This window comes from Triticum aestivum, chromosome 4D (genome assembly GCF_018294505.1).
Source record: "Triticum aestivum cultivar Chinese Spring chromosome 4D, IWGSC CS RefSeq v2.1, whole genome shotgun sequence".
In the NCBI taxonomy this organism is placed as follows: domain Eukaryota; kingdom Viridiplantae; phylum Streptophyta; class Magnoliopsida; order Poales; family Poaceae; genus Triticum; species Triticum aestivum.
Genome location: NC_057805.1, coordinates 35191758 through 35263846, shown reverse-complemented (window position 1 = coordinate 35263846; position 72089 = coordinate 35191758). Strand labels below are relative to the sequence as shown.

The window sequence follows — 72089 nt, the reverse complement described above, 5'->3', positions numbered from 1 at the left end:
GCCGTCTCCCTTGGCGCGGGAACGCCACCGTCCGAGCCGGTCTTCGTCACGCTGTCAGGGTTCTTCGCCTACTTCGATCACCGCCGCCGCACTCCTAACCTAGCCGCCGCCGCCGCTCTTCTTTGGCCGCCGCCGCGGCTACCTCCGTAGTTGCCGCCGCCGCCCGTCCACCCCACTTCGTCTTCGTCCAGCACCAGCTCGTCGCCAGCGTCGCCGTCATCTACCCCGACCGCTTCATTTACTCCGACAACCGCGGGCGACATTGGCCCCGCGCCGATTGGCGCCGCAACCGTCGTCGAGTCCTTCTCTGCTGGCCTCTCCGACCTCTTCGACATGGCGTACAGCTCGTGCAGGTCCCAGTCTACGCATGCCCGGTGCTGGCAACACCGCCGCGTGCCTTCGTCCACGACGTGTCCTCGGGCCTGGCAAGCCTGGTGCGGCTCTTCGTCAACTTCGTCTTCGACCGTCTACGCATGCCCGGTGCTGGCAACACCGACGCGTGCCTTCGTCTATGATGTGTCCCCGGGGTTGGCAAACCCGGCGCGACGCGTCGTCAACACCATTCTCCTTCCTGGCGCATCACTTCTTCGACACCACTGCGCCCATGACTAACTCGGCGCCTCCTTGCGTCTGCGGCTCCACGGCGACTCCCTCGACACCGGCTACCCCGACTCGACATCGACCACGGCGTTCTTCGCAGGGCTACCTCGACCACGGCTACACCACCCTACGCTCTCGGCTACATCGACATCGGCACAAAGGGCTATCATCCGCTTGAGCAACTCGTCGGCTTCCTCTACAGTCAACGTGTCCGCGAAGCGACACCGTCCACGACGCTCCCGCTAGGACTGCGGGGGGATGTCAGTCCGTCGGCTGCTATTCTCTCCAGTCTGACCGTCCGCGACGCTCCTGTTGTTCGCAACGCTAACGCTACGACTGCGGGGGGATGTTAGAGATATGTTTGGGATACTTGTATTTGGTAGTCTAGGATTTGTAATCCGTCTCCTACCTTATCTCCAGGAGAGGCGTCTTGCCCTCCAAGTCTTGTACTCAATATATACTCACCCTCAAGGCTCAATAATACATCCATCATATTCCGCAACAATCCCTCTCTCTCCCTTCTAACAAGCTTCACCGAGGTCTTTCATTGAAAAACTCTTATTCAAGTATCCTTTTATGCTATCCAGAAATTCTATATCATTTCCAATCAACAATATGTCATCCACATATAATATTAGAAGTGCTACAGAGCTCCCACTCACTTTCTTGTAAATACAGGCTTCTTCAAAAGTCTGTATAAAACCATATGCTTTGATCACACTATCAAAACGTTTATTCCAACTCCGAGATGCTTGCACCAGTCCATAAATGGATCGCTGGAGCTTGCACACTTTGTTAGCATCCTTTGGATCGATAAAACCTCCAGGTTGCATCATATACAACTCTTCTTCCAGAAATCCATTCAGGAATGCAGTCTTTACATCCATTTGCCAAATTTCATAATCATAAAATGCAGCAATTGCTAACATGATTCGGACGGACTTAAGCATCGCTACGGGTGAGAAGGTCTCATCATAGTCAACTCCTTGAACTTGTCGAAAACCTTTCGCAACAAGTCGAGCTTTGTAGACATTTATATTACCGTCAGCGTCTGTCTTCTTCTTGAAGATCCATTTATTCTCGATGGCCTGCCGATCATCGGGCAAGTCAACCAAAGTCCACACTTTGTTCTCATACATGGATCCCATCTCAGATTTCATGGCCTCAAGCCATTTTGCGGAATCTGGGCTCATCATCGCTTCCTCATAGTTCATAGGTTTGTCATGGTCAAGTAACATGACTTCCAGAACAGGATTACCGTACCACTCTGGTGCGGATCTTACTCTGGTTGACCTACGAGGTTCGGTAGTAACTTGATCTGAAGTTACATGATCATCATAATTAGCTTCCTCGCTAATTGGTGTAGGAGTCACAGGAACTGATTTCTGTGATGAACTACTTTCCAATAAGGGAGCAGGTACAATTACCTCATCAAGTTCTACTTTCCTCCACTCACTTCTTTCGAGAGAAACTCCTTCTCTAGAAAGGATCCATTCTTAGCAACGAATGTCTTGCCTTCGGATCTGTGATAGAAGGTGCACCCAACAGTCTCTTTTGGGTATCCTATGAAGACACATTTCTCCGATTTGGGTTCGAGCTTATCAGGTTGAACCTTTTTCACATAAGCATCGCAGCCCCAAACTTTAAGGAACGACAACTTTGGTTTCTTGCCAAACCACAGTTCATAAGGTGTCATCTCAACGGATTTAGATGGTGCCCTATTTAACGTGAATGCAGCCGTCTCTAAAGCATAACCCCAAAATGATAGCGGTAAATCAGTAAGAGACATCATAGATCGCACCATATCTAGTAAAGTACGGTTACGACGTTCGAACATACCATTACGTGGTGTTCCGGGTGGCGTGAGTTGCGAAACTATTCCGCATTGTTTCAAATGAAGACCAAACTCGTAACTCAAATATTCTCCTCCACGATTAGATCGTAGAAATTTTATTTTCTTGTTACGATGATTTTCCACTTCACTCTGAAATTCTTTGAACTTTTCAAATGTTTCAGACTTATGCTTCATCAAGTAGATATACCCATATCTGCTCAAATCATCTGTGAAGGTGAGAAAATAACGATACCCGCCGCGAGCCTCAACATTCATCGGACCACATACATCAGTATGTATGATTTCCAACAAATCTGTTGCTCGCTCCATTGTTCCGGAGAACGGCGTTTTAGTCATCTTGCCCATAAGGCATGGTTCGCAAGTACCAAGTCATTCATAATCAAGTGATTCCAAAAGTCCATCAGAATGGAGTTTCTTCATGCGCTTTACACCAATATGACCTAAACGGTAGTGCCACAAATAAGTTGCACTATCATTATCAACTCTGCATCTTTTGGCTTCAATATTGTAAACATGTGTATCACTACTATCGAGACTCAATATAAATAGACCACTCTTCAAGGGTGCATGACCATAAAAGATATTACTCATATAAATAGAACAACCATTATTTTCTAATTTAAATGAATAACCATCTCGCATCAAACAAGATCCAGATATAATGTTCATGCTCAACGCTGGCACCAAATAACAATTATTCAGGTCTAAAACTAATCCTGAAGGTAGATGTAGAGGTAGCATGCCGACTGCGATCACATCGACTTTGGAACCATTCCCCACGCGCATCGTCACCTCGTCCTTAGCCAGTCTTCGCTTAATCCGTAGTCCCTGTTTCTAGTTGCAAATATTGGCAACAGAACTAGTATCAAATACCCAGGTGCTACTGCGAGCATTAGTAAGGTACACATCAATAACATGTATATCACATATACCTTTGTTCACCTTGCCATCCTTCTTATCCGCCAAATACTTGGGGCAGTTCCGCTTCCAGTGACTAGTCCCTTTGCAGTAGAAGCACTTAGTTTCAGGCTTAGGTCCAGACTTGGGCTTCTTCACTTGAGCAGCAACTTGCTTGCCGTTCTTCTTGAAGTTCCCCTTCTTCCCTTTACCTTTTTCTTGAAACTGGTGGTCTTGTTGACCATCAACACTTGATGCTCCTTCTTGATTTCTACCTCCGCAGCCTTTAGCATCGAAAAGCTCGGGAATTGTCTTATCCGCCCCTTGCATGTTATAGTTCATCACGAAGCTCTTGTAGCTTGGTGGCAGTGATTGAAGAATTCTGTTGATACGTCTCCAACGTATCTATAATTTATGAAGTATTCATGCTATTATATTATCTGTTTTGGATGTTTATGGGCTTTACTAAACACTTCTATATTATTTTTGGGACTAACCTATTAACCGGAGGCCCAGCCCAAATTGTTGTTTTCTTGCCTATTTCAGTGTTTTGAAGAAAAAGAATATCAAACGGAGTCCAAACGGAATGAAACCTTCGGGAGAGTTATTTTTGGAACGGAAGCAATCCAGGAGACTTGGAGTAGACGTCGGGGAAGCTTCGAGGAAGCCACGAGGCAGGAAGGCGCGCCCTACCCCCTGGGCGCGCCCCCACCCTCGTGGGCCCCTCGTGGCTCCCTTGACCGACTTCTTTCGCCAATATATGTCCATATACCCTAAAAACATCGAGAAGCAGAATAGATCGGGAGTTCCGCCGCCGCAAGCCTCTGTAGCCACCAAAAACCAATCGGGACCCTGTTCCGGCACCCTGCCGGAGGGGGGATCCCTCACCGGTGGCCATCTTCATCATCCCGGCGCTCTCCATGACGAGGAGGGAGTAGTTCACCCTTGGGGCTGAGGGTATGTACCAGTAGCTATGTGTTTGATCTCTCTCTCTCTCTCTCGTGTTCTTGATTCGGCACGATCGTGATGTATCGCGAGCTTTGCTATTATAGTTGGATCTTATGATGTTTCTCCCCCTCTACTCTTTTGTAATGGATTGAGTTTTCCCCTTGAAGTTATCTTATTAGATTGAGTCTTTAAGGATTTGAGAACACTTGATGTATGTCTTGCATGTGCTTATCCGTGGTGACAATGGGATATCACGTGATTCACTTGATGTATGTTTTGGTGATCAACTTGCGGGTTCAGTGACCTTGTGAACTTATGCATAGGGGTTGGCACACGTTTTCGTCTTGACTCTCCGGTAGAAACTTTGGGGCACTCTTTGAGGTTCTATGTGTTGGTTGAATAGATGAATCTGAGATTGTGTGATGCATATCGTATAATCATACCCATGGATACTTGAGGTGACATTGGAGTATCTAGGTGACATTAGGGTTTTGGTTGATTTGTGTCTTAAGGTGTTATTCTAGTACGAACTCTATGATAGATCGAACGAAAAAAATAGCTTCGTGTTATTTTACTAAGGACTCTTGAATAGATCGATCAGAAAGGATAACTTTGAGGTGGTTTCGTACCCTACCACAATCTCTTCGTTTGTTCTCCGCTATTAGTGACTTTAGAGTGACTCTTTGTTGCATGTTGAGGGATAGTTATATGATCCAATTATGTTATTATTGTTGAGAGAACTTGCACTAGTGAAAGTATGAATCCTACGCCTTGTTTCCTAGCATTACAATACCGTCTACGCTCACTTTTATCATTAGTTACCTTGCTGTTTTTATATTTTCAGATTACAAATACTCATATCTATTATCCATATTGCACTTGTATCACCATCTCTTCGCCGAACTATTGCACTTATATAATTTACCATTGTATTGGTGTGTTGGGGACACAAAAGACTCTTTGTTATTTAGTTGCAGGGTGATACGTCTCCAACATATTTATAATTTTTGATTGTTCCATGCTATTATATGATCTGTTTTGGATGTTTATGGGCTTTATTAAACACTTTTATATTACTAGCACACATGCCCGTGCGTTGCAACGGGATAATAAAACTACATGCATCTGACTCAATATAAGAATGGATCAAGACCCCACATGTCCATATTCTCTAGTTCAACACGATACCCTTTAATTAGAGCCAACCCGTTATATTCTCTTTTATTGACATGTGCCCACAATTTCCTTCAATTATAATTAACCTCCATATTCTCTTTTATTTGCACATGGAAGCTACCACCGTTAATAATTTATTTTTATTTTTTAGTCAACCGTTAATAATTTATGGTGTCCCTTATTCTGAACAAGCCGACTTAGCTCGATATGCCCGATGCGGAGCAGGCCCAATATGGGAGTGATCGAACTCACGACCTCAAAGGCCAAGTACGAGCAGTCCCACATGTTAGTAGCCACTCAAACAAACCCGTCTTGCTAACCAATATTTAGGGTGAATATTTAAGGATATACTGCAATGTCAGATTCAAAACGTTTTTTTTTCATTTTTTATACTTTTCAGAAAAAATCATAACTATGAATTGCTAAATACACTTGGCAACATGAATAATTCTCCAAATTGCGAGCATTTTTTTCAAAACCATACATTTAAAAATACACTTACAAAAAATTTGAACGGAACATTTTTTGAAATTAAACGACATTTCTTAAAAGGATGAATCTTTTGTAAAAATATGAATTTTTTTAAATTTGTGAACAATTTTAGGAAATGGAAAATCTTTTGAGTAGAAAATGTCTTTTCACTGCAAAACTTATTTTCAATTTTTGAACATCTCACTAAACCAAGAATATTTATAAAATTTCTAACATTTGTTAAATGCAATTTTAAATGTTGAACAAATTTGGAGAAACCCAAAAAATTTTAAAAAATGGGAAACAATTTTCCATTTTTGAAACAAAAATTGGAACGAGTAAATTTAAAAATTGCACACATTTTCGAAACAGGAACACAATTTTGGAATTCGTAACACGGACTACGGAATATACTTGGGAACGTGAACAATTTTCCAAATTACGATCACTTTTGTTGAAAATTCCGTACATTTTTGGAAAAAATAAGAACGAAAAGTTTCAACGGAAATTCACATACATTTCTTAAAAACATGAACCTTTTAAAAATACGATTTTTTTAAGTTGTGAACAAAATTTGAAAATAGAAACATATTTTGAACATTCAGAAGAATTTAAGAAAATGTGTTTCTTTAATGAAAACATATTTTTAATTTTTGAACATATCGGTAAATATTTTCAAATGTGGAACATTTTTCAAATGCATTTTATTAAATATTGAGCAATATATCAAAATAACAACATTTAAAAAAATGTGAATAATTATTAAAATTTTGAAAAAACTTTGAAGCGACAAATTTTTTTCCAAAGATTTTCTAAAATTGGAACACCTTTTTGGAATTCGTAACTTTTGAAGAAAATTTGAATAAGAAATGAAATTCGAAACATTTTTAGAAAATTCCGAATTTTAGAGAAAAGGAAAAAATATACTTGGAATGGTAAAAATAAAAAATAAACAGAAATAAAAACAGAAAGAAACAGAAGAAGAAAAATAGAAACAAAACACAGAAAAAAATGAGTGGGCCAGTCTTGGCGCCTTGTGCGTATGTTGAACTATTTACTGCTCTGTACAGGAAATAGGATTTTGTGTTGTTGCGTGGGAAGGAAAAAATAAACGTGAATATTTTCAAATGTTGAAAATTGGTCAAATGCATTTTATTAAATATTGAGCAAATTTTAAAAATACACACATATAAAAGATTGGGAATCATTTAAATGAAATTCGAAACATTTTCTGAAAATTTTGAATTTTCGAAAAATGAAAAAATATAGACTTGGAACGGTAAAAATACAAAATTAACAGAAAATAAAAAGAGAAAGAAACAGAAGATGAAAAATAGAAACAAAACACAGATACAAGATGAGTGGCCCAGTCATGGTGCCCTATGCGTACGTTGAATTATTTGCCGCTCTGTGCGGGAAATAGGATTTTGTTTGTTGTTGCGTGGGCAGGAAAAAATGGGCGGACTTTACTGGGCCATAGCGCGCGCGGCCCATGAACGTAGATCTGGACAAATCTTTTTCTTTTGCTAATAGACGGCCGTACAAAAGTTTAGTACCACCTCGGATAGGGAAAAAATTTATTTTATTAGTGAACGGATGAAAAACTTGGAGAAACGCACCTTGCTTTATTAGTAGGTATAGATATAGATTTTTGGGACTAACCTATTAACCCAGAGCCCAGTGCTAATTTATGTTTTTTCCCTTGTTTCAGTGTTTCGCAGAAAAGGAATATCAAACGAAGTCCAAACGGAATGAAACTTTCGGGAGAGTTATTTTTGGAACGGAAGCAATCCAGGAGACTTGGAGTGTACGTTAGGAAAGCAACGAGGTGGCCACGAGGCAGGGAGGCCCGCCTGCCCCCTGGGCGCGCCCCCACCCTCGTGGGCCCCTCGTGGCTCCCCTGACCGACTTCTTTTGCCTATATATATATATATATATATATATATCCATATACCCTAAAAACTTCGGGGAACAGAATAGATCGGGAGTTCCGCCGCCGCAAGCCTCTGTAGCCACCAAAAACCAATCGGGACCCTGTTCCGGCACCCTGCCGGAGGGGGGAACCCTCACCGGTGGCCATCTTCATCATCCCGGCGCTCTCCACGACGAGGAGGGAGTAGTTCACCCTCAGGGCCGAGGGTATGTACCAGTAGCTATGTGTTTGATCTCTCTCTCTCTCGTGTTCTTGATTTGGCACGATCTTGATGTATCGCGAGCTTTGCTATTATAGTTGGATCTTATGATGTTTCTTCCCCTCTACTCTCTTGTAATGGATTGAGTTTTCCCTTTGAAGTTATCTTATCGGATTGAGTCTTTGAGGATTTGAGAATGCTTGATGTATGTCTTGCATGTGCTTATCTGTGGTGACAATGGGATATCACGTGATTCACTTGATGTATGTTTTGGTGATCAACTTGCGGGTTCAGTGACCTTGTGAACTTATGCATAGGGGTTGGCACACGTTTTCGTCTTGACTCTCCGGTAGAAACTTTGGGGCACTCTTTGAAGTACTTTGTGTTGGTTGAATAGATGAATTTGAGATTGTGTGATGCATATCGTATAATCATACCCACGGATACTTGAGGTGACATTGGAGTATCTAGGTGACATTAGGGTTTTGGTTGATTTGTGTCTTAAGGTGTTATTCTAGTACGAACTCTATGATAGATCGAACGGAAATAATAGCTTCGTGTTATTTTACTACGGACTCTTGAATAGATCGATCAGAAAGGATAACTTTGAGGTGATTTCGTACCCTACCATAATCTCTTCGTTTGTTCTCCGCTATTAGTGACTTTGGAGTTACTCTTTGTTGCATGTTGAGGGATAGTTATATGATCCAATTATGTTATTATTGTTGAGAGAACTTGCACTAGTGAAATTATGAACCCTAGGCCTTGTTTCATAGCATTGCAATACCGTTTACGCTCACTTTTATCATTAGTTACCTTGCTGTTTTTATATTTTTAGATTACAAAAACCTATATCTACCATCCATATTGCACTTGTATCATCATCTATTCGCTGAACTAGTGCACCTATACAATTTACCATTGTATTGGGTGTGTTGGGGACACAGGAGACTCTTTGTTATTTGGTTGCAGGGTTGCTTGAGAGAAACCATCTTCATCCTACGCCTCCTACGGATTGATAAACCTTAGGTCATCCACTTGAGGGAAATTTGCTACTGTCCTACAAACCTCTGCACTTGGAGGCCCAACAACGTCTACAAGAAGAAGGCTGTGTAGTAGACATCAAGCTCTTTTCTGGCGCCGTTGCCGGGGAGGTGATTGCTTGAAGGTATATCTTTAGATCTTGCAATCGAATCTTTTTGTTTCTTATTTTATCACTAGTTTAGTTTATAAAATAAAACTACCAAAAAAATGGAATTGAGTTTGTCTCATACGCTTCATCTTTTTAATATCTTTCGTGAGTATGATGGAAAGGAAAATTGTGCCAAAGTGTTAGAAGAAGAATGCATTAAAATATTTGGCTCTAATCTTTGAATGATGAGCATGATTGCAATATTGTTAGTATGAACTCCTTGAATATCCATAGTACTAATACTGATTGCACCAGTCATGATGAAAATATCTCTTATAAGCATGTCTATTTCTGTGGAGTGCATAGAGTTTGCAAATACATACCAAAAAGGGAAGATAGATTTTGTAAGAGGCACAAGCACTTAGAAACTAAATGGTTGCAAGAAAGGCTAGATGATTGTGCTGAAAGATTCAATATTTTTCCCCATCCTTGTGAACTTTTCAATGAACATGGTCATTTAAAGCTCCAATGCTATTTGTTTCATGATCAAATCATGTCCAAAAATTGTGATAACTTGATTACCCTTGAGCATCATAAAGAGCTTAGTCTTCTTTTGGGGTATGAAGAAATGAAACATATAACTGAGGGTATTCCAAAATTTAATCTTGATAAATTTCTTGATTTTGATCTAGAGGAAAATTATATGTATTGTGCGGTGAATTTCATTGAAAATCCTTATATTGCCAATTACATAAATAAAAGAAAACAAATAGAATATGAAGAGAATACTAATGAAAGGGAAGAGACTTCCCAATATCCTCCTATTATTTCTTATGATGAATTAGGGAACGAGGAGGACCTTTCTATTCAACCAATCTCATTAATAAGGAGCTCCAAAAAGAGGATTGAACCCACACATGATGTGAAGAAGAAAAAGAAAAGACGGAAAAACAAAGGTAGAAAGGTATCTCTCCCAAATGATGTTGCTCCTATTACTCATCGTGATGATGATAATTGCTATACTATTGGTGCTATCCATACTATTAATGATGAGAGTGATTATGCTTATGATATGAAAAGGCCCAAGCTTGGGGATGCTATGTTTGATGAAGATGATGTTTTTGAGAATATATTTGCTGCAATTAATGTTTGTCCCAAGCTTGGGGATGCTATGTTTAATGAAGATGATATTTTTAGTCTCCCAAGTTTTGATATGCAAATTTATAATGATGATAGCATGCCTCCTACTTATGATGATTATATTGATGAAAGTGGGTTTGGAAGAGTGTCAACTTTAGGAAGTAATGATCCCACTATTTTGGAGGATGTTGAATCTTATTATGATAATTATGAAAGTGGATTTGGAGAGGTCATGACTTTATTTAGTAATGATTCCACTATCTTGGAAGAGGTTTCAATTGATTATGATGAGAACAAAGTTGCTACTTATGATGATTATTGTGATGAAACTTATGCTATAAAAAGTAGTGATGATTATATTTATACAACTTGTCATGATTATGATTACCCTTTTTCTGAATATTATTCTTTTAATGTGGAAACAATTTATAGTATTCGAGTGTCTTATGATACTCCCACTATTCTGAATGAGAAGAATTTTGCTTATGTGGAGAGTAATAAAAATTCTATGCTTGTAGATCATGAAAAGAATGTTTTAGGTGCTGGTTATATTGTTTAATTCATTCATGATGCTACTGAAAATTATTATGATGGAGAAATATATGCTTGTAGGAATTGCAATAATATCAAGTTTCCTCTCTATGTGCTTAAAGTTTTGAAGTTATGCTTGTTTTGCCTTCATATGCTAGTTGATTATTGTTCCCATAAGTTGTTTGCTCACAAAATCCCTATGCATAGGAAGTGGGTTAGACTTAAATGTGCTAGTCATATTCTTCATGATGCTCTTTTTATGTTTCAATTCCTATCTTTTATGTGAGCATCATTGAAATCATCATGCCTAGTTAGGGGCGTTAAACGATAGCGCTTGTTGGGAGGCAACCCAATTTTATTTTAGTTTTTTGCTTTTTGGTTCTGTTTAGTAATAAATAATCTATCTAGACTCTGGTTAGATGTTGTTTTATGTTTTAATTAGTGTTTGTGCCAAGTTAAACCTATAGGATCTTCTTGGATGATAGTTATTTGATCTTGCTGAAAATTCCAGAAACTTTCTGTTCACGAAAACAATTGTTAAAAATTACCAGAACGTGTTATAATATTGATTCCAATTGCAGCAGATCAATAAACAAATTATTTAGGTCGTCCTATTTTGGCAGAATTTTTAGAGTTCCAGAAGTCTGCGTTGGTTACAGATTACTACAGACTGTTCTGTTTTTGACAGATTCTATTTTTAGTGTGTTATTTGCTTATTTTTATGAATCTATGGCTAGTAAAAGAGTTTATAAACCATAGAGAAGTTGAAATACAGTAAGTTTAACACCAATATAAATAAAGAATGAGTTCATTACAGTACCATGAAGTGGTGTTTTGTTTTCTTTCGCTAACGGAGCTTACGAGTTTTCTGTTGAGTTTTGTGTTGTGAAGTTTTCAAGTTTTGGGTAAAGATTCGATGGACTATGGAATAAGGAGTGGCAAGATCCTAAGCCTGGGGATGCCCAAGGCACCCCAAGGTAAAATCCAAGGACACCAAAAAGCCAAAGCTTGGGGATGCCCCGGAAGGCATCCCCTCTTTCGTCCTCTTTCGTTCATCGGTAACTTTACTTGGAGCTATATTTTTATTCACCACATGATATGTGTTTTGCTTGGAGCGTCATTTTATTTTATTTTGTTTTGCTTGCTGTTTGAATAAAATACCAAGATCTGAAATTCTTAAATGTTAGAGAGTCTTCACATATTTACATAATTATTCGACTACTCATTGATCTTCACTTATATCTTTCGGAGTAGTTTGTTGTTTGCTCTAGTGCTTCACTTATATCCTTTAGAGCACGGCGGTGGCTTTATTTTGAAGAAATATATGAACTCTCATGCTTCACTTATATTATTTTGAGAGTCTTTAGAACAGCATGGTAATTTGCTTTGGTTATGAATTTAGTCCTAATATGATGAGCATCCAAGATAGGTATAATAAAAACTTTCATATAAGTGCATTGAATACTATGAGAAGTTTGACTCTTTATGATTATTTTGAGATATGAAGATGGTGATATTAGAGTCATGCTAGTGGAGTAGTTGTGAATTTGAGAGATACTTGTGTTAAAGTTTGTAATTCCCGTAGCATGCACGTATGGTGAACCGTTATGTGATGAAGTCGGAGCATGATTTATTTATTGATTGTCCTCCTTATGAGTGGCGGTCGGGGACGAGCGATGGTCTTTTCCTACCAATCTATCCCCCTAGGAGCATGCGCGTAGTACTTCGTTTTGATAACTAATAGATTTTTGCAATAATTATATGAGTTTTTCATGACTAATGTTGAGTCCATGGATTGTACGCACTCTCACCCTTCCACCATTGCTAGCCTCTCTAATACCGCACACCTTTCGCTGGTATCATACACCCACCATATACCTTCCTCAAAACAGCCACCATACCTACCTATTATGGAATTTCCATAGCCATTCCGAGATATATTGCCATGCAACTTTCCACCGTACCGTTTATTATGACACGCTCCATCATTGTCATATTGCTTTGCATGATCATGTAGTTGACATTGTATTTGTGGCAAAGCCACCGTTCATAATTCTTTCATACATGTCACTCATGAGTCATTGCACATCCCGGTACACCGCCGGAGGCATTCATATAGAGTCATATTTTGTTCTAAGTATCGAGTTGTAATTCTTGAGTTGTAAGTAAATAAAACTGTGATGATCATCATTATTAGAGTATTGTCCCAGTGAGGAAAGGATGATGGAGACTATGATTCCCCCACAAGTTGGGATGAGACTCCGGACTAAAAAAAAAGAGAGGCCATAAAAAAAAGAAAAGGTCCAAATAAAAAAAATGAGAGAAAAAGAGAGAAGGGACAATGCTACTATCCTTTTACCACACTTGTGCTTCAAAGTAGCACCATGATCTTCATGATAGAGAGTCTCCTATGTTGTCACTTTCATACACTAGTGGGGAATTTTCATTATAGAACTTGGCTTGTATATTCCAATGATGGGCTTCCTCAAAATGCCCTAGGTCTTCATGAGCAAGCGAGTTGGATGCACACCCACTTAGTTTCTTTTTGAGCTTTCATACACTTATAGCTCTAGTGCATCCGTTGCATGGCAATCCCTACTCACTCACATTGATATCTATTGATGGGCATCTCCATAGCCCGTTGATACGCCTAGTTGATGTGAGACTATCTTCTCCTTTTTGTCTTCTCCACAACCACCATTCTATTCCACCTATAGTGCTATGTCCATGGCTCACGCTCATGTATTGCGTGAAGATAGAAAAAGTTTGAGAACATCAAAAGTATGAAACAATTGCTTGGCTTGTCATCGGGGTTGTGCATGATTTAAATATTTTGTGTGATGAAGATAGAGCATAGCCAGACTATATAATTTTGTAGGGATAGCTTGCTTTGGCCATGTTATTTTGAGAAGACATGATTGCTTTGTTAGTATGCTTGAAGTATTATTGTTTTCATGTCAATATTAAACTTTTGTTTTGAATCTTATGGATCTGAATATTCTTGCCACAATAAAGATTATATTGATAAATATGTTAGGTAGCATTCCACATCAAAAATTCTGTTTTTATCATTTACCTACTCGAGGACGAGCAGGAATTAAGCTTGGGGATGCTGATACGTCTCCAACGTATCTATAATTTTTGATTGTTCCATGCTATTATATTATCTGTTTTGGATGTTTATGGGCTTTATTAAACACTTTTATATTATTTTTGGGACTAACCTATTAACCCAGAGCCCAGTGCCAGTTTCTGTTTTTTCCCTTGTTTCAGTGTTTCACAGAAAAGGAATATCAAACGGAGTCCAAACGGAATGAAACTTCCGGGAGAGTTATTTTTGGAACGGAAGCAATCCAGGAGACTTGGAGTGTACGTCCAGGAAGCAACGAGGTGGCCACGAGGCAGGGAGGCGCGCCTGCCCCCCTGGGCGCACCCCCCACCCCCGTGGGCCCCTCGTGGCTCCCCTGACCGACTTCTTTCGCCTATATATATCCATATACCCTAAAAACTTCGGGGAACAGAATAGATCGGGAGTTCCGCCGCCGCAAGCCTCTGTAGCCACCAAAAACCAATCGGGACCCTGTTCCGGCACCCTGCCGGAGGGGGGAACCCTCACCGGTGTCCATCTTCATCATCCCGGCGCTCTCCATGACGAGGAGGGAGTAGTTCACCCTCGGGGCTCAGGGTATGTACCAGTAGCTATGTGTTTGATCTCTCTCTCTCTCTCGTGTTCTTGATTTGGCACGATCTTGATGTATCGCGAGCTTTGCTATTATAGTTGGATCTTATGATGTTTCTCCCCCTCTACTCTCTTGTAATGGATTGAGTTTTTCCTTTGAAGTTATCTTATCGGATTGAGTCTTTAAGGATTTGAGAACACTTGATGTATGTCTTGCATGTGCTTATCTGTGGTGACAATGGGATATCACGTGATTCACTTGATGTATGTTTTGGTGATCAACTTGCGGGTTCAGTGACCTTGTGAACTTATGCATAGGGGTTGGCACACGTTTTCGTCTTGACTCTCCGGTAGAAACTTTGGGGCACTCTTTGAAGTACTTTGTGTTGGTTGAATAGATGAATCTGAGATTGTGTGATGCATATCGTATAATCATACCCACGGATACTTGAGGTGACATTGGATATCTAGGTGACATTAGGGTTTTGGTTGATTTGTTTCTTAAGGTGTTATTCTAGTATGAACTCTATGATAGATCGAACGGAAAGAATAGCTTCGTGTTATTTTACTACGGACTCTTGAATAGATCGATCAGAAAGGATAACTTTGAGGTGGTTTCGTACCCTACCATAATCTCTTCGTTTGTTCTCCGCTATTAGTGACTTTAGAGTTACTCTTCGTTGCATGTTGAGGGATAGTTATATGATCCAGTTATGTTATTATTGTTGAGAGAACTTGCACTAGTGAAAGTATGAACCCTAGGCCTTGTTTCCTAGCATTGCAATACCGTTTACGCTCACTTTTATCATTAGTTACCTTGCTGTTTTTATATTTTTAGATTACAAAAACCTATATCTACCATCCATATTGCACTTGTATCACCATCTCTTCGCCGAACTAGTGCACCTATACAATTTACCATTGTATTGGGTGTGTTGGGGACACAAGAGACTCTTTGTTATTTGGTTGCAGGGTTGCTTGAGAGAGACCATCTTCATCCTACGCCTCCCACGAATTGATAAACCTTAGGTCATCCACTTGAGGGAAATTTGCTACTGTCCTACAAACCTCTGCACTTGGAGGCCCAACAACGTCTACAAGAAGAAGGTTGTGTAGTAGACATCAAGCTCTTTTCTAGAAAATAGTCTTGATAACCCAAAAGTACAGGGGATCGCAATAGTTTTTGAGGGTAGAGTATTCAACCCAAATTTATTGATTCGACACAAGGGGAGCCAAAGAATATTCTCAAGTATTAGCAGTTGAGTTGTCAATTCAACCACACCTGGATAACTTAGTATCTGCAGCAAAGTAATATGGAAGTAACGATAATAGTAGCAAAAGTAATATTTTTGGGTTTTGTAGTGATTGTAACAGTAGCAACGGAAAAGTAAATAAACGGAGAACAATATGTGAAAAGCTCGTAGGCATTGGATCGGTGATGGAGGATTATGCCGGATGCGGTTCATCATGTAACAGTCATAACATAGGGTGACACAGAACTAGCTCCAATTCATCAATGTAATGTAGGCATGTATTCCGAATATAGTCATACGTGCTTATGGAAAAGAACTTGCATGACATCTTTTGTCCTACCCTCCCGTGGCAGCGGGGTCCTAATGGAAACTAAGGGATATTAAGGCCTCCTTTTAATAGAGTACCGGACCAAAGCATTAACACATAGTGAATACATGAACTCCTCAAACTACGGTCATCACCGGGAGTGGTCCCGATTATTGTCACTTCGGGGTTGCCGGATCATAACACATAGTAGGTGACTATAGACTTGCAAGATAGGATCAAGAACTCACATATATTCATGAAAACATAATAGGTTCAGATCTGAAATCATGGCACTCGGGCCCTAGTGACAAGCATTAAACATAGCAAAGTCATAGCAACATCAATCTCAGAACATAGTGGATACTAGGGATCAAACCCTAACAAACTAACTCGATTACATGATAAATCTCATCCAACCCATCACCGTCCAGCAAGCCTACGATGGAATTACTCACGCACGGCGGTAAGCATCATGAAATTGGTGATGGAGGATGGTTTATGATGACGATGGTGACGGATTCCCCTCTCCGGAGCCCCGAACGGACTCCAGATCAGCCTTCCCAAGAGAGTTTATGGCTTGGCGGCGGCTCCGTATCGTAAAACGCGATGAATCTTTCTCTCTGATTTTTTTCTCCCCGAATACGAATATATGGAGTTGGAGTTGAGGTCGGTGGAGCTCCAGGGGGCCCACGAGGCAGGGGAGCGCGCCCAGGGTGGCAGGCATGCCCCCCACCCTCGTGGAAAGGGTGTGGGCCCCTGGCCTTGATTCTTTCGCCAGTATTTTTTATATTTTCCAAAAATAATCTCAGTTGATTTTCAGGTCATTCCGAGAACTTTTGTTTCTGCACAAAAATAACACCATGGCAATTCTGCTGAAAACAGTGTCAGTCCGGGTTAGTTCCATTCAAATCATGCAAGTTAGAGTCCAAAACAAGGGCAAAAGTGTTTGGAAAAGTAGATACGACGGAGACGTATCACAGGGTTGCTTGAGAGAGACCATCTTCATCCTACGCCTCCCACGGATTGATAAACCTTAGGTCATCCACTTGAGGGAAATTTGCTACTGTCCTACAAACCTCTGCACTTGGAGGCTCAACAACGTCTACAAGAAGAAGGTTGCGTAGTAGACATCAAGCTCTTTTCTGGCGCCGTTGCCGGGGAGATGAGTGCTTGAAGGTATATCTTTAGATCTTGCAATCGAATCTTTTAGTTTCTTGTTTTATCACTAGTTTAGTCTATAAAATAAAATTACAAAAAAATGGAATTGAGGGTGCCTCATATGCTTCATCTTTTTAATGCCTTCCATGAAAATAAGGATTCCGATAATTGTGCTCAATTGCTAGAGGAAGAATGCATTAGAATGTTTGGCACTAAATATTTGAATGATGAGCATGATTGCAATGTTGTTAGTATGAATTCTATGAATATCCATGATGCTAATGATATGCAAAGCCACAAGCTTGGGGATGCTATGTTTGATGAAGATGATATTTTTTGTCCCCCAAATTTTGATGAGCAAATTTACTATGATGAAAGCATGCCCCCATCTATGATGATTATTGTGATGACATGTATGCTATAAAGAATAATGATAACCATGAAACTTGTCATCTTGATCCTAATTTTCAATCACATGATAGTTATTTTGTTGAGTTTGCTCCCACCACTATTCATGAGAATAAATTTGCTTATGTGGAGAGTAATAAAATTTCTATGCTTGTAGATCATGAAAAGAATGATTTGTGTGATAGTTATATTGTTGAATTCATTCATGATGCTACTGAAAATTATTATGAGGGAGGAACATATGCTTGTAGGAATTGCAATAATATCAAGTTTCCTCTCTATGTGCTTAAAATCTTGAAGTTATGCTTGTTTTGCTTTCCTATGCTAGTTGATTCTTGTTCCCATAAATTGTTTGCTTACAAAATTGTTGGAAATATGCCCTAGAGGCAATAATAAAAGGTTATTATGATATTTCTTTGTTCATGATAATAGTCTATTATTCATGCTATAATTGTATTGTCCGGAAATCGTAATACATGTGTGAATGCATAGACCACAACGTGTCCCCAGTAAGCCTCTAGCTGACTAGCTAATTGATCAACAGATAGTCATGGTTTCCTGACTATGGACATTGGATGTCATTGATAACGGGATCACATCATTAGGAGAATGATGTGATGGACAAGACCCAATCTTAAGCATAGCATAAAAGATCGTGTAGTTTCGTTTGCTAGAGCTTTTCCAATGTCAAGTATCTTTTCCTTAGACCATGAGATCGTGCAACTCCCGGATACCGTAGGAGTGCTTTGGGTGTGCCAAACGTCACAACGTAACTGGGTGACTATAAAGGTGCATTACGGGTATCTCCGAAAGTGTCTGTTGGGTTGGCACGGATCGAGACTGGGATTTGTCACTCCGTGTGACGGAGAGGTATCTCTGGGCCCACTTGGTAATGCATCATCATAATGAGCTCAATGTGACTAAGGCGTTAGTCACGGGATCATGCATTGCGGTACGAGTAAAGAGACTTGCCGGTAACGAGATTGAACAAGGTATTGGGATACCGACGATCGAATCTCGGGCAAGTAACATACCGATTGACAAAGGGAATTGCATACGGATTGATTGAATCCTCGACACCGTGGTTCATCCGATGAGATCATCGTGGAGCATGTGGGAGACAACATGGGTATCCAGATCCCGCTGTTGGTTATTTACCGGAGAGGCGTCTCGGTCATGTCTGCATGTCTCCCGAACCCGTAGGGTCTACACACTTAAGGTTCGGTGACGCTAGGGTTGTAGAGATATATGTATGCGGAAACCCGAAAGTTGTTCGGAGTCCCGGATGAGATCCCGGACGTCACGAGAGGTTCCGGAATGGTCCGGAGGTGAAGAATTATATATAGGAAGTCCAATTTCGGCCACCGGGAAAGTTTCGGGGGTTACCGGTATTGTACCGGGACCACCGGAAGGGTCCCGGGGGTCCACCGGGTGGGGCCACCTATCCCGGAGGGCCCCGTGGGCTGAAAGTGGAAGGGAACCAGCCCTTAGTGGGCTGGGGCGCCCCCCTTGGGCCTCCCCCATGCGCCTAGGGTTGGGAAACCTAGGGGGGAGCTTCCCCCTTGCCTTGGGGGGCAAGGCACCCCTTCCCCCCCACTTGGCCGCCGCCCCCCTTGGAGATCTGATCTCCCAAGGGCTGGCGCCCCCCCAGGGGTCCTATAAATAGTGGGGGGAGGGAGGGCAGCAACCTACAGCCTTGGGCGCCTCCCTCCTCCCCTGCAACACCTCTCTCTCTCTCGCAGAAGCTCGGCGAAGCCCTGCCGGAGACCCGCTATATCCACCACCACGCCGTCGTGCTGCTGGATCTTCATCAACCTCTCCTTCCCCCTTGCTGGATCAAGAAGGAGGAGACGTCGCTGCACCGTACGTGTGTTGAACGCGGAGGTGCCGTCCGTTCGGCACTCGGTCATCGGTGATTTGGATCACGGCGAGTACGACTCCGTCATCCACGTTCATTGGAACGCTTCTGCTCGCGATCTACAAGGGTATGTAGATGCACTCCTTTCCCCTCGTTGCTAGTATACTCCATAGATGCATCTTGGTGAGCGTAGGAAAATTTTAAAATTATGCTACGATTCCCAACAGTGGTATCAGAGCCAGGCCTATGCGTAGTGACTATGCACGAGTAGAACACAAAGCAGTTGTGGGCGTTGAGTTTGCCAATTCTTCTTGCCGCTACTAGTCTTTTCTTGTTTTGGCGGCATTGTAGGATGAAGCGGCCCGGACCGACCTTACACGTACACTTACGTGAGACAGGTTCCACCGACTGACATGCACTAGATGCATAAGGTGGCTAGCGGGTGTCTGTCTCTCCTACTTTAGTCGGAACGGATTCGATGAAAAGGGTCCTTATGAAGGGTAAATAGAAATTGGCAAATCACGTTGTGGTCATACGTAGGTAAGAAAACGTTCTTGCTAGAAACCTACAAACCACGTAAAAACTTGCAACAACAATTAGAGGACGTCTAACTTGTTTTTGCAGCAAGTGCTATGTGATGTGATATGGCCAGAAGATGTGATGAATGATATATGTGATGTATGAGATTGATCATATTCTTGTAATAGGAATCACGACTTGCATGTCGATGAGTATGACAACCGGCAGGAGCCATAGGAGTTGTCTTTATTATTTTGTATGACCTGCGTGTCATTGAATAACGCCATGTAAATTACTTTACTTTGTTGCTAAACGAGTTAGCCATAGAAGTAGAAGTAATCGTTGGCGTGACGACTTCATGAAGACACAGTGATGGAGATCATGATGATGGAGATCATGGTGTCATGCCGGTGACGAAGATGATCATGGTGCCCCGAAGATGGAGATCAAAGGAGCATGATGACATTGGCCATATCATGTCACTATTTGATTGCATGTGATGTTTATCATGTTTTTGCATCTTATTTGCTTAGAACGACGGTAGCAAGTAGGATGATCCCTTATAATAATTTCAAGAAAGTGTTCACCCTAACTGTGCACCGTTGCGAAGGTTCGTTGTTTCGAAGCACCACGTGATGATCGGGTGTGATAGATTCTAACGTTCGAATACAACGGGTGTTGACGAGCCTACCATGTACAGACAGGGCCTCGGAACACACGCAATACACTTAGGTTGACTTGACGAGCCTAGCATGTACAGACATGGCCTCGGAACACGGAGGACCGAAAGGTCGAGCATGAGTCGTATAGAAGATACGATCAACATGGAGATGTTCACCGATCTTGACTAGTCCGTCTCACGTGATGATCGGACACGGCCTAGTTAAGCTCGGATCATGTTTCACTTAGATGACGAGAGGGATGTCTATCTGAGTGGGAGTTCATTAAATAATTTGATTAGATGAACTCAATTATCATGAACTTAGTCTAAAAACCTTTACACTATGTATTGTAGATCAAATGGCCAACGTTGTCCTCAATTTCAACGTGTTCCTAGAGAAAACCAAGCTGAAAGATGATGGCAGCAACTATACGGACTGGGTCCGGAACCTGAGGATCATCCTCATAGTAGCCAAGAAAGATTATGTCTTAGAAGCACCGCTAGGTGAAGCACCAATCCCAGAGAACCAAGACGTTATGAACGCTTGGCAATCACGTGCTGATGATTACTCCCTCGTTCAGTGCGGCATGCTTTACAGCCTAGAACCGGGTCTCCAAAAGCGTTTTGAGAAACATGGAGCATATGAGATGTTCGAGGAGCTGAAATTAGTTTTTCAAGCTCATGCCCGGGTCGAGAGATATGATGTCTCCGACAAGTTCTTCAGCTGTAAAATGGAGGAGAACAGTTCTGTTAGTGAGCACATACTCAGAATGTCTGGGTTGCATAACCGCTTGTCTCAGCTGGGAGTCAATCTCCCGGATGACGCGGTCATTGACAGAATCCTCCAGTCGCTTCCACCAAGCTACAAGAGCTTTGTGATGAACTTCAATATGCAGGGGATGGAAAAGACCATTCCTGAGGTATATTCAATGCTGAAATCAGCTGAGGTAGAGATCAGAAAAGAACATCAAGTGTTGATGGTGAATAAAACCACTAAGTTCAAGAAGGGCAAGGGTAAGAAGAACTTCAAGAAGGACGGCAAGGGAGTTGCCGCGCCCGGTAAACCAGTTACTGGGAAGAAGTCAAAGAATGGACCCAAGCCCGAGACTGAGTGCTTTTATTGCAAGGGAAGTGGTCACTGGAAGCGGAACTGCCCCAAATACTTAGCGGACAAGAAGAAGGCCGGCAACACCAAAGGTATATGTGATATACATGTAATTGATGTGTACCTTACCAGTACTCGTAGTAGCTCCTGGGTATTTGATACCGGTGCGGTTGCTCATATTTGTAACTCAAAACAGGAACTACGGAATAAACGGAGACTGGCGAAGGACGAGGTGACGATGCGCGTCGGGAATGGTTCCAAGGTCGATGTGATCGCCGTCGGCACGCTGCCTCTGCATCTACCTACGGGATTAGTTTTAAACCTCAATAATTGTTATTTAGTGCCAGCTTTGAGCATGAACATTGTATCTGGATCTCGTTTAATCCGAGATGGCTACTCATTTAAATCCGAGAATAATGGTTGTTCTATTTATTTGAGAGATATGTTTTATGGTCATGCCCCGCTGGTCAATGGTTTATTTTTGATGAATCTCGAACGTGATGTTACACATGTTCATAGTGTGAATACCAAAAGATGTAAAGTTGATAACGATAGTCCCACATACTTGTGGCACTGCTGCCTTGGTCACATTGGTGTCAAGCGCATGAAGAAGCTCCATGCAGATGGACTTTTGGAGTCTCTTGATTATGAATCATTTGACACGTGCGAACCATGCCTCATGGGTAAGATGACCAAGACTCCGTTCTCCGGAACAATGGAGCGAGCAACCAACTTATTGGAAATCATACATACCGATGTGTGCGGTCCAATGAGTGTTGAGGCTCGCGGAGGATATCGTTATGTTCTCACTCTCACTGATGATTTAAGTAGATATGGGTATGTCTACCTAATGAAACACAAGTCTGAAACCTTTGAAAAGTTCAAGGAATTTCAGAGTGAAGTTGAGAATCAACATGACAGGAAAATAAAATTCTTACGATCAGATCGTGGTGGAGAATATTTAAGTCACGAGTTTGGTGCACACTTAAGGAAATGTGGAATAGTTTCACAACTCACGCCGCCTGGAACACCTCAGAGAAACGGTGTGTCCGAACGTCGTAATCGCACTCTATTGGATATGGTGCGATCTATGATGTCTCTTACCGATTTACCGCTCTCATTTTGGGGTTATGCTTTAGAGACTGCCGCATTCACTTTAAATAGGGCTCCGTCGAAATCCGTTGAGACGACACCGTATGAATTATGGTTTGGGAAGAAACCTAAGCTGTCGTTTCTAAAAGTTTGGGGATGCGATGCTTATGTCAAGAAACTTCAACCTGAAAAGCTCGAACCCAAATCGGAAAAATGCGTCTTCATAGGATACCCTAAGGAAACTATTGGGTATACCTTCTACCTCAGATCCGAAGGAAAGATCTTCATTGCCAAGAACGGGTCCTTTCTGGAGAAGGAGTTTCTCTCGAAAGAATTGAGTGGGAGGAAAGTGGAACTTGATGAGGTGATAGTCACCCCTTCCGAACCGGAAAGTAGCGCAGCGCGGGAAAATGTTCATGTGGTGCCTACACCGACTGGGGAGGAAGTTAATGATGATGATCATGAAGCTTCGGATCAAGTTACTGAACTTCGTAGGTCCACAAGGACACGTTCCGCACCAGAGTGGTACGGCAACCCTGTCCTGGAAATCATGTTGTTAGACAACGGTGAACCTTCGAACTGTGAAGAAGCAATGGCAGGCCCGGATTCCGACAAATGGCTAGAAGCCATGAAATCCGAGATAGAATCCATGTATGAAAACAAAGTATGGACTTTGACTGACTTGCCCGATGAGCGGCGAGCCATAGAAAACAAATGGATCTTTAAGAAGAAGACGGACGCGGATGGTAATGTGACCATCTACAAAGCTCGACTTGTCGCTAAGGGTTATCGACAAGTTCAAGGGGTTGACTACGATGAGACTTTCTCACCCGTAGCGAAGCTAAAGTCCGTCCGAATCATGTTAGCAACTGCCGCATACTATGATTATGAGATATGGCAGATGGACGTCAAAACAGCATTCCTTAACGGCTTCCTTAAGGAAGAGTTGTATATGATGCAGCCGGAAGGTTTTGTCGATCCTAAGAATGCTAACAAAGTGTGCAAGCTCCAGCGCTCAATCTATGGGCTGGTGCAAGCATCTCGGAGTTGGAACATTCGCTTTGATGAGATGATCAAAGCGTTTGGGTTTACACAGACTTATGGAGAAGCCTGTGTTTACAAGAAAGTGAGTGGGAGCTCTGTAGCATTTCTCATATTATATGTGGATGACATACTATTGATGGGAAATGATATAGAATTCTTGGAAAGTATAAAGGCCTATTTGAATAAGTGTTTTTCAATGAAGGACCTTGGAGAAGCTGCTTATTTATTAGGCATCAAGATCTATAGAGATAGATCAAGACGCCTCATTGGTCTTCCACAGAGTACATACCTTGACAAGATATTGAAGAAGTTCAGTATGGATCAGTCCAAGAAGGGGTTCTTGCCTGTATTGCAAGGTGTGCAATTGAGCACGGCTTAATGCCCGACCACGGCAGAAGATATAGAAGAGATGAGTGTCATCCCCTATGCCTCGGCCATAGGGTCTATTATGTATGCCATGCTGTGTACCAGACCTGATGTAAACCTTGCCGTAAGTTTGGTAGGAAGGTACCAAAGTAATCCCGGCAAGGAACACTGGACAGCGGTCAAGAATATCCTGAAGTACCTGAAGAGGACTAAGGATATGTTTCTCGTTTATGGAGGTGACGAAGAGCTCGTCGTAAAGGGTTACGTCGACGCTAGCTTCGACACAGATCTGGATGACTCGAAGTCACAGACCGGATACGTGTATATTTTGAATGGAGGAGCAGTAAGCTGGTGCAGTTGCAAGCAAAGCGTCGTGGCGGGATCTACATGTGAAGCGGAATACATGGCAGCCTCGGAGGCAGCACAGGAAGCAGTCTGGATGAAGGAGTTCATTACCGACCTAGGGGTGATTCCCAATGCGTCGGGCCCAATGACTCTCTTCTGTGACAACACTGGAGCTATTGCCCTTGCGAAGGAGCCCAGGTTTCGCAGGAAGACCAGGCATATCAAGCGTCGCTTCAACTCCATTCGTGAAAGTGTTCAAAATGGAGACATAGATATTTGTAAAGTACACACGGACCTGAATGTAGCAGATCCGTTGACTAAACCTCTCCCTAGGGCAAAACATGATCAACACCAGGACGCAATGGGTGTTCGATTCATCACAATGTAACTAGATTATTGACTCTAGTGCAAGTGGGAGACTGTTGGAAATATGCCCTAGAGGCAATAATAAAAGGTTATTATTATATTTCTTTGTTCATGATAATAGTCTATTATTCATGCTATAATTGTATTGTCCGGAAATCGTAATACATGTGTGAATGCATAGACCACAACGTGTCCCGACTAAGCCTCTAGCTGACTAGCTCGTTGATCAACAGATAGTCATGGTTTCCTGACTATGGACATTGGATGTCATTGATAACGGGATCACATCATTAGGAGAATGATGTGATGGACAAGACCCAATCTTAAGCATAGCATAAAAGATCGTGTAGTTTCGTTTGCTAGAGCTTTTCCAATGTCAAGTATCTTTTCCTTAGACCATGAGATCGTGCAACTCCCGGATACCGTAGGAGTGCTTTGGGTGTGCCAAACGTCACAACGTAACTGGGTGACTATAAAGGTGCATTACGGGTATCTCCGAAAGTGTCTGTTGGGTTGGCACGGATCGAGACTGGGATTTGTCACTCCGTGTGACGGAGAGGTATCTCTGGGCCCACTCGGTAATGCATCATCATAATGAGCTCAATGTGACTAAGGCGTTAGTCACGGGATCATGCATTGCGGTACGAGTAAAGAGACTTGCCGGTAACGAGATTGAACAAGGTATTGGGATACCGACGATCGAATCTCGGGCAAGTAACATACCGATTGACAAAGGGAATTGCATACGGATTGATTGAATCCTCGACACCGTGGTTCATCCGATGAGATCATCGTGGAGCATGTGGGAGCCAACATGGGTATCCAGATCCCGCTGTTGGTTATTGACCGGACAGGCGTCTCGGTCATGTCTGCATGTCTCCCGAACCCGTAGGGTCTACACACTTAAGGTTCGGTGACGCTAGGGTTGTAGAGATATATGTATGCGGAAACCCGAAAGTTGTTCGGAGTCCCGGATGAGATCCCGGACGTCACGAGAGGTTCCGGAATGGTCCGGAGGTGAAGAATTATATATAGGAAGTCCAATTTCGGCCACCGGGAAAGTTTCGGGGGTTACCGGTATTGTACCGGGACCACCGGAAGGGTCCCGGGGGTCCACCGGGTGGGGCCACCTATCCTGGAGGGCCCCGTGGGCTGAAAGTGGAAGGGAACCAGCCCTTAGTGGGCTGGGGCGCCCCCCTTGGGCCTCCCCCATGCGCCTAGGGTTGGGAACCCTAGGGGGGGAGCTTCCCCCTTGCCTTGGGGGGCAAGGCACCCCTTCCCCCCCACTTGGCCGCCGCCCCCCTTGGAGATCTGATCTCCCAAGGGCTGGCCCCCCCCAGGGGTCCTATAAATAGTGGGGGGGAGGGAGGGCAGCAACCTACAGCCTTGGGCGCCTCCCTCCTCCCCTGCAACACCTCTCTCTCTCTCGCAGAAGCTCGGCGAAGCCCTGCCGGAGACCCGCTATATCCACCACCACGCCGTCGTGCTGCTGGATCTTCATCAACCTCTCCTTCCCCCTTGCTGGATCAATAAGGAGGAGACGTCGCTGCACCGTACGTGTGTTGAACGCGGAGGTGCCGTCCGTTCGGCACTCGGTCATCGGTGATTTGGATCACGGCGAGTACGACTCCGTCATCCACGTTCATTGGAACGCTTCTGCTCGCGATCTACAAGAGTATGTAGATGCACTCCTTTCCCCTCGTTGCTAGTATACTCCATAGATGCATCTTGGTGAGCGTAGGAAAATTTTAAAATTATGCTACGATTCCCAACAAAAATCCCTATGCATAGGAAGTGGGTTAGACTTAAATATGCTAGTCATATTCTTCATGATGCTCTCTTTATGTTTCAATTCTTATCTTTTAGGTGAGCATCATTGAAATCATCATGCCTAGCTAGGGGCGTTAAACGTTAGCGCTTGTTGGGAGGCAACCCAATTTTATTTTTGTTCCTTGCTTTTTGTTCCTGTTTAGTAATAAATAAATCATCTAGCATCTGGTTAGATGTGGTTTTATGTTTTAATTAGTGTTTGTGCCAAGTAAGACCTATAGGATCTTCTTGGATGATAATTATTTGATCTTGCTGAAAAAGACAGAAACTTTCTGCTCACGAAAACAATTGTTAAAAAGCACCAGAAAGTGGGACGCAGCGTTTTTGGTCGTACTACCATATGATCCCATTATCCCGCTCGTCCAGAAGGCCTGATCGGCAGGTGAGTCACATTTAATGTTGGGCCGGTGCGAGCGCTGGAAAATGCCGTATTGCATGCGGCGCGGGGCGGAGATCGTAGAAGCGTACGCAGCTAGTATGCCGGGACGTATGTCTGACACAGGTCGGACCCGCGCGGGGTGAACGGGGCAGGAAGGTGGACCGGCGGTCTCGGTTTCGTTTGTCGGTAGTGGACCATGGTCCAAATTTTTTCGACACGTACGATGAGCTGAAGCATGGCGGCACGGATTACGCGACACACAAATGCGTCGGTCGGGTGACGTCTATGCGTATAGCACGGGTGCGGGCTGGGGGAGTAAGAAAAAGGGGCAGGGGAAAAACAGAGTAGTGGTGTGCTACGATGGATCTACGGCCGACTGGGTCGACGGCAGCGGCGGGGACAGAAGCAGCAGCGGCGGCGGCCAGGGATTTCCCTCTGCATCCGGTCAGCAGGTACGTTCTCTCCATCGACTACACCTAGCCGCGTCGTTGTCCATCGCTGGAGGCAGTTCGGCGTGCCTGGATGACAGATCTGGCCGGCGTGTGCAGGTTGCCTATCTTTCGGTCGCCGCCGGGCTCTCCGGCGATTTCCCTGGAGGACGACGGGAGCGAGGTGCACGGAGGTGTCTTCGCAGCTGTGGGGGATTCTTCAGTTGCTGCGCACGACAGTTGTGGAGGAGCGCCCGCTGAGGCGAGCGGTGACAGCGCGCCGGCGGAGTCCGACGAGTCGGCCGTGAAGCCAGATCCGAAGACGCCTGGATGGATTAGGAGGTACATGCCTAACAGAAATCAGTTTATACCTGCCGTATCCTGATTCTTGTTTTTTTTCGTTAGTACGACTAGGTAGAAAATTGTCGTACATGCTCCTGAAGAAACTAGGCTCTTAAGCTTACTGGTCTGGGGAGTTTAAGGGGGATATCCATACAGTCTTTGTTTGGCTACTTTACTTGCATGACACAGACCGTAAGCAATCTTGTAGAGAAATTTAGATGGCATAATTTCAGTTAGAAGAGAACGGAGGAAAAATGTAGCAGGGAAGGGCTGTCTTGGTGGGTTTAGAGTTCCAGATATAGTCGTAATTGTATGATACTGAAACATTTGTGCATTGAATGGGGCTAGACCAGGGGGAAGAGGTAGTGCCACGGGCTGAAGTTCCTTTACTTTGTTAGGGTGATAGAACAGGCAATAGGACGCAGTGGCAATGATTTGTCTTATACGTGCATTCTAAATTGTACCCAAAATACATGCAGAGTGCGTGTTGGTGCTAATCCAATCGAGAGGGCACCATGTCCCGGGAGGATGGGTGCCCTCGAGAAATCCATCAGAGGTTTCGCAGAAAGAGAAGGTGATCATGTGGTGGAGCCTGAACTAGGGACAACATTCGACTCACTGACAGAAGCGTATGACTTCTACAATTTGTATTCGTGGGAGCATGGGTTCGGCATCAGATACGACAAGAGCAGCCTGAACCCAGACAAGAGGAAAACAATGCAAGAGATTGTGTGTGGATGCTCGGCAAGTAGTTGTTTAAGCAGAATTTATTGCTCACTGATTGTCGATTAATGGCGCATGCTAACTTAGATACTTTGTTCTGTTTATGTGTTGATCAGGGGAAACCACTGAGGGAGAACTCACGATCGTGTCGATGCGAGTGCCGTGCTATGATTAGGTTGTTAAGGACGTCCGACAATGGGTGGTACATTACTGAGCATAGAGTTAAGCACAACCATGTGTTGACTCCAAATTGTGGGGAGATGTTGCACTGGCCTTCTCACAAACACATAGACGTGTACACTAGGGACCTGGTTCGGAACCTAAGGAAGAACAACATCAACCTAAGCAAGGTGTACAGCATAATCGGGGGGTTCTTTGGCACGGTCGAGAATGTTCCATTCACGAAGAGATCTCTGAGGCACCTGTGTGGCCAGATAAGCCAGGAGGAAGCTGACGATGATGTTCAGAAAACAATTGAGGTGTTTGATGAGTTAGGGTCAAAAGATCCGGAGTTCTTATTTAGGGTACAAGCGGATGAACAGAGCAAAATAAGGAATCTAATTTGGGCAAGTGGGGATAGTCGGTTGAAGTACAAATTTTTTGGGGATGTCGTGACGTTCGACACAACTTACAGGACTAACCTGTACGATATGCCATTCGGTCTATTCATTGGGGTGAACAACCACTACTAGAGCATACTCCTTGGAGGGGTGTTGTTGAGGGGTGAACAGGTTGAGAGCTTTGAGTGGGTGTTCACAGAGTTTGTGAGGATGATGGGCGGTGTGGCACCCCGAACCATACTTACAGGTGAGTTGGTAGGGCAATTTGCAATTTTCATTTTCCATTCTGGATTCATTATTACCATCAAGTGTACTCACATGTGAGCCGGTCAAAACTGCAGATCAGTGCCGGGCTATGGAGGTGGCTATTAAGATTGTACTTCCGAACACAGTGCATCGGTGGTGTAAGTGGCATGTGTTGAAGAAAGCCAAGGAAAGTTTGGGCGCAATGTTTGCGCAAAGAAATGAGTTTAGGCAGGAATTTCATAAAGTGGTAGACCACATGCTGATGGTAGAGGAGTTCGAGGAGGCTTGGACACAACTGGTGGAGAAGCACAACCTGAAAACACACCAGTATATGACAAATCTGTATGAGATCAGAGAAAAATGGGCAAAGCCGTACTTCAAGGGTGTTTTCTGCGCCAAGATGACGAGCACACAGCGGAGTGAGAGTGCGAACCATATGCTGAAGAGCTATGTGCCTTCGGGTTCCCTGATGCACAAGTTCGTGAGGCAGTACATGAGGTTGCAGTTTGACCGTGCATCGGACGAAAGTTACGAGGAAAAGCGAACGAAGCTGGTAAGTTACTTGGGAAATTTGTAAGCACTAAGTTTTTTTTTGATTGAGCCTAATCACTGAAGCATTCCGTGGACTCAGGGCGGTGTGGTGTTGCGAACGAACTCTTCAATAGAGATAGATGCAAGTAAGATCTACACGCGGGCAATGTTCGAGCAATTCGGGCAAATCCTGTACGAGGCTGGAGGCTATCGAGTAGAAGAGGTCGAGAAGCACTCTCTGTACAAGGCGATGCACACCAGGCCAGAGAAGCGAGAGAAGTGGAGCAGAGTAGTTTTCATGGTCAAAATGCTAAGCGGTGGTGAGGAGTTCGAGTGCGAATGTGGATTGTTCGAGCACATGGGCATGCTGTGCTGCCATGTTTTGAAGGTAATAAGGGAAAACTGAATTTAATCGCAGCATTTCTCGCTGATAACTGCATATTAAGTGACCATTCCTCTGTTGTGCATCCCAGGTGATGGACTACTTGGGGATGACGACAATTCCAAAGAAACACATAGTCAAAAGATGGATGAAGGATGCAAGAGACATTTTGCCGGAGCACCTGCAGCACTACCAGAGAGATCAGATAACAACTAGCACGCTCACATTCAGGCACAACCGAATGTACGTGCAGGCGCTAGAGCTAGTCAGGTTGGGAGATGCCAGTGTCGAGGCGTACGATACTTTGATGGGCTTGTTCAAGCAAGCCATGACTATGATGGCACCGTACGACAAGCAGACGGACGGGCTGGGCCTGGAAGACCGTGGCCATAACAGGAAGCAAGCGAATGGAGTCGTCGGCAAATGGGTTGATGTGGCAACAAGAAAGAATCAAGATGAGGGGAGCGCTATGGCGGGCCTCGAACCTCCAGCTAAGAAGAGGAATGCAGGACGCCCAACCAATGCTAGAGACAGGGCACCATACGAAGGGCTTAGCAAGAGGAGCAGATTTTGCAGCATTTGCAAGGTGCCAGGACACAAGAGGACTACATGCCCGCAACGAGGGGATGCGCCGAAGGTGCCCAGGAAAGAAGGTAGATGCAGCAACTGTGGTGTGGCGGGACATAGGAAAAACACGTGCGACAGAGTCGGTTGCGACCAAGCTGATCAGCAGCAGTAGTGCGACGGCTGAATTTTTCTCTTAACTGTAGAAGCATGAGGGTAGAAAATCTTCAGATTTGTAGATGAGAGTCATTGTCCTCGTGTTAGAAAACTAAGCGGCTGTCCCAATAATGTGTTTGACAAGTTTGGTTTATTGTAAGGCGAACTGCACTGTACCTCCATTTTACCGTCCAATATGTGTGTCCCAGAGAAAATACACGTGCCCATCGTATAGATGTTCTGAGAAGCTAGGTTGTTGACATCTGGCAGGCCATACAGTGCAGCATGGGGGGTGGTGTGAGCAATTTGAGAGTTCAAAATTCAAACCGAGTCCGGGCGGGATCTTCCACCCGGAGTTAGTATTTATAGGGGGGTGTGGGGAGGGGGAGGGGTGTGTGGAAAGCCTTGACACAGAGTGAGTGCCGCCCCAGTGCGTTGTGTTGTTAGTAGTAGATCAAGCAGGAATGGCTCCATCCATCAGCTGGCCAAGCTCTGGAGTGCTCACCTCCGGCCTAGCATGGTCGCCTCCAACGTTCATCAACGATGAGGTTAGTGCAACTACCAGGGCGCTGCTATGTTTCCGTGGTACGCCCACATGGTTGGTGGCTGATGGAAGTTGTATGTCACTGTCTTCCAGGTTGAAGCGTCTGAGAGCAACCAGTCTGTGGGCGGGGAAGAAGTGCAGCAGGTCGGGGGTGGCGACTCGTCGGCAGCAGGGCACGGGAACAATGAAGCTGATACGGTGAGCCTAACCGGGGGTGAGGATGAAGATTTTATGGATGTATGTGTTTGTTTGATTGTTACTTCCAATTGGTTTTTTGTTGCAGGAATCTGTGGAAGGGCAGATCGGGATGAGCGACGAGGCTGGCATCTGGGCTGATGCTGAAACAAATGGTGCAGATGCGGGTGCCGTGCTCTGCAAGAAGGTGGGGGCGAGCATGACCCGGAAGATTTGGAGCCAGTGGGCGAAGACGATGGTGTGGATCGGCTGGAGGCAGGTGAAGAATCAGGGGTCCACCCGACAAGCGGGGGTGAGGTGGAGGAAGAAGACGACGCGACCAGCAGGGCGCCGAAACGGGCACGGATTTAGTTAGTGATGGGCATGCGTACTTTAGGTCTTAAGTGCTGCATTTGAAAACACCAGGGAGGGGTGTGTGGGTCGAGTTAGTGGATGTACTATCCATGTTACATGCATGGTGCTACAAGTCCCCGTAGTAATAGCATCCGAGCTTTGTGGTTAGTGCAGTGCACTATATGCAATCAGTTCTTAATGAGGGAACAGAGTGCAAGTGTAGTCCGGAATAAAGAAAGTGTGGTTGGCATTTCCTAAGCTGAAGCATGCAAGGGATGCATGCATGCAGGAGGAAGTGTTTCGTGAAAGCTGCATGCAGTATCGTGCCACTGCTAGTGGGGCCAGTAGCACAGAACGAAAAGTCTCAATGAGTGCATGCATGCGAAAGTACGCGAGAAAGGGTTGGGATCTGGTGTTAACGCTTTTTGGATTGATTCGAGACATGTGATTTTTTTGTCTTGGAGCTGTAGCACTGTCGGAGGAACAGTAAGCATAGTAGTTCAGTTCCTAAAACAGGCATAGAAGCTGGTCCCCCTCAGACGCCCATTTCTGGACTGCGAGTGCGCGCAGGTAGTCAGCGTTTAATCTGGAACCAGCCGGTGGATAGGACCATATGGCTGTACTGACACGTGAACCGGGTGTGCTTTCGATATGGAGTGAAAAAACGGAAGGAGCAAATGCAAGTACAAGCACAGATAGGAATGGTGTGCGGCGGGCTGCGTTGCTCGGGCAGAAGGCATCTCGTACGATGAGTCATGTCCAAAAATAGCAGTGGCTCACACGTAGGAAAGCGCGAGGTATTTTCGCAGGCAATGGCGCGGTAGGCGGGGCCAGTAACTACTGCGAGAGAGAGGCAGAGTAATTGGTAGCTGGGCTGGGGTGGCGATAAAGAGACGCGGCGCTGCTCTGCCTCCTCAACAGTGGCCTTTGCTGAAGCACAGGAGAAAGAAAAGCAGGGGAATAGAGAGGGGGGAGCGAGCTTGCTACAGGAACCCTAGGTTTCCGGCGTGACCGCCGACGACATCTCCGCGCTCCGACCGGCCAGAAACCCTGGTGAGTACCTTCCCTACTAGCCTCTACATTAGTTGCGCGGGTGGGTTGGGGGGGTGGCCAGTGGGGGGTGAACACTAACAAAGTCGTGCTGCCGTGCGCAGGCTGGTCGTCAATGGCGTCCTTGTCAGAGTTGGCCACTGGTACGAGGCGGATGCGCTCGCCGGCAACGCCGAAGCGAGCCAGCTCATGGGGCAGTTTGGGGCTAGGCGAGTGTTCTACGGAAGTGGAGCGAAGCGGATCGATGCGTGGAGTTTTTTCAGCGGCAGCGCTGCTAGGCGTGGGGATGATGTGCTATCCGGTGGTCGAGAAGACGGGGCTGGCCCCGATGCTCACCGTCAGGGCGTCTGGACCGCTGGACAAGAACTTCTACGCGGACTGCCTCCCCCGGGTGGACACATCTGACCGTGATACCCTGCGGTTCGTGTTTCGTGACGGTGAGATACGTGAAATAGGTAGATCCGATGTGGAGAATATCATGGGCGTGGCTTCCGGCAAAAGGAAGATTAGTCTTACTAAGCCCAAGGATAAGGGTAGGCTAGTAGAGAAGGTGCAAAGTGTGCTAGGGTTACCTGTGAACAGAAACAGGGGCATCAGGGTCGAACACCTTAAAAAGGTGATGCAGATCTGTGATGCTTATGGCATTAACCCGGAGACTTGGAAGAGATGTCTAGCTGCATACGCACTGCTTTCCTGCTGTACTTTGGTCTCTCCAAGGGCAGCGAACGCAAACGTGCCAGATGAACTCCTGCCGTGCGTGCAAAATCCACTTGAGATAGGTGAGTACGACTGGGCAGGGGTACATACTTGATGTACTTCGAGCTAGTGTGGAGAGATTCCAGCAGGAGATGAATGAAGGAGCTCCATCCCTGACTTCTGGGGGGTCCAACTTGTTTCTGCAGGTATGTGCATGGTTTACCTGAATAATGACATGCATCTATGTCTGTTGCATTTGTTACGTCCCTATTGCTAAGAATTATTGTGGTGTGCGCAGCTGTACTGCCTGGAGTGGACAGATTTTAGGAAGCACAGCCTAGATACGGACTTGGTCCCGAAAATTGGTGCATATACAACTGAGAAGATCAAAGAACTAATCAAGCTCGAGATGCAAGACAGGTTGCTGAAGTCTCCACGATTTAAGGTACAATACAATGCTGGGGTAATTAAATCATTGTTACATTGTTTATGGTCCACAATTAACCTCTGATAATCTGGACAACTTATATTACAGACGAGGAGTGTTGAGAGCATGGCCAGTAGAGCGAGAAGATTACATCCAGTGATCGCAAGTGCTGGGACAGTAAAAGAGGTGCGTGCATTCGCAGAAATTAGTCACTCTTATAAAAGGATTATGACACAAATTAACATTTAGCTACTGATTGGTAACCAATCTGACAAAAGAAATACATAAATAATTGTTACAGAGGAAGGTGCGGCTTGGAGGGGTGGTGGACGAGGATGTCATTCCCACGATAAAGAACATAGTACTCCAACTAGCAGGTGACCTGAACCCTGGGCAGGGTGAAGCAGTGATGAGCGAATGTAGGCGGGAGGCGCTGGTGGATGAAGCCCTTCAAGCAATCGACGACACGAAGCAGCACATCCTGACGAAACTGCTGATGAGCACGGGATGCTACAGTATGGCAGAGATAGAGGAAACAGGTTAGTCTTAGTACCGCGTAGAAGATATTAGGTGTAGCCTTCTTTGTGTATGATCGGACCCGGAGTTAACTGACCTGAATTGGCTTTCCTTCAACAGGAGATGAAGGTACAGAAAGAAAGAACGGCGGCGCTGTGACACGCTCAAGGAAACAAGCAGGCAAAAACTTTTGTTGTCTTCCTGAAAGCATGGAAGGTTCAGTGTTTACGAAGCAAAAAAGGAACTCTAACTCGTCACAAAATGCAGCTAGAGCCGGGGGTGGTGGCGGAGGAGATGATGATTCTGCACCAGATGGTACAAACTCAACAGAGGCCGCGGTGGGGCTGATGCAGCTGGGGAGAAAAGGCGGAGGAGAGCAGAGAAGAGAACCAGAGGAGAAGAGCGATGCAGATTGTCCACCAACAATGAAGACACGAACATCAGGTAGCCGGCGCCCTGCACGGTGAACATACAAGAATTAAAAGTGCTGAATTAGAAGGTGACTAACATAAATTTGGCAGGAGATTGCGATACGGAGATCCATACCACCCAGACTCAGGCACCAAGGGAGCGAGAGGTTAATGAGGGTCCAGGTGTGCAGCATTTCGAAACCCTGATATGACATGTGTTGTACCTAGGCTTGATCGTTTTTGTAAAAAAAATTGTGAAACACTTTGAGGATGTGCTGAAGCTGTAGCAGTTGCAGGTGCACGAGATGAGGGATCAGCTGATGCAGAGGTGGGAGGACCCATCACGAAAGGGAGCGCGGTGGGCACAAAGAGGGCGGCTATGCACAGACGCCTAAAGCCAAGAAGAGAAAAAAAGAAAGTTCGATTCCTTGATGAAATAACTGATGGCAACCTGGCAACAGACTGTGGTGAAGCTTATCCCGCTCTCGACAGTGAAGGTAACTTAAACAGCATAGATAGTAATGGATTTCACATCATTCCTTCTCGGGGACAGGAGGAATCATTAAAGTTGTCTTGTTGGTTACTTGCAGCTGCCAGGTGGGCAATGGTGACTATACCATCAGCAAGGCAGGCAGAGGAAGAACGCTCAGTTAGCCCAGGTCTGGGGGGCACCAGTGGAATGATTGTTGTGCATGAGAGGAGCAGAACTGCAGAATCAGATGATGGACAAGCTTCAAATGGTATGATAGGGATAACTTTTTTGTGATAATTCATATGTGGGAGAGGATGTGGCGAGTAGTAGACTAATGCAATGCTTTGAACGCAGCACACATGATTGCGAACCTACACAATGATGAGTCCATGCAGGCTCCGATGCATCAGGGCACAGCAGCAACTCAAGGTTAGATATTCGAAAAGTTGTTGCTTTCATACTATTACTGGTTGTTTAATTAACCAATTTATAGCATTTTCAGCAGAACCCGTTGCCCCGGCAAATAATTCTATTCCGGTGCAACCTGGGTTCCAGCAAGTGAAGGTTGAGATGGAAGCTAAGTACCCTGGCGAATTAGGTCTTCATCACGAAGAGCCTAGAGCAGAGCATGTCATTGTTTTCTACGCACTGTTCAAGAGGTGTGCTGATGAAGTTCTGCTCGGCAAGTAAGTGCTCACAAAGCTGAAGCTTTATTGAGAAAGTATGTTTTCTGGCAGTTTGATGGAGCTGACATAAGTTTTTGCGTGCAGGAGATGGTTCATCCATGACTACCCAACATGGATCATCCTTACAGGGGAGGAACTAGTGGAGCAGCTAGGTCCGGATGGAGTTGTTGACAGGCTGGGCATGTCAGCAATTTGGAGAGCAATAATGTATGTGGAGAACAAGATGTACAAGGGATCAAACGTCAGGTGGTGTGCGATCCCCAATCCAAACCTGGCGGTAAAACCCGGAACTTCATGAGGACAAGTTGCTCCAGTTTTTTGATCGCAAGATATGTGATATATGATAAATTGACGCAGGTTGAAATTATGAAGGTAGAGCGCCCGGATAACATAGACTTCCAGTATGTTAGGACGATGATATGTGAGGAATTTATAGGGTACAACCTGCAGTCAATGCGGCAGGTAACTGAAATCATATACCGTGACTTATTGGTAAGATCGTTGTGTTATCCTGTATGCTGATCAACAACTTTTCGTTGCAGCTACTAATGCTGGTCCCTCTAATGGAGGCGTGGTCCGTTTATGCAATCGACCTCAAGGAAAGAGTTTTGCAGATCTTCGACCCGACCGATGCAACACCGGAAAGGAATAAAACAAAGGAGATCCATTGGAAGAACGGCAAAATAATTCTTAGAGGTCTAGTTCGGATCATCAACGAATGCATCCCAACCTGGGAGATGGACAGGGTCGGGTGGAGTGTTGGCTTCAAGAACGATTTTTACGAAAGTTGTGCAAGGTAAAATATGAATCCTAGCAAACCAAAAGCTAAATCCACGCATTATGAAACTAAACGAAAATTGACTGATTCTGTTTGTGTGTGCTTGCAGTGAGGAGTCGGCCATGTACTGCGTGCACATCCTGAAGGAGTACAATGGGGTTGGGCTGGAAAAACAGATAACTCCGGTAATGTTGAAGATGAATTATATGACATGCTTACCTGGTGTGGTGAGTATGGTAGCTGGGAACTGACAACCTTTGAAATGTGCTTGCAGGCAACTGCAAAATACCTACGGAAGAAGCTAGCTTATGAGGTGTGCACATTGGGACGGAACAGGGGAGAGCTGCCGGCGAAGATGGCAAGCATGAGGCCTTCAAGGATTGTGGATGAGAGCAAGCTCATCAAAATTGACTGAACCTCAGGATTGAAGTGGAAATTGGAAGGTCGAAGGTTGGAAGATTGTTTTGGTGGCATATGGTCAAGAAGAAGGCATACGCGTGACTGGGGTTGAGAGCATTCTCATAATGCAGCTAGAGCTATGTTGCAAGTTCTGCTGACCACCTAGTCCCCCCTCCCTAGTACATATTTGGTCGACGGGTTGGTACCCGTGTAGACCATAGGCGAGTGAACGAACACCCCCTTTATTAAGACCTAGTGGCTGTAATATTGGTAATTCAGACTTGGACAAGTTGTGTATTTAGTGCTACGGTAGTTTGCAATTTACATTTCGCTATGGCTCCGTGATGGTGCGTGCGAACATGCTTCTGCAAAAAGTTGGGTTCAGAGATCTTTTCCCACGTAATCTAACCTGGAGCACGGAGTATGCATTCGCGCTTGTTGATAGAACTTTGTCCATTGCCGGAGATAGTTGACACCAGTACTTCCGAACGGGCGTCCATGTGTCGTCGTCGGGACATTTGCGTACATCGGTCCAGGGCATTTATCCTGTTGAAATGAGTTAGTTGGTCAGAACAGCAGGCATGAAGGCTAAAATGTGGAGAGGACGAACGGTGATTCGAACCTGTATAGGGGGGTCATTTGGAGCTTGAGTAGTTGCGATAACTTGCAGTACAGACAGATGAACATGGCCCATGGTGGGTGCAGGTTGGGAAGGTTTCATATATCGCATGGATTAATGTAGTCCGTCCGTCCCAAAATTCTTGACTTAGAAGTGTGTACATACGGTTGTGTGAAGTCACATTTCAATCATAGATAAATTCGTATGTAGACAAGTTGAAGACAAGAATTTTGAGGCGAACGTAGTACATGACAGTAGGAAAAATAAGAAGCAGATAAAACCAACAAGTAGGTTCGGTGAGAGGTAGCATGCGAATTAAGGTCACGGTGTGGTACATAAAAAACGGTACAAGCCAGTAAGAAGCTCGATAACAAGGGATTGGGCAAGCTTCAGCCGGCTCCGGCAGCATTATCATATTTCTTCAGGACAGGATGCGAGCTACACAGCTGCTGAGGATGTTTGGTCCTCCATTTCCGGTGGTGCCAAGATACCCCACATGATGTCAGCTGGAACAGATGACTTGTTCCCTTGCAGCCTGAACAATTCGTAGAATGCAAACTGCCGAGTTTTGTCAATGTTTGCCTGTACAAAACATCCGAAGGAACAACCATGTGAGATAAGGAGGTAAAACGGACAGGGGCAATGAGAAAGTGCAGGCAGTTAGCGGGGAGTGGCATGACACACCTTGGTCAATGGAACCCTGGACTTCTTGCCGTCGAAATGCCTCAAGAGGTGAAGAACGCATACTGCAGAGTCTTCCCTATGGATTGCGGCAGCAGTGATATAATGAGTTATAGTGATGTAGGCAAGATGTGGTCCAGGCTGGTAAATTGAAGCGTACCTGGTGATGAGTGTGTCAGCTACACGTTGGTACTTAGTGCACCAATTTGCTTTATCAACTGGCCAACCAGAGAAGAACTCTGTCAGGCATGTAAACAGCCCGTCATGGAATATTGAAACAGCAGCCTCGTGCCTCGCTTTAACTGAAGGAGTACAACCGCTGGATCCAGACATTGGGTCCAGGACATGTATGGTTGACGTAACCATGTCCCAGATGTATAGCACGCAACCATGAGACATCGTCGATGGTACATAAAACTGGAAACGGATAAGGTTAGGGAAGAATGGAAATTGGAAAAGCAAAGAATTAGTATACATAGGTGAGGTTAAAGGTCTTAACCAGCTGGCAAGCATGCAAAGGGTACATGATTTCCGAGCCAATGAACTGGTCCTGTATGTGAGCTAGACGAGTGTAGTCCTGTCCTGCCAAAACAAGTGTCTACACGCACAGATAAAGTTACATCAGGTTAGTTTTGTCCACAGATGTAGAAACGAACAAAAAGATTGTTGATGGCAGCGTCATACGGAGAAGTCAAGATCCATGAAGTGAGCATAGCTCATGTAAGGCTTGTCGGGGTTCTCTTCCATGTACAGCTACGTGAATCGTCGCAGGAGAGCAGAAAATATTTCATGATCGAGCTCGGTTACACCAAGTAATTGATGGCTGACGTCGGCACTTGTGACGGATAGGTGTCGCGGGCTATGGTGGATGATCCAGGGACTGAAATCAAGGACAGCAAGTATACAGAATGGTTAGCGGACGTAGGGTATGTACTGAAGAGTCAGAGGTTTGGGCGGACCTGTTAAGAATTTCAGGACTGGCGGTGCGTGTGAACTCCTGAAGCGATTGCGTGAGGGAGGACCCTTTCGCTGGTGGGGGACAATATCCTATCATCCATGGATCAGATGCAAAACCAGTGGCGGTTACGTATTTTCTCCTGGGAATGGCCCGAGTGGACGTCCCGAACAGATGAACATGAGGGGCTTGTAGAGGGAGCTTTTTGTAACGGTCCACCAAGGATAGGGCGACTGAGGCAGCAAACTTCTTGATGCTCTCCAACATCAGTGAAGCGCTGCCGACTAGTGCAGTGTCAGTGGAGGCAGACCTGGCCCTCTTATGGACTTGATTTGCGAACGGGTCGCTGCATGCACGCTTGGCGTTGGTGTTCGTTTTGAAAACGCCTGAATCGACAACAACTATGTGCATTCCAGAAAAAAATTATCAGTGCGCGGTTAAGAAAGAAGGAGGAGTTTGGAACAGAAAGGTAGTTACCTTCTGGGTCGGACATGTCTAGGCGCCGGCCGGGAATCTTATTACATGCAGGGGTTCTGAACTGGGCATTCAAACCGGATGGCGGGTCGGGATTGCGGTTCGTTGCTGCGACGGTGGGTGAATAGCGATGAAGGTAACGGTCGGAAGACAAACCTCTGGCTGAACAACAAACACATCGGGAACGTATGTTTGCGAAAACCTTGTCCGTGAATTGGATCATGTCGGCTTGAATGTTCTACATGGCATTGTTGATGTGGAGAAGGGCCCGAGCGTTCTGTTGTCGCATTAGTATGGCAAGAGGATTTGCAAACTACAAAAAAAGATGGGCTGCATCAACTAGAGCGAAACGTAATATTGGGACAAAAGAGAGAAATCAAGTTGTGAATCTGGGATTACCATCTGGGGGTAATGGCGCTGCACGTGCTGACTGTATTCCGAAGCAGTGACTTTGCGAGCAGGGGTGAGCGGTGATGCAGAATTCCCGGCCCGAGAAGGCTCGCCCGGAACAGGCACGCGGGATATACTATGTGAAACACATATATCCTTAGGGCACTATGGTGACTGGGCAACTTCACGACGTCGGTGGACAGAGCTAGTGAAATTACCCCTCGTATAGCAAACCAGTGAAGAGCCCCTAAGCTGTCACACGTAGTCATGCGAACGAATTAAAGGACAAAGAAAAAGAATTTACAACAAGGTACAAGTAGTTTGTGCCATACCGGAGCGGAGGAGTAGGTATATGGCGATGAGCCAACATCCGTTGCCATTGTGATCATGCGTCGTAACGTGTCCTGGTCAAAAACACTTATCCGAGGAATTGCATCATGCTTCTTGTTGAAAATCCAGAGATCCAAGTTGTCAAGGAAGAACACCTAAAAGGAGGCACATAAACAGAGCAGATGGTTAGTTCGGTTCGCGGCTTGGAAGTAGCCAAATTTGGATATTTTGGACAAAAATGTACCCGCGGGAATAGATGACAGCTGGTCAAATTGATTGTCTGTGTGCCCATAGAAATATCCCTCCGTAGCTTCGTAACCGCGTCGATCAGGCACTGCAAGACGTACTCACACCAGTTGAACTGTTGGATCATCTCAGGATTAGCTAGAGCCCCCCAGAAATCAATTGTGGCGTAATTGTGCTTTGTCGACGGGGCTAGAAGATGTCCCATAGCTAATATGACAAAAGCTATCTGGAAACAGTCCTTCTCCAGCTTGCCAGACTCCTGTGTTATATCCCTCTTCAAGAAATCCTCTGCTGCTCAAAGGCTGTGAGCTCCAGCTTGGTCCATCCTAAGCGTGCGCTTGATGAACTCAACTGACTCAGGGTTGATGTCTCCATCACGGCCTTTGACATCGCGACTGCCAGCCGGTATTCCGAACACCTTAGCTACATCCTCTGCCCAGAACCTCAACACCTTCTTCTCGGTGATGCATATAGCACGCCGATGAACGTCTACCTTGCTCATTAACCAAGAACTAAGTCTAAGATTCAACTTCTGGTACTTATGTAGCTTAAGTATACCTCCAAATCCGATCTCCTCCACCAGCCACTTCTTGTACTCGGTAAAGCCCTCAATGACAGTGACGACTTGCTTCACAGAGATCCTTGAAGTGTATGTCACACCTTCCTTGTTCAGATATGAACCCTGGATCTGAGGGGCATGATGTTGGTCAACTACATCATCATCTCCTTCGCAACTCCCGGAGCAAGACATCTAGTGGCAAAACAAACGGCAGCAAGCATGAAAAACAAGCATCAAAAAATGAACGGGGATGGATGGGCAGGAGGGGGGTGGGGGGAGCGGATTATTGTTAGAGGGAACCAAACCTTGGTGAAGAAAATCGTCAACCTGGAGGAGAGCAGCTATGGTGGGTGAGGCCGGGTCAGGGTGGAGATAGAACCGCCAGGAGCACTGATGGGGGCGGGTGTTGGTTGGGGCTGCATTTACACGGACTGACTAAGGTGTCTCCAGACTGTGTAAATGCACTGGACAGCAGGTAGAGGTACACGATACGCTAAACTTGAAACAAACATCCAGCGTGGCAAATTCCAAATAACAGAACATTAATACGTCTACCAAATCAAGCCTGGTTACATGGGGAGCACACTGGAACTTAATTAAGCAGTGACAACCAAGCACCCCTTGATTACAACGTGAGGACAAACTGACTCTGCGAACACACTAAGCCCTGAACACTAAACACAGACCAGTACCATTGCGGCGGTACTAAGACTAAGCCCTGAGCACATTAGTACATGCATTGCGCTGCCGCGTGTGCACTACATCACTTGAAGTACACAATCGCCAGAATGAGGACGCATATGCCCAGCATGACGACGGTGACCATCAGGTTCGTGGCACTGAGCATAATAGCAAGCCTGGACAAATCACCGCTCGGCGCTGACAGCGTGGCGGGGGCGCAGACTTGCGGGGCGCATGGAGCAGGATGTGTGACGAGTTCCTGGCGAAGAGTGCGGTGAACTAGTCCAGGTGAAGGAGGCGACGGCGGGGCGACAAAAGCTCGAGCGCGAACGGCCTCCAGTACAGCACGGTACGACTCCTGCCATTCGAAGAAGGGGCACTGGCCAGACTAGCAGGAGCCAAAAAAGAGAGCACGGAATAAGAACGGACTGTGCTTTCAGACGAAACTAAAAAATCAACATCAGATCCGAGATTAAGATTTAGGGATCTCACGCTCCAGAGGATGCACTTGTAGTAGCGGTTCCCAGGCCTCTTCCCGCTGGAGGAGATGTCGGTGAGCACTTGTCGACCACAACGGGGGCAGGGGATGAGCGGCAGCGGATCCGTGTCAACGGCCTGGGGGATCGATGATGAAGACGACGCCATGGCTGGTACAGAGTTGGATGCGGCTCCACAGTGGATTGGGGGGGTGGGGATGGCTGGCGAGTATCTGTCCATGGGGAATAATAAATAACGCGGAGGCTTCGGGAGGAAGATGCCGGTAACGGCCCACAATCGACAGTACAACGGTCCAACTATCGTGGTGCAAGACAGAGACCGTAGAGGGCCAGAGTTGTTGGGCCAATTTAAGGACTAGCGCCAAACGATGCACGAACTGTGCAAAACAGAGCGCCCATTCGAAATACAACGTTAAATACTACTAGTGGGGAGCATCTCGAGGTGGACCAGCGGCGCAGATAATAGTACTATGTGCCAGTACGACCAACTTAGCATTTTCGCAGAAAGTGATAAAATACTGATTCCAATTGCAGTAGATCAATAATCGAATTATCTAGGTCGTCCTATTTTGGCAGATTTTTCTGAGTTCCAGAAGTTTGCGTTTGATGCAGATTACTACAGATTGTTCTATTTTTGACAGATTTTGTTTTCTATGTGTAGTTTGCTTATTTTGATGAATCTATGAGTAGTATCGGAGGGTATGAACCATAGAGGAGTTGTAATAGAGTAGATATTACACCAATATGAATTTAGATTGAGTTCACAACAGTACCTAAGTGGTGATTTATTTTTCTTTTACTAACGGAGCTCATAAGATTTTCTGTTGAGTTTTGTGTTGTGAAGTTTTCAAGTTTTGGGTAAAGATTCGATGGACTATGGAATAAGGAGTGGCAAGAGCCCAAGCTTGGGGATGCCCAAGGCACCCCAAGGTAATATTCAAGGAGAACCAAGAGCCTAAGCTTGGGGATGCCCCGGAAGGCATCCCCTCTTTCGTCTTCGTTCATTGGTAACTTTACTTGGAGCTACATTTTTATTCACCCCATGATATGTGTTCTGCTTAGAGCGTCATTTTATTTTGTTAGTATTTGCTAGCTGTTATTTAGAATAATGTTTTACATCTCTATTTTCAATAAAAATGTCAAGGATAGCCTTTACCATGCTTATTTTGCAAGTATACATGTTGCTGTTTCAAAACAGAAAGTTTATCGCTGTTGCAAAAATTCCCTAGAAAATCCAGAATATGATAAAATGTTGAAACTTTTTGCATAATAAGCTCTGCTAAATTTTCTATAGTATGGTAGGATTTCATAATGTTTGGAGTTAGGGAAGTATGATGAATCTTGCATTCTTTACAGACTGTACTGTTTTGGTAGATTGTTGTTATGTTTGCATATGTTTGCTTGTTTAATGATTCTATTTGAGGATAGGAGTATTAAATATGCAGAGGGATTTAGTATGCAATGTTGAATAATAATTTTAGTGATTTGTTACAGTAGAAAATGATAAGGTTTTTGCATTGGTTTATACTAACTTATCTCACGAGTTCTTGTTGAGTTTGGTGTGGAAGAAGCTTTCGAGATTTAGGAAACCGTGATATGAGAGGAATTAAGGAGACACAAAAGCTCAAGCTTGGGGTGTGACAACATTTGCCTTGTTGGCATAAGAGCATCTACACCCGAACTTAGCAAATTCGACCTGCTGAACGTTCACAAATGCGCCTGGACGCATCCATGTCGAACGGCCCTTCAAAAGTCAAGACGGACAGCCATGCTGAAAGATCGTGGATGTCGCCTAGAGGGGGGGTGAATAGGCGCTTTAAAATAATTACGGTTGAGGCTTGAACAAATGCGGAATAAACCTAGCGGTTAATTTGTCAAGCACAACACCTACAACAACTAGGCTCACCTATGTGCACCAACAACTTATGCTAAGCAAGAAAAACTACTTAGGTGATAGCAAGATATATGACAAGAAACAATATGGCTATCACAAAGTAAAGTGCATAAGTAAAGGGCTCGGGTAAGAGATAACCGAGGCACGCGGAGACGATGATGTATCCCGAAGTTCACACCCTTGCGGATGCTAATCTCCGTTTGGAGCGGTGTGGAGGCACAATGCTCCCCAAGAAGCCACTAGGGCAACCGTAATCTCCTCACGCCCTCGCACAATGCAAGATGCCGTGATTCCACTAAGGGACCCTTGAGGGCGGTCACCGAACCCGTACAAATGGCAACCCTTGGGGCGGTCACCGAACCCGTACACTTTGGCAACCCTTGGGGGCGGTCACCGGAACCCGTCAAATTGCTCGGGGCGATCTCCACAACCTAATTGGAGACCCCGACGCTTGCCCGGAGCTTTACACCACAATGATTGAGCTCCAAACACCACCAACCGTCTAGGGTGCCCAAGCACCCAAGAGGAACAAGCTCAAGGGTACCAAGCACCCAAGAGTAATAAGCTTCTCAACTTGTAACTTCCACGTATCACCGTGGAGAACTCAAACCGATGCACCAAATGCAATGGCAAGGGCACACGGAGTGCCCAAGTCCTTCTCTCTCAAATCCCACCGAAGAAACTAATGCTAGGGAGGAAAATGAGAGGAAGAACAAGAAGGAGATCACCAAGAACTCCAAGATCTAGATCCAAGGGGTTCCCCTCACATAGAGGAGAAAGTGATTGGTGGAAATGTGGATCTAGATCTCCTCTCTCTTTTCCCTCAAAAACTAGCAAGAATCCATGGAGGGATTGAGATTTAGCAAGCTCGAAGAAGGTCAACAATGGGGGAAGAACACGAGCTCAAAGGAAAAGGTTCATTGGGGAAGAAGACCCCCTTTTATAGGAGGGGGGAAATCCAACCGTTATGTGCTCAGCCCGCACACGAGCGGTACTACCGCTCCACGAGCGGTACTACCGCTCGGGCGGAAGAAGCAGTGAAAAGGAGCAACAAACCAAGAACCTTGGGGCGGTAGTACCGCCGATAAGCGGTACTACCGCTCACCCCAGCGGTACTACCGCTGGAGGAGCAGAACACGGGACAGAAGGAGGCAGGACAGAGCAGAGTACGGTAGCAGTAATGCAGTAGCGGTGCTACCGCTCGACCGGAGCGGTACTACCGCTTATAGGCGGTACTACCGTGCCTTACTGTCGCGCGACTATCGCTGAACCCGACACGAAAAGAGCAGACCCAAAATCGAGGCGGTAGTAGAGCGGTACTACTGCTTGACGCTACAAGCGGTACTACCGCTGCCACCGCGGTACTACCGCTGCCACCGCGGTACTACCGTAGGGAGAAAAACAGAACTGCCAAAACTTCTTCATATGAGCTCCGAATTGAGCAAACTCAAGCTTGTTGGATACAAGACGACGAGTAGCATCAAAACAGCGACTGGTTATAGTAAGAAGAGGCAGGGGAGGTATGCCAACAAATAGAGGAGTGAAACCTCCAACTGAGAAGAACCGGCATAACCTTCCAACATCGAAAACATCATAGAAGATGCGAGTGAACTCCGTTTTCGATGAACTCGAGCTTGTCATCAAGATGACCATAAGCTCCAAAACTCACAAAGAGAAGAACCAAACAAGAACCAATAAAGATGATGCAAGGATGCAATGGTTTGAGCTCTCTATGAACGATACGATCAAGCTACTCATCGAGAGCCCCCCTTGATAGTACGACAATCGATCCTATAACCCGGTCTCCCAACTAACATCATGAGACCGGTAAAATAGAAAACCTATCAAGAGCAAACCTTTGCCTTGCACATGGTCCACTTGAGCTAGATGATGACGATCTTGACTCCCTCAAGATGGACCACCTTTCTTGATTGCGTTGCTCCCCCATACTCCACTATGGGTGAGCCACCCTTCCGCACATCTTCACAAGTCCATTGTCACCACAATGGCTTCAAGCATTTGATCTCTTCGTGATGCTTTACTTGAACTTGCCCGCTTCACTTGAACTTGCACACCGCAACCTAACCCCACAAAGAACTCTCACGAAGACCATGGGTTAGTACACAAAGCGTAATTGACAATGCTTACCATACCATGGGATCGCTTGATCCCTCGGTACATCTTGTGCGCTTTGTGTGTTGATCAACTTGATTCACTCTTGACTTAGTCTTGATCAACCTTGACTCTTTCCAACTCTCTTCATTTGGATGATGTCTTGAAGGTAAACATGAATGATCACACAATCTTCTTCTTCAAGACATGCTTGCAATAATCTCAATTCTCACATGACCAATCTTTGGATAATTCCTTAATAACACCTTGGTCACCACATAAACTCCTTGAAACCAACACATGGACTTCAAGAGATGCCTATGGACAAATCCTTCAAATATAACTCAAGGCAACCATTAGTCCATAGAGATTGTCATCAATTACCAAAACCAAACATGGGGTCACCGCATGTTCTTTCACATGCTCCTCATATGTAAAACCCTTAAATTCATGCACATCCAACATACCCATGAATATCACAAAACACCGAGTAGTTTCACTTCAAACATAGCTCAAGCATAAAAATTATTTGAAGTGCACAATTCAAACATTTAGCTCCTTGGTTTTCACTGTGGATCCACATATGCTCCACAAAATCATCTCAAAGATTCTGATGCATTTGTATAAAATTCATAATCTGGTCTGCATCTTGATCCGGGATATGAACTTGTTCTCTAGGTTTCTCGAAATCATGGTTTTGGCTACCTCTTCACTCTCATCCTCGACTATTATATTATGCAAAATGACGCAACATGTCATCAGCTGCCAAAAAGTCTTTGATTCCCACATAATTGCAGCTCCATGAACAATTCTGCAACGAGCTCGGAGCACTCCGTGAAATGATCGATATAGTTGACTAGAGGGGGGTGAATAGGCAACTAACAATTTTTAGCTTTTCTTTACCAATTTAAACTTTGCATCAAAGTAGGTTGTCTAGATATGAAACTAGGTGAGCAACCTATATGATGCAACAACAATAAGCACACAAGCAAGCGAGGGATATCACACAAATAAGCTTGCACAAGTAAAGGCACGAGATAACCAAGAGTGGAGCCGGTGAAGACAAGGATGTGTTACCGAAGTTCCTTCCTTTTGAGGGGAAGTACGTCTCCGTTGGAGCGGTGTGGAGGCACAATGCTCCCCAAGAAGCCACTAGGGCCACCGTATTCTCCTCACACCCTCACACAATGCGAGATGTCGTGATTCCACTATTGGTGCCCTTGGAGGCGGTGACCGGACCTTTACAAACAAGGTTGGGGCAATCTCCACAACTTAATTGGAGGCTCCCAATGACACCACGAAGCTTCACCATAATGGACTATGGCTCCGCGATGACCTCAATCGTCTAGGGTGCTCAAACACCCAAGAGTAACAAGATCCGCGAGGGATTAGTGGGGGGAATCAAATTTCTCTTGGTGGAAGTGTAGATCGGGGCCTTCTCAACCAATCCCTAAAAAATCAACAAGTTTGATTGGCTAGGGAGAGAGATCGGGCGAAAATGGAGCTTGGAGCAACAATGGAGCTTAGAAATGGAAGAGGTGGTTGACTCGGAGAAGAAGACACCCCTTATATAGTGGAAGAACAAATCCAACCGTTATCCACCAACCCAGCCTGCGAAGCACGGTACTATCGCGCCAGGGCCGCGGTACTACCGCAAGGGCATGCGATACTACCGCAGGGCCCGCGGTACTACCGCCCGAGCAGCACAAACCAGGACAGCCCAAATGCACTGAAGCAGAGGGCGGTAGAACCGCTGGCGCGGTACTAGCGCTCCCCCTTGCGGTACTACCGCAAGACAGGGATGTTCCAGATTTCGGGAAGGCACGGACATATAAAAATCCGACACGGTAGTACCGTAAGCCAGGAGCGGTACTACCGCGCGGGGTGCGGATGTAAAAAATTACATCCGCCCCTACTACTCCAGCCGTAGCAGCGCCTGGCCTGGGGCCACGGTACTACAGCTCCAAAGGAGCGGTACTACCGTGGGCGCTTGCGGTACTACCGCGCCGGGGCCCGGTACTACCGCAAGGGCCTGCGGTACTACCGCTCCTAGGAGTTGTACTACCGCATGCCCAAGCTCAGCAAACACGACAATTTGCATAGACGAGAAAAGACGGAGGATGCTCCAAAGAGCCAGAGGAAAGGAGGCGCAAAAGGAGTAGACGTGTACGTGATGATTACACCCAAACCTTTCCAAAGCGGACCCCCTCTTAATAGTACGGCTTTCCTACGACTCAAATCCACTGAAAAGAAACATAGAGAAACGCCATCTTCAATAGTCTTCGAGGGGCACCAAATCGTCTTGTGTGTAGTGATGAGATGTGTGGAATACTCAACGCACACGATTAGTCCGCAAAAGCATTGTCATCAATCACCAAAACAACTAAGGGATAAATATGCCCTTACACTCCGAATGCCCCTCTCAACACCCTTCCTAACCGCTTCTCACATTGATGCAAAGTGGCTTTGTTTGTTGCCATGAGATCGGTTATGGTCTTCACAAGCGCTGCCCTCCAAGGATAGGTTTCATCTGCAAGGTAGCACCCCATGTCGCAGTCGTGCTCGTTGACGGTGTAGTTGCACAGCGGCGCGTCCCCATTGCAAAAGTCTTTTGTTCGTTGGAGCGCATTGATGTCGTTGTGAGAACCACAAATCAAACATGTCAAAGAGAGCATGCCAAATCCACAAGTTGTTTGATGCCACTGCTTCGGGTATGACGGTGTCCTCTTTAGCGTGACATTAGTACATCTCGCGTAAATCTTTAGGCAGTTCTTTCGTTGTCAATGCATGCAATCAATTGAACCGAGCATATTTGTAAAGCCTCTTGCTGCTCCAATAGCCATCAACTTTTCTATATCTTGCATATTTGGTTCTCTCAGATACTCTGCTCCAAACACCTGTACCACGGCGCGAGCAAATCTCACAGTGGTCTTCAGGCATGTTCTCTCCCCCATCCAGACCATCTCATGAACGACATCGATGGTGGTACCTAATTCAAGCATCCTCATAGCAACCGTGCATTTCTACTTAGCAAAGAACGAGAGTTGTCTACAATAATCCCCAGTGAGCTTGAAATTGGAATCATGTGCCTCCACTTCCTCCACCACGCGTAAGAATGGTTTGCATATACGGAAGTGTCAAAACCATGTATCAGGGATGCTGATCCGGGTGGAAGTAGTCCTTCAGATTAGCCGTGCTCCAACGACTCCATCCCGATTCAAAACTCTTCTCCCTTTGATCATACCCTTGAAGTTCAGAACGTGCTCCACCTCCGTGTAAATTTCCTCCTGGATGCTCATAATCATCAACATCTCAACCTCTTCGTTCGACTCAGACGAATCGAATAACCTCTTTTGCATTAACTCATCAAGCTCTGTGCTTCCATACTCCTCATCTGACGAACCATCCGACGATGATGGTCAAGGCTGTACAATTGAAGTTTCACAACATACTCCCTCCGACTCATAATGTCAGACGATTTTTGACACTTAAAATCGTCTTACATTATGGGACAGAGTAGTTAGCAGCCCTTTAATTATAGTAACTGAGTTTGAATATTTTAGCCTACGGAGATTTAAGACGAAGGAAAGCAGGTGATCATGGCTGGGCAAGCCGCAAACTATGTTGAAGTCCAGCACAACGACTCTCTACAGACACCTTCCGCATTTCACAGCTCACAGCAGGGCACCATCGTCTGCCGCTCTTGCCGTGCGGAGTGCCGACGCGACGGCAAACCGTCGTCGCGAGGGTCACTCCCTCGGCCTCTCGCCGACCGCCACGTGCCATCGGATCCGATCCGATCCGGCCAAACCGAACTTTGCTAAAACAAGCAAAAGCTGCGCACTCTCTCGTCACCCCGCGCCCGACCGGTGGACCCGCCCCCACATCCCCGGACCCCCGCCGGCGCCGTCCGCGATGCTCCGCGCCGCCATCTCGCGCCTCGGCGCCCGCCTGCACCGCCAGCCCTCCCCGGCGACCCCTCCCCTCCGCGCCCTCTCCACCGGCCGGGGCAAGCGCTCGTCCCCCACCGCGCCGCCCCCCGAGCCCGAGGACGAGGGCCTCATGCGCGGCCTCTTCGTGCTCTCCCGCGACCCCGCGCACCCGCCGCGCCTGCTCGTGGTGCAGCCGCGCCTCCGCCGTGGCGCCCTCCTCGACTCCAAGCTCTCCGAGGCGCTCAACCTCGCCAGTTCCCTCGAGGAGTCCCGCGACGGCTTCGAGCACGCCGAGTCCGCCGCCAAGGGCGCGCCGCCGCACCTCGTCGTCCAGAACCCCGCCTCCCGCGGCCGCAACCATGCCGGTACCCAACTAACCTCTCCGTGCCTACTGCAAGTGGGAGTGTTTTTGCTTTGGGGTTGCATTGACAACTGCGAATAAGAATCGCGTTCCAGTTCCATGTTTATGGGGACTATTGTGGCCAAATTCTTAAGATCTGCAGAGTATGCATGAATTAGACTGCTCAGTTAGGCTTACTTAAATTTACCTCGTTGTCTGATAGGGGATTGTGTGTTGGTAGGAGGACGCACATTTAGCTTGTTCTTCCACGATTGTTTAAGCTACACTGTGGTAGTATACGCAGGGCGCTGGTCATGGCTCATGCCTGCATTGCTTTCGCCTAGTCATTCCAGTCTTGATCAAATTGGGATAATGCTGCTTTGAATGACTCGTAGTTTAGTCCTAGTTACCTGAGATTAGGATATATTTTGTGATGGAACACATTCTATAGAGCTGCTAGATCTCTGTTTGATATGGTATGAAGTGGAAGTCGTGTGAGCTGCAATCTGGCACCAAGGATTTAGTTACTATACATGTTTCACTGTGATGCAATCGTTCTGTTATTTTGAAATCTTGTCATAGTGATATATTCTTTCTTACATATTTATGATTTTGGTGTATTATTTGTGTTATTAAAGTTACACCAGTGTGACACCGCAGCTCCAGTGGCAGAGCATACAGTTTTGATGGTTGAGGCTGTGGGTTCATAGACTCGTCCTCATCATAAGAGCAAGGTGGTAGAACCAGGGATCCTACCGGACCTGCTCCGTAGGTTGTAGGGGAAGGATGGAGCGGGGCGAGGCGATGAGCGGGCGCGCCGGCGGCTGGGCGCCGTCGCGTAGGAGGAAGATGGCGGCTAGGGTTCCGGCTCCTCTGGGAGCCGGGCAATAGGGATAATAATATTCTTATTGCTTGATTCCAAAAAGAGTCTTACAGCCTATATTTATAACCTAGATAACTTGCAGAAGAATTAACCTAAGATAACTTGCATAAGAATTAACCTAAGATAACTTGTGGGCTAAGATTGCCCGGTGGGCCTAGCTAAACCGGCCATAACACAAGGATACAAAGCGCTTCTTGTGAGTTATCATTATTTTTTGCGGTTTAAGCAGAGATCTGCTTTTGCCAACCCCTTCGAAAAGTGCAGGGTTACTCCACAAAACTTAAGAGCTTTGCCTTCTAGATTAATATACACAGCCAAAAAGAGTTACGTATATCCTGGAGTTGGATTGGTAAGCAAGAGGGTCATACACTTAAGAGTTATAAAGGTCGATATATGCACTTGAATTTTGTACCATTGCCCGTTTGTAGTTATTTTAGAACTCATGTCGAACCATTTTTGCTAGCATTTGAAATTCGTCTTCCCACTTAGGTATTCTTATTGATGTGGCTTGTTTAGGACTACAAATGTTTATCTAAACTCACAACTCATCATGCCAGATACGTATTTTGGACCTGGAACTGTGGATAATATCAAGTGTTACCTGAGGGCATTGGACGAAAAGGTGCACATTTCTCTTGCCTCTTGTACATAGTGTCCCATTTTTTTCCTTTCTATGCTTTTGTATTTAGATGCTTGTGCTTCTTTCTATACTGCATGCAAAAATGTCGCATATAATGCATGCAAAAATTTCTTGGTAAAACATATTGTTTAGGACTACTTTTGTGATCTAAACGATCTTATATTTCTTTACAGAGGGAGTACTCTTCATTTTGTTTTTCAAATCTTAATACCTGGTATTTGCATTGATCTTATCAGGAAGAATTAGATGCAGTTTTTGTTAATACGCTCCTCTCTGGGGTCCAACAGAGGAACTTGGAGGCAAGTCTCCTGAGTTGAATTTTATTTGAAGTTACCAAGAAATGTGTATTTCCGACTTTCTGATGCTTTATTTGTTTTTTGTCTTATATTTTGGTTGGTAGGTTGCCTGGGGAAAACCAGTTTTAGATCGTGTGGGCCTTATAATTGAGATATTCAATGCTCATGCTGAAACAAAGGAAGCAAAGCTACAGGTGCATTTTATCTATATGTTGGACTGCATGCTACTCTGTCACATCATTTGTGGATCTATACAGGGTCTCGTTATTTGTATTATAATGAGAAGAACCGAATATTGATGTTTATTTATTTATTTCACTTTGTCGTTTGCTTGGTACAGTCAGAATTAGCAGCTCTCATGTACATGAAGACTAGGCTTGTCCGTGTCCGCGGCCCAGGTGGAAAACTAGCTTTTGGTGCAAGTGGGGAAGCTGAAGTTGTCAGTGCTCGAGGGTATGCTTCCTTTTAATTACATCCTACTGTGGTCAATAATTTATTTTATGAATTAATCTTGTGAAAGTTTTCTCCTGCGTGGTGCTACTGTGTATGCACGTTCACCAGTTGATTTTGAGCCTGAAACTTATCAAATTTTGGTCGATTATATTGTACTTGAGCACTTTATGGTGATCTGCCTGTGAGAAGGGACAAACCATGAAATCTCTTGCAGGAGACAGGTGCCTTTTTAAGTTTTTATTTTTATCAGTTCGAAGATCAACTCTTGCTTTCAGGAAGTGTTGACTATTGAGTAGTACTTCTTGCGATACAGTTGAAACCATAGTAGATTGAGCATCATGCCAGCAACTTATGATGGATAGAAAGGGATAGAATTCTCATCGCTTTTTTTTTGCTTGTGGCACTAGTACAATAGATGTTTTTGCCTCCTTATCAACTAGCGAATGTACTCCTCGATAGTCGAAACCCTTGTTTTGTGTCACGTGTCTTTCAGAGCAAAAAGATGGCCATGTGAGAGTCTTGTTTGATAACATAAATAGGCCAAGCTTGCGAAGCTCTAGATCTGCATAGGTCAGTGTGTCAGTGCTTCATGGATCACTAATTATTCTACCTCTTAAAATATAGGAAGTCTTTTATCTTTCCGAACTGACATGGCAAAGTATGAATCATTGTATTAATAAAGTCAGCAAATTCATTTTCCATTCAAATTACCATGGTGGTGTAATTAGTTGTATGCTCTGATTAGAGGTTCACATGTAGGTTTAAAGTCCATCCGTCATCGTGTAATGTTTTTTCTCTTGTACCACTTAAACTCTTGCAAGCTCCCTTCTGCCACGAATTGTTCTTTTGCTCTTCTCTATGTGGCCATTGGGGAAAAAGGGTTTTGCTTTTGAAGAAGCGCAAGAATTGATCACTTTTCAACTTAATTCATAAATTCTACAGATGTTCTACAAAACTTTTGACTATGTTACACAAAAGATTAAGAACGAAAAATTCTCCCTAGCGAACTTATCAGAAATTATTCCAGCGTAAATTTCTTTTGCTTGGCATTTAAGGCTCATGTCACTGTTCTGTTCTGTTCTTAGGAGAGGAAGTGGCGGACGGGGTTTCATGAGTGGAGCTGGTGAAACGGAACTTCAACTACAACGCAGGAGGTGCCTAACAGTAGATAGACTAGTATCTGCACATCAGTTCATGCAACAATTTCTCATATTTTTGCCGGCATCTCATCCAGAATCCAAGAACGTCGTCTAAGCTTGTTAGCTCAAATTGAAGACGTACGCCGAACTAGGGCGATACAGCGTTCGAGTCGAAAGAAGCATGGTGGCTCATTTGGTCAAGACCTTGTAACTGTGGCAGTCGTCGGATATACAAATGCTGTATGTGGATCTACTATGGCTGTTTGTTCATTTATTTCATTTATTTCATCTTAGATATTTATATCATCTGATACTCTAAATTACTACTCCCTCCAGAGGGAGTACTACGTAATCTATTTAATATGTGAAATATATTTGAGCTCTCTACAACCTAAGCTCATCCCTGACGTGAGTTCACTGATGCTCTTTCATTAGGGAAAATCTACTCTAGTGAATGCACTTTCTGGAGCTGGTCTATACAGTGATGATAGGTATGCTGAAAATTAACTTTCACCGAATTTGCAAATCTTGTCTTCGAACAAGGTGCATATGCCAGTGTAAACCGAACAGCAAACTGAATTACTCTGAATATTCAGAAAATATCATGTTAGACAAGATTGTGAATTACTCTGAATATTTATATGGAAAAACATACTGAATTTTTTGACCATTTGACCTGGTGTAAACCGTAGCCAAAGTTGTTTGGATCGTCAAATACAGGAGTAATTAAAAGAGCATGTACCATCTGCAGCATGTCAAGAAATTCAGAATACGGTACAACATCTCAAGACATCTGCCCACCTTTTGTTTTGGTCAGATGACCAGATTGTGCCAAACTGTGCCCAACCACAAAGAAAAAAGGCACTAGCACCACATAGTTGCATTGACCAAGGGCGTGTTTAGTTGCAGTTTGCAACAGTAGTTGCATTGCATGTCCATCTCTAGCCAGCCTGGTTGATGAAATGCAGCCTTATATGCAGCAGATGCAACCTGTTTGGTTGCCTGCATTGCATGGAGAGGAACTTACACCCCTGCTATTTGGTTGCCGTTTTTGTGCTTAGGGTGTGAGCAGATGCAAACTTCAGTTGTTTGGTTGCAAACTACGTTTGTGTTCTGCTCACCCCATTCAAATGTGGTGGCCTTACCACCACATGATCAGCACAACAGCAGGCAACCAAATGAAATCAAACACAACAAAGAAGGAAATGACAGCAAACTACTTAACTACATAGCATAAGTCTAGATTAACAGCAGGGGCATCCTCCTTCCCTGCTCCATGCCAGGGTGCTGCACCTGGCCAAAATATGAACATGTTCCCAGCACAAGTCTCGCCACACACCATAAAAGTTCTCTACTAACACCTTACTTAACTTAACTACATAGCCTGCTCGATGTTACCAACGCAATTGTGCCTGCTGCAACGAAACCCGCACATGATCGAGTCGTGGTTGTAGATCTGAACCTTCAGTCAGAGTCCTGAGATGCGCACAATGACGAGGTCGCCGGGGATGATCCGGTGGCGGCGGCAGAAGTAGTTCCAGCCCCGGCCAAGCACCATGTGCCCCTCGAAGTTCTGGACATGCACCCAGAACACGCACCGCTTGTTCGCCGACAGCCTGACCACGCGCAGGAGCCGCTTGATGACCAGCCAGGTGTTCATCACCTCCACGAACTTGCGAGGGACGACGAGCATGGCGAGGTCCTCGTTGTCCTTGATCTGCTGGTAGAAGCGCATCGGCTCCCTGGCCCCCTCCTCATGGCCCTGCCTCGGAGATCGCCCCCTTGAACAAGGCAGGCTCATGAAGGCGATCCTGCCAGGCAGGTCCACCGTCCTGAGCCACCTGTTCGTGGGGATGAAATCCTTGACGCGCTCAGCTCCGGCCACCACATGAGCTCCTCCTCCCGCCACATCCCAGTCAGTCTTCAATATCTTGTCAGGTAAGATGACAAGTATTAGTGCACAAACTCTTTGCAAAATGGCACTGATCAAAGACATTTGCCCAAGAGCAAATGCCACTGATCAGTGCACAAACTCTTTGAGCAAATGCCACTTATCAATGGCACTTGCTGTTAGGCAAATAGCACTGATCAGTGGACTTGCCCAATAGCAAGTGCCATTGATAAGTGGCATTTTGCCCAACAGCAAGTGCCATTGATAAGTGGCATTTGCCTATGGGCAAATAGGCAAATGCCACTTATCGATGACACTTGTGTTGTTGGGCAAATGTCACTGATCAGTTGACTTGCTATTGGGCAAGTCCACTGATCAGTGGCATCTGCTTTGCTGCAACTGGCACTCATCATTGCACTATCCTAACCATGGAAACATCTAAAAATAGCAACAGCAAGTGCCAAGAGCACCCATGTGCAGCCATGCAGATTTGGCACCATCCTAAAATGGTCCTACTACATGCACGTATAACATTCAACACAAACCCTAGCTAGAACACGTATGTTAGCAACATGAAACATGAACATGATCCTGGCTTGAACATGAACATGCCATCAGTCAACATGATTCTAGCATTCATCAGTCAACATGAACATGCCGTCAGTATAACATTCATCAGTCAACATGAACATGATTCTAGCATTAACACAACTACTAGCATGAAGGCAGATCATAGGACACACTAGTAGCATAAGAAAATTATCCTACCACACACACTGTACAAAACAAGAACAGATCAGTCCGATTGGATTCGATTGGGATCACATCCAATCGGATCTGCTAGAATCCTATCTAATCCTATCGAATCCACTAACTACTAGCACATGCCTAAGAAATAAACACCTAATCTACATCTACGAGCAAGCATTGAGGGGGTTTGACTGACCGGAGCACGCGCAGCCGCGGCGAACCGAGGCCGGGGTGAAAACCCCGGCGGGAAGGAGAGAGGTGGCGGAGCAGAGGAGGAGCCGGCCCTGGCGAAGGCCTGCGGCATCGGCCCCATGCTCAAAGCCACGCCGGAGGTCGAGGAGGACGGCTCGCCGACAGGAGAAAACCCTTGGACGGGGGTCAAGAAAACCCCCGTGGCCAATGGGGTCACAAGAAGGGGCGGCTCCGTCGTCGACGCCGAGCCCAGGACCACGAGGTTCGGAATCGGCGGCGGAGCAGGAGCGGCCGACACCGCATTGGCCGGCGCTCGTGGTGGCCGGCAGCAGATGGGGGACGGCGCTCGCAGCGCTGACGCCAGGTCGCGGCCCGAGTTCTGGAGCCCGGCCAGCCAGCGCTCCTGGATGCTGGTGATGCACTGGTCGACGGGGGTAAGAGGGTGGCGCGGAGGTGGGCGAGGCGGAGCCATCGGAGGAGAGGAGAGGGAGCGGCGGTGAGGGAGAGAGGGAGCGGTGGGAATAGTGCGCCTGAGCGGTGACAGGAGAGTGGGGGGCGAGTTATGAGACGTCCCCTCCGTCTCTCGCGTTGCCCGAGGCGTGCAACTGCCCCGAACGCGTGGCCGCGCCCAGCCAGGCTCGCGAGAAACTGCCGATTCGGCAGTTACCGCAGGGCCAGGCTGCGGGCTGCTTTAAGGTCCGTGCGGGCCTCAAACCGCATGCAGCCCAGGCAACCAAATAGGCCGCGCACATCCCGAGCGGGCCTGGTTGGGCTGCATGCGGGCAACCAAACACGCCCCAAATAGACTTGTTTCATGAGTGCTTAATTTGCATTGATCAGATATACTGTAATTGCAGGAATTTTAGGAATATTGCTTGTCCAACCTGTGTGTAGAAATTTTAGGACTATGTGAATTAAAGGCTTTCAACTAAGAAGATGATTATTTGGACTACATACTCCTATCATATGGAGCTACATACTCCTATCATATGGAGCCAAAGTGCTCTTTTATTTAAATTTTATATGGAGCCAAATTTTATTTAAGTTTAATGACAAAATAATTCTGTTGTTCTGTGATAGCCTGACTTAATAGGGATGATAGACTCCTCATATCAATAAGGAATTCCTTCTTTTCCGGGAGCCCATTCAGACAGAACTCCAAAGTTAAGCGTGCTCAGCCTGGAGTAGTTTCAGGATGGGTGACCGACCGGGAAGTTGCTCCCGGGTGCGCACGAGTGAGGACAAAGTGCGCAGAAAAGACTAGTATTGATCTGTGAGGCCATTCTAGATCCCGCCAGGAGTAACGACCACCGGCGGGTGTGTCCGGGGCGTTATAAGTTGGTATCAGAGCCGAGCCTCGCGGTTACACGGATGTTTGCGGATAGGTGCGCGGTCATGTTGTTCATGACGTTTGTGACCCGTCGTGGCACACGACATGGCACATGTACCGGACTGGATGCACAGACGTATGTGCCAAGAGGGAACGTTCCTGTGGCCCGATGAGGACGTCGGTTCCTCTGAGTGGGGGTGTGTGTGATAGTCTGGCTTAATAGGGATGATACACTACTCATATCACTAAGGAATTCCTTCTTTTCCGGGAGCCCATTTAGACATAACTCCAAAGTTAAGCGTGCTCAGCTTGGAGTAGTTTCAGGATGGGTGACCGACCGGGAAGTTGCTCCCAGGTGCGCACGAGTGAGGACAAAGTGCGCAGAAAAGACTAGTATTGATCTGTGGGGCCTGTCTAGATCCTGTCAGGAGTAACGACCATCGGCGGGTGTGTCCGGGGCGTTACAAGTTCTTACTTGAGGCCTGCCAAATTATGTATTATAATGTTGCCTAGAGCTACTGCCTGAGCTTAGAAGTCTATTCTGGAAAACCTTTTATATGAAACCAATCTTCTTCCCTTCAAAAAGTCTGTTCCTTCCAGATTATTAAAAGATGCTTCAGTGACTTCTGAGAGATTAAAAGTCTCCTTGTTCATTTTGGTAACTAGAGGAACATGATGGCCATTCCTTACAGAAACACGGTAACATCAACAGAAGAAACATCAATCAACTCTTGTACTGCTCTGCTCCCAGCTTGCTTTTTAGGCTTTCCAGTGACACGATATTTTCATTCAGAGGAGGTTGCACTGCTTTGCTCTCTGCTTGCTTTTTAGGCTTTCAAATAATTCCAAATTCATTCAAATAAATCTAGTTGATTCAAATAATCCCAAATTAATTCAAATAAATCTAGCTAATTCAAATAATTCTAGCTAATTCCAATAATTCCTACTTAATTCAAATAATTCCGACTTAATTCAAATAAATCCAAATTATTCCAAATCAGTCCAAAAAATTCTGTAGATGACATACACATGACACATGACATACACAACATATACACAAGACATACACATCACATACTACTATCCTTTCTTTTCCCTTTCCCTTTTTTTCTCCTTTATCTACTCATTTCCTTGTTCTATGATGACCTTGGTGTCAGTAATTAGCTCAGGACTGCAGTATACACCGATTATTTCCTCTCCAGCATTCTGTAGACGTTCCTTATGCAGATGCGGCATCTTGTAGTTGTTTCCTCCTTGATCTTTCATCACTTCCACCATGACTGCTTGCAACGTCATGAAGCTTTTGAACAGCTTACGGGCATCATAGTTCTCAAACTCCTCCTCTACACCCTGTACTAATTCCTGGATATTCATAGGTGATCTGCAGTCAGTTAGGGATTGGAGGGAGCAGTGGAAACAAAGATCTAGAACATTGAGCTCAGGGTTGTTCGGTGGTTGTTGCAATAGTCGAATATCTAGATCTGTCTGTGCCACGGCTTCTAGAAAACCGACATCATTAGGGAGGACATGCGGTGTTGCATTATCTTGTTGAATGAAGATCATTGTGTCCTCGTCACCGTCCGGCCATTTGTCTTGAATGGCAGGGATTACTTTATTGATCAGGTAATCTCTGCACACATGTCTAGTAACTTTGACCGGCCTCAACTCTATTGTCCCCCTATCTCTGTTGTGGCTTGTTCGTTGTGCCTCGGTCTCTATCACGAACGGCCAAATTCCAAGCTTTCCATCAAATGTCATCTCCCCATCTTCATTGTAGCGAGGTTTGGCCACATCTGTTAGAAACATTACCTTCCCAATGCTATGAGTATTGTGCACATTTCGATTTGGTTGTTCTTCTGCAGGCAGTACGTAGTAGCTACTCTTCACTCGGGCCATGTCATACCATTTCTCATCGATGTGGACCATATTTGTCATTGGCTTCAAACTAGGCCAAGGACTTGATATCCATCTTTCATCCATCACGGATAGGCAGAACTTTAGTCTCGCTATCTTGTTCTCTGGCTTGAGGGTGGGTTTGATGGTGCTCGTGATGCGTTTCAACTCTTGCAACTGAAATCTGTCATGTAGGGTTGATCGGGGAACACCTAAGCACCTTGCAAGAGAACGTATTGTTCTTCTTTTGTTCAAAGGGATTGTAGCTATTCTCGACAGATCTAGTTCTTTCCTCTTCCTACCACTTTTATTCTTTTTGCTTGAAACATCAACTTCTTGGCCTGCTGCAAGTTGTCTTTTGGCTAGATTCCATATTCTTGTAATTGTTCGCAGGTGAACATTCAGCATAGTCACAATGAGCACCCTGTCATACAGGTGAACCTATCCATCTCTAAGCTCGATTACTCGCAGAGCAAAGTAAACACCATATCTCTCCTTGTCTGTCATGTCCTTCCCTCTTGGGTTGCCTTGTGCATCAGCTTCTTGAGCTTCTCTCACTTCTGCATCTTCTTGTGCCTCTTGAGCTTCTTCCACTAATGCATCTTCTTGTGCCTCTTGAGCTTCTTCCAATGATGCATCTTCTTGTGCCTCTTGAGCTTCTTCCTCTTCAAGAAACCAATTCAATTCAATGTCTTCATCCTCCTCTTCCGGGATCAAGTTCAAATGCATAGCGTCACCTCGTTGGGATTGTTCTTCTTGTTGAGCTTCATCTTCCTCTTCTGGGATCAAGTTCAAATCAATAGCATCACCTTGCTGAGCTTGTTCTTCTTGTTGAGCTTCATCTCCCTCTTCCAGGATCAAGTTCAAATCAATAGCATCACCTTGCTGAGCTTGTTCTTCTTGTTGAGCTTCATCTTCCTCTTCCGGGATCAAGTTCAAATCCATAGTTTTGTGCTCCTGTCTGTACTCATAACAAGAGTACAAAATATGAATGGTTAGCATATAATTATAACAAGAGTAGTGCATAAGATATCTTGGTCCAGTAAGATCATTTGCATAATGGATGTTATCTTTATTTTCAATTACATTAATAACACTTTGATCTAACTAATTTTTTTGCTCTCACATGCTTCTATCAGTGGTTATCTAACTGAAATTCTCTATATTCAGTTTAGAAGAAGAAGAATCTTCAAGGACAACAGTGGCGTAAATGGTTATGTGCTCCTACTCCACTTTATGAGTTTTTGTAAACTGCCAAATGACAATTTACTGAAGATGCAGAGAAGATGCTAGTAGTATCTCTCACAAGTTAACTTAATCTTGGAAAGTTCACTTTATGTGCTCACATTCGATCGCGTGTAATAGTTCTACGAAGGTAATCTTGTAGAGAATAGGCTTAACAACCCTGCTTTTATACAAAGTTTAATTTTATGCTCAATAGACCAGCAACATGACTCTACTTATGTATGTTGTGTAATTAATTAATCCAGAGTAAGAATCTTGGAAAGTTGGAAGGCATATCTGCATGAAGAAAAACTACAAGTGAATGCCCACCATTTTGAAAGATTTTCCTCCTGTGGGTGCTCTAACAGCTCAAAAAAAAGTGATGACATATTAAATTCCTGAATAATGTTCTTTTATCTTGAGGAAATTACATAATCAATGTTAGTCCCCACCTAAAGGGGAAGTACTATGGGGTAAACATTTAGCCAAATGCAAATCAGAGCCGACCTGAATGTTGTTGCTTCAGACTTCAGAGTTGCAGCATTGTTTACATCTTTGACATAGGATAAATGATTATAGATGCAGAGCCTTAATCATCATCCAACCACTTATCCATCATTCCTTATAGCGTTATAATCTACTGCAATTTGATCTAGATGCAGAGAAGATGCTAGTACTATCTCTCACAAGCAATTTGATCTAGATGCAGAGAAGATGCTAGTAGTATCTCTCACAAGTTAATTAGAACAACTAACAGTAAATCGACAGCAACAGTAGATTAGAAATTGCTTCTACTCTAGGTGAGGATAAGAAATTATCCAAATATTCAGTTAACTTCTGTTAACATTCAGTTCACTTATGAACTTTGGACATTGAGGGACACATTCAGTTAACTTCTGTGTTAACTGAATCTTTTTTGCAACATTTCTGCAGAGTACATGATGCATCTTTGGTGTTTTTACATCAGAACAGAAATGTGATTTTAATGCTAATGCATCTTTGTACAGCCTTTGTCCTAGATTATTTCTCTAGCTTTGTATCCACTGACTGAATTTCATCCACAGCTTGAGAACCAGAGTAAACTACTGTACTGAGAACAGCAAATTTGGCAGCAAATTGAACAGCAGCAGCAGCAGAGGCGGGCGGGGCAGGCTCACTAGCACAGGCGGGAGTGGCAGCAGAGGCGAAGCAGGGGAAAACGCAAAGACAGCATCAGAGGTCCACAGCGTCGGCGTTGCCCACCAGTAGCAGCATCAGAGGCAGGAGTGGCCAGAATTGTCCACGGTGCCGGCGGCTGAAGCAGACAAAATCGGAGGTGCAGGTGGGCGGCGAGCTTCAACGGGGCCGACGGCGTAGCTCGAGGCGGGCGCCGGCGCAGGTCGCCTTCATGGCGGGCGGTGCAGGTGGGAAGCCGCAGCGCGGGTCCAAGCGGGCGGCGGCGCTGTTGTTGGCCATGCACTGGGACGCGGCGCTGGTGTTGGTCACGGCGCATGTCCAGGTGGGCGGCGGCGCCCTGGTGGATGGGTAGCCGGCGATGGCTGCAAGGCGCGGGCGACGGGGGAGGAGGAAGGAAGGACATGGAGTTATTCGTGACGTGTTTAAAACTCTTGAGGTTTTTTTTTTGAAAAAAAGCAAATACACTGCCCCGTGGACAACTTTTCTCGGACAGAGGGAGTATTATAGAAGAAAATGTTGTATTGAAGAAGGGAGTTTTGGGCTCGAGGCGAGCACGCATTTGCCTCCGTGCTTTTGTCGACTGTAACAAAAAGGGTAGTGACGTGATTACTTTCAGGCCATGGGCTAGGGCACTGTGCTTCCACGAAAGGACGCATTGGCAGAGGACGGGATGGCCAAGCAAGACCTACACACCTCCTTAAGCATATACAGTGCTACCTCTTGAGCATGCGTTGGTTTTCCTTTGAAGAGAAAAGGGTGATGCATCAAAGTAGCGTAAGTATTTCTCTCAGTTTTTGAGAACCAAGGTATCAATCCAGTAGGAGACAACGCACAAGTCACCTAGTTCATGCACAAACAATCAAGGACCTTGCAACCAACGCGATAAAGAGGTTGTCAATCCCTTCACGGTCACTCGCAAAAGTGAGATCTAATAAAGATAGTAAGATAAATATTTTTGATATTTTTGTTATATAGATTGGAAAGTAAAGATTGCGAAATAAAATAAATAGGAAACCAGAATTGTAGATCGGAAACTTATATGATGTAAAATAGACCCGGGGGCCATAGGTTTCACTAGTGGCTTCTCTCAAGATAGCATGTATTACGGTGGGTGAACAAATTACTGCCGAGCAATTGACAGAAAAGCGCATTGTTATGAGAATATCTAGGCAATGATCATGAATATAGGCATCACGTCCGTGTCAAGTAGACCAAAATGATTCTGCATCTACTACTATTACTCCACACGTCGACCCCTATCCAGCATGCATCTAGAGTATTAAGTTCATAAGACTAGAGTAACGCATTAGGCAAGATGACATGATGTAGAGGGATAAACTCAAGCAATATGATATAAACCCCACCTTTTTATCCTCGATGACAACAATACAATACGTGCCTTGCTGCCCTTACCGTCACTTGGAAAGGGCACCGCAAGATTGAACCCAAATCTAAGCACTTCTCCCATTGCAAGAAATATCAATCTAGTAGGCCAAACTAAACCGATAATTCGAAGAGACTTGCAAAGATATCAAATCATGCATATAAGAATTCAGAGAAGAACCAAATAATATTCATAGATAATCTTGATCATAAATCCACAATTTATCGGATCTCGGCAAACACACCGCAAAAGAGTATTACATTGAATAGATCTCCAAGAACATCGAGGAGAACTTTGTATTGAGAACCAAAGAGAGAGAAGAAGCCATCTAGCTAATAACTATGGACCCGAAGGTCTATGGTAAACTACTCACACTTCATCGGAGAGGCTATGGTGTTGATGTAGAAGCCCTCTGTGATCGAATCCCCTTCCGGCAGAGCGCCGGAAAAGGCCCCAAGATGGGATCTCACGGGTACAGAAGGTTGCGGCGGTGGAAAAGTGGTTTCGTGGCCCCCCTGATGTTTTAGGGTATAAGAGTATATATAGGCGAAAGAAGTACGTCGGTGGAGCTCCGTGGGGCCCATGAGGGTGGGGGCGCGCCCTCCTGCCTCGTGGCCGCCTCGCGTAGTTCCAGACTTCAAGTACAAGTCTTCTGGATTGCTTTCGTTCCAAGAAAGATCACCGCGAAGGTTTCATTCCGTTTGGTATTCCTTTTCTGCAAACCACTAAAATAGGCAAAAAAACAGAAACTGACACTAGGCCTTCGGTTAATAGGTTAGTCCCAAAAATAATATAAAAAAACATATTAAAGCCCATTAAACATCCAAAACAGATAATATAATAGCATGGAACAATGAAAAATTATAGATACGTTGGAGACGTATCAAGCATCCCAAGCTTAATTACTGCTCGTCCTCGAGTAGGTAAATGATAAAAACAGAATTTTTGATGTGGAATGCTACTTAACATAATTATCAATGTAATTTTCTTTATTGTGGCATGAATGTTCAGATCCGAAAGATTCAAGGCAAAAGTTTAATATTGACATAAAAATAATAATACTTCAAGCATACTAACAAAGTAATCATGTCTTCTCAAAATATCATGGCCAAAGAACTACAAAATCATATATTTTGGCTATGCTCCATCTTCGTCACACAAAATGTCCAAATCATGCACAACCCCGATGACAAGCCAAGCAATTGTTTCATACTTTAGTATTCTCAAACTTTTTCAACTTTCACGCAATACATGAGCGTGAGCCATGGACATAGCACTATAGGTGGAATAGAATGGTGGTTGTGGAGAAGACAAAAAAGAGGAAGATGGTCTCACATCAACTAGGCGTAATAATGGGCTATGGAGATGCCCATCAACAGATATCAAATGTGTGTGAGTAGGGATTGCCATGCAACGGATGCACTAGAGCTATAAATGTATGAAAGCTCAACAAAAAAACTAAGTGGGTGTGCATCCAACTTGCTTGCTCACGAAGACCTAGGGCACTTTGAGGAAGACCATTGTTGGAATATACTAGCCAAGTTCTATAATAAAAATTCCCACTAGTATATGAAAGCGACAAAATAAGAGACTCTCTATCATGAAGATCATGGTGCTACTTTGAAGCACAAGTGTGGAAAAAGGATAGTAACATTGCCTCTTCTCTCTTTTTTGTGGACCTTCTCTTTTTTTGGCCTTTCTCTCTCTTTTCTTATTTCCTCACACAGGACAATGCTCTAATAATGATGATCATCACACTTCTATTTATTTATAACTCAAGGATTACAACTCGATACTAGAACAAAATATGACTCTACATGAGTGCCTCCGGCGGTGTACCGGGATGGGCAATGAATCAAGAGTGACATGTATGAAAAATTATGAATGGTGGCCTTGCCACAAATACGATGTCAACTACATGATCATGCAAGGCAATATGACAGTGATGAAGCGTGTCATAATAAACGGAACGGTGGAAAGTTGCATGGCAATATATCTTGGAATGGCTATGGAAATGCCATAATAGGTAGGTATGGTGGCTGTTTTGAGGAAGGTAAATGGTGGGTTTATGGTACCGGTGAAAGTTGCGCGGTACTAGAGAGTCTAGCAATGGTGGAAGGATGAGAGTGCGTATAATCCATGGACTCAACATTAGTCATAAAGAACTCACATACTTATTGCAAAAATCTACAAGTCATCAAAACCAAGCACTACGCGCATGCTCCTAGGGGGATAGATTGGTAGGAAAAGACCATCGCTCGTCCCCGAGCGCCACTCATAAGGAAGACAATCAAAGAAACACCTCATGCTTCAAATTTGTTACACAACGGTTACCATATGTGCATGCTACGGGACTTGCAAACCTCAACACAAGTATTTCTCAAATTCACAAATACTCAACTAGCATGACTCTAATATCACCATCTTCATATCTCAAAACAATCATCAAGTATCAAACTTCTCATAGTATTCAATGCACTTTATATGGAAGTTTTTATTATACCCATCTTGGATGCCTATCATATTAGGACTAATTTTATAGCCAAAGCAAATTACCATGCTGTTCTAAAAGACTCTCAAAATAATATAAGTGAAGCATGAGAGATCAATAATTTCTATAAAATAAAACCACCACCATGCTGTAAAAAGATATAAGTGAAGCACTAGAGCAAAATTATCTAGCTCAAATGATATAAGTGAAGCACATAGAGTATTCTAATAAATTCCGATTCATGCATGTCTCTCCCAAAAGGTGTGTACAGCAAGGATGATTATGGTAAACTAAAAAGAAAAGACTCAAATCATACAAGACGCTCCAAGCAAAACACATATCATGTGGTGAATAAAAATATAGCCTCAAGTAAAGTTACCGATAGACGAAGACGAAAGAGGGGATGCCTTCCGGGGCATCCCCAAGCTTAGGCTTTTGGTTGTCCTTGAATTTTACCTTGGGGTGCCTTGGGCATCCTCAAGCTTAGGCTCTTGCCACTCCTTATTCCAAAATCTATCAAATCTTTACCCAAAAACTTGAAAACTTCACAACACAAAACTTAACAGAAAATCTCATGAGTTCCGTTAGTATAAGAAAATAAACCACTACTTTAAGGTACTGTAATGAACTCATTCTTTATTTATATTGGTGTTAAACCTACTGTATTCCAACTTCTCTATGGTTCATACCCCCCGATACTACCCATAGATTCATTAAAATAAGAAACAACACACGAAAAACAGAATCTGTCAAAACAAAACAGTCTGTAGCAATCTGATTCATAAGAATACTTCTGTAACTCCAAAAATTCTGAAAAAATAGGACGACCTAGGTAATTTCTTTATTGATCTACTGCAGCTGGAATTGGTATTTTATCACTCTTTGGTGATTTTTAACAATTGTTTTCGTGAGAATAAAGTTTCTGTCTTTTCCAACAAGATCAAATAATTATCACCCAAGAAGATCCTATAGGTTTTACTTGGCACAAACACTAATTAAAATTTAAAGCCACATCTAACGAGAGTTTAGATGAATTATTTATTAGTAAACAGGAACAAAAAGCAAAAAACAAAAATAAAATTGGGCTGCCTCTCAACAAGCGCTATCGTTTAACGCCCCTAGGTAGGCATTGGTAATTTTAATGATGCTCACATCAAAGACAAGAATTAAAGCACAAAGGGAGCATCATAGAACAGGTGATAAACACATCTAAGTACAACATACTTCCTATGCATAGGCATTTTATAAGCAAACAAATTATCATAGCAAGCAAAAATTAGCATATGCAAGGAAGAAGAAAGAGACGATAGCAATCTCAACATGACGAGAGGTAATTTAGTAAGATAAAAATTTCTACAACCATATTTTCCTCTCTCATAATAATTACATGTAGGATCATAGGCAAAATTAACAAAATAGCTATCACATAACATATTCTCAACACGATCCACATGCATGCGAAGTTGACACTCTTCCAAAATTGTGGGATTATCATTAACTAAAGTCATAACCTCTCCAAACCCACTTTTATCAAAAATACCATAAGATTGAACATTCTCCAAATATGTGGGATCTAAAGTTGACACTCTTCCAAACCCACTTTCAATATTATTGCAAACACTATTATCAATCTCATATTCATCATGGGGCTTAAATAAATTTTCAAGATCATAAGAAGAATCACCCCAATCATGATCATTGCAACAATTAGTAGACATAGCAAAACTAGCATCCCCAATGTCGTGGTTTTGTCACGGCAGATGTCCTAGTGACAGGACTTAGTCGTGGAGCCATCGTGACGGGTTAGCTTAAAGGGGTTTAAAGCGGACAAAGGATGCAGAGAGTTTATACTGGTTCGGCCCCTTGCGGTGAAGGTAAAGGCCTAATCCAGTTGTTGTGGAATTGCTAGGGTTTCGATGACCAGGGAGCGAATTCGCTATCTCTGGTTCTCGAGTTGTTGTTTCTTGTCCCTAAACCGCCGCCGGGTCGTCCCCTTATATACATGGGTTGACGCCCGTCGGTTCACAAGATCCCGAGGCCGGCTCATAAGCGTGTCCGGCTTGGTCTCTACTCTTTCTATCTTACAACACAAATTTACATATCGATGTCGGTTTATGTCTACAGGCCTTAATCCGCCTTTGGGCCTTGGGCCTACATGAAGCGCCACCGTCTTTGTCTTCATGGGCTTCAAACATAATAACTCATTATGGGGATAACCCAGCCTCTCCTGGCCGGTTTATGCCCAGTAGTAATATCCCCAACATTAGGCCCCAGATTGATTTGAACTGGTTCATGTCAGTCTTCAACACTTGAGAAAAAATTCTTCCTTCAGCACCTTCACATGAATCTTGTAAACCGCCATGACGTCATCTTCCAGTATCATGATAAACCGCCATGACGTCACCTGTTATTAAAAATGATATATATCTCACCTTCATTAATGAGCCTCCGACAATCAAGGCGACAACTTTGTCACATATCCAGCTTTGGGCTCCTCGATTCTCGCGCCTATCACTTATCCTTTCGCCTTTATAAATAAGGCCGGGGGTTCCTTTTCATTTTTCCCTTCGTGCCCCTTCACATCGTCTTCTTCCTCGCGTCGCCCGAACGTTGGAGCTCTGCCGCCGCCGTCGACCTTCGCATTTGCCCCAACAACGGCCGCTGCATCACCCTGATCGTACCAGAAAACCGCGACGCCTCTCCGCTGTTCCTTTGACACTGGTAAGCCTTCTCTCCTTCCACCCTAGATCTTATCATTAGGGTTTGTACTCATCGGAGTTCTTCGAAGTTCTAGAGCTGTTCTTCCCTGTTCTTCTCAGTAGCGCAAATGGCAAGCTAGATCTGATATTTCCCGGTGCCTTTGTAGTTAGGGCTCTCTTTTTCCTCATTAGAGCATCCCCTTCATATAGAAAAACTCATCTGAACTTGATGAACTGCTTAGGCATCTGAAGTTTAGGTCTGAATATATTCTAGCTTTCTGTCGCACCGCAGATCTGAAATTATGACACCAATTGGTGAAACTTGTTTTCCCCTCACTTAGGTATTTTAGATCTGTACCTTTCATACTAATATAGGCGGTTTAACTTTTTGAAAAGTGATAATCCGGTAGGTACCATTAGTCCCTTCTTAAACCGCTGATTCATTTTTGCACCTTCCCCATTGTCAGACTCTGGTTTAGAAATTACCAGACTCCGTTTTAGCAATATCAGACTCCGGTTTAACAATATGCATATACCTTGGCTTCTACTTATCTTGCATCGCCTTATGCTTGCCCGTCATAAATCTTAAACCGGCATTGATCTTTTTCCAGCTTTCCATGGCCAAACAATTTTACGCTTGTAACTGGGTTCCTTCTTGGGTTATGGAAGCACAACTAGAGGGATGCGTCGCCACTGGCGCTTTAGCGAAGAAAGAAGTCATCCAGTGGAGGGTCCCCGGTCTAGAAAATCCTCCTGAACCCATGGATGGAGAAGTGGTCATGTTTGTTGATCACCTGAGCCGAGGGTTTAGCCCTCCCGGATCAAAATTGTTTCGAGATGTACTTGCTAGCTTCCAGCTCCACCCTCAGGACATTGCCCCAAATTCTGTGTCCAATATTTGTCATTTCCAAGTTTTTTGCGAGGCTTATCTTCAAGAGGAGCCCACAGTTGAACTGTTTAGGGATTTCTTCTACTGAAACCATCGTACAGAGTTTACCGACGGACCCAACACTGAACTTGGCGGCATGGCGATTCAAAAGAGGAAAGATGTCAGCTTCCCTCATGCCAAGCTTCACAGTCACCCCAAGGACTGGAATCAGACTTGGTTCTACTGCAAAGATACATCTCCAACGGATGAAAATCCTCTGCCGGGTTACCGTCCTCATCGTCTCAGCAATACACATCCCTTTCCGCAGAGATTAACTGCGAAGGAAAGATCCAACCACGCCCCACAACTGTCAAAGCTCAGAGCCTTTGTGGCGAACGGTTTGATAGGTGTTGATTTTGCTCGCTGCTGGATAACCTGGAGCATTTTGCCCTTAAGCCGACGCCCCGGTTTAATGTGTGAGTACACAGGGGATTTAAAAGACCCTCAACGACATGTCGACATTCAGCTAACAGAAGCTGAAGTTACTGAGGCTGTCAAGAAGATACTGAATGAATCGGAGGCTGTCTGCAGCCAGACCGGATTAAGTCCTTTTTGTGTCTTCAATAAACCGTCAACTGTAAGAATCATAACTCTCTGTTTTAACTTGCTCCTTTTTTAGATACTCTCTCAAAAGTTTATCCATCTTTGACAGGGCAATGATCCGTTCTGGAAGAAGAAACCTCAAGATAAACCGGCCAAGACACCTCGCCCCAAGATCAAGGTTATCAAAAAACCTGCCAAGAAGAGGATGATGACCCACAAGTATAGGGGATCTATCGTAGTCCTTTCGATAAGTAAGAGTGTCGAACCCAACGAGGAGTAGAAGGAAATAATAAGCGGTTTTCAGCAAGGTATTCTCTGCAAGCACTGAAATTGTAGGTAACAGATAGTTTGGTGATAAGATAATTTGTAACGAGCAACAAGTAACAAAAGTAAATAAAGTGCAGCAAGGTGGCCCAATCCTTTTTGTAGCAAAGGACAAGCCTGGACAAACTCTTATATAAGGAAAAGCGCTCCCGAGGACACATGGGAATTATCGTCAAGCTAGTTTTCATCACGTTCATATGATTCGCGTTCGGTACTTTGATAATTTGATATGTGGGTGGACCGGTGCTTGGGTGCTGCCCTTACTTGGACAAGCATCCCACTTATGATTAACCTCTATTGCAAGCATCCGCAACTACAACAAAAGTATTAAGGTAAACCTAACCATAGCATGAAACATATGGATCCAAATCAGCCCCTTACGAAGCAACGCATAAACTAGGGTTTAAGCTTCTGTCACTCTAGCAACCCATCATCTACTTATTACTTCCCAAT

The 72089-nt window shown here is 44.8% G+C and overlaps 2 protein-coding genes across 2 annotated transcripts; both read left to right on the top strand.

The window, feature by feature from the left end:
- The first annotated feature begins 21456 nt into the window (after positions 1 to 21456).
- LOC123096620 (uncharacterized) lies at positions 21457 to 31203 on the top strand. The gene is made up of 8 exons (XM_044518383.1): positions 21457 to 21546; positions 21709 to 21857; positions 22413 to 22627; positions 28504 to 28766; positions 28862 to 29288; positions 29647 to 29878; positions 30167 to 30470; positions 30556 to 31203. Exons 1-8 carry the CDS (start codon positions 21457 to 21459, stop codon positions 31201 to 31203), a joined length of 2328 nt encoding a protein of 775 aa, XP_044374318.1.
- Positions 31204 to 50789: 19586 nt separating this feature from the next.
- On the top strand, positions 50790 to 63793 carry LOC123095977 (GTP-binding protein At3g49725, chloroplastic). Its single transcript, XM_044517554.1, has 9 exons — positions 50790 to 51425; positions 52841 to 52905; positions 53160 to 53222; positions 53324 to 53413; positions 53560 to 53672; positions 54758 to 54826; positions 54907 to 55051; positions 55247 to 55302; positions 62038 to 63793. Exons 1-9 carry the CDS (start codon positions 51044 to 51046, stop codon positions 62075 to 62077), a joined length of 1023 nt encoding a protein of 340 aa, XP_044373489.1. The 5' UTR covers positions 50790 to 51043; the 3' UTR covers positions 62078 to 63793.
- The last annotated feature ends 8296 nt before the right edge of the window (positions 63794 to 72089 follow it).

Excerpts from the sequence above, each read along its gene's own strand:
- LOC123096620 (XM_044518383.1), top strand. The coding sequence starts at position 21,457 with ATGGAGGAGAACAGTTCTGTTAGTGAGCACATACTCAGAATGTCTGGG. Across the intron at positions 21,547-21,708 it reads TGGGAGTCAATCTCCCGGAT|AATAAAACCACTAAGTTCAA; the intron begins GACGCGGTCATT and ends GTGTTGATGGTG. Across the intron at positions 22,628-28,503 it reads TGAGGCTCGCGGAGGATATC|TGCGTGTTGGTGCTAATCCA; the intron begins GTTATGTTCTCA and ends ATACATGCAGAG.
- LOC123095977 (XM_044517554.1), top strand. The coding sequence starts at position 51,044 with ATGCTCCGCGCCGCCATCTCGCGCCTCGGCGCCCGCCTGCACCGCCAG. Across the intron at positions 51,426-52,840 it reads CCGCGGCCGCAACCATGCCG|ATACGTATTTTGGACCTGGA; the intron begins GTACCCAACTAA and ends TCATCATGCCAG. Across the intron at positions 53,414-53,559 it reads CAAAGGAAGCAAAGCTACAG|TCAGAATTAGCAGCTCTCAT; the intron begins GTGCATTTTATC and ends TGCTTGGTACAG.